The sequence below is a fragment of the Helianthus annuus genome, chromosome 4 (assembly GCF_002127325.2).
Source record: "Helianthus annuus cultivar XRQ/B chromosome 4, HanXRQr2.0-SUNRISE, whole genome shotgun sequence".
Lineage (NCBI taxonomy): Eukaryota > Viridiplantae > Streptophyta > Magnoliopsida > Asterales > Asteraceae > Helianthus > Helianthus annuus.
In genome coordinates this window covers 139,090,938-139,163,026 of record NC_035436.2, presented here as the reverse complement: position 1 = coordinate 139,163,026, position 72,089 = coordinate 139,090,938, and the positions used below count along the sequence as shown (strand labels likewise).

Here is a 72,089-nt window from a genome sequence, read left to right as displayed (position 1 = left end):
GCATCAGGCCCAGTCTGTTGTTGAAGTATATTCTCATTTAAAGGTGATTGAGAAGGACTGGTTTGTGCCTGGTTCAAATCAATTGCATCCAACAAAAGTTTGGTTGGTGTGGGAATTGTAGATGTGAGGCTGGGTGTAGAAAGAGAATTTGCCCCAGGCATTGGGCCGTGGATGATGGAAACGAGTGATTCCAGAGCATCATAGAGTGGTGTCCCTTGTTGTACAACCTGTTCTTTTTGAGAAGAGACAGGAGGAGTTTCAGCTATGGTTTGAGATATTTTTACCAACTGCTGTGAGGAAGTAGCAGCGGTGGTTTGTTGTGACTTTTGTGTTGTCACAGGCAGTTGCTCTGGTATCTCATCCTCCAGAGTTGCCTATTTGATGGGTTTGGGGGGTTTTTGAGTTTTCTTTTTCTGTGGCTTTTTGGTGATTGTAGGTGTGGGTTTCAAAGCCGTTGTTTTGCCACTTTGATAACCTTGAGCAGTGGGCTCAACAGCAGGTACCTGAGGAGCAGTATTTGCTGCTAAATTCTGCTCAGGCACATCTGCTTGTGTTTTGCAAGGTGTTGACATTCTTGTAAAAGTTTCAGCAGTTAAGCTGTGCATTTGAAAAGAGTCACCTTGGTTTATTAAAGAAAGATCATCCTTACTGAATTTCTTTTCAAAATAGTAGCTTAGAAATCTTGGAAACAGTAAGAATGATTTTGTTTCAACATTTTTAACCATATCATTAAAGATTACCTAGGAATAATTAAAATTTTCTTCTTGAAGAATAGCATACCCTAGGTTTTGAATCTTTAATGGTATTTCATTAAAAGCAGTGGTTTTGTTTGAAACACACATAAGGAGGGTATGGAATAAAAACCTTGTTACAGAAGGGAAGAAGCCTTTTTGTAAGGTATCCCTCTTCATCATTGTCTCTGCATACCCTCTTTCAATGAAGTTAATTTTTAACTCATTTTTAGGAAAAGAATTTTTACCTTCCTGATCGTTGAGTTGAAAGACCTCCGAGATGGATTGTGGTGTTATTATGACAGCTTTTCCCTGTAGAGAGGAGTTAATGGCTTTGACATCTTCGCCTTGTTTGTCAAGGGTACAGTTTTTCCAAAACTCTCTCTGGGTTTGCAGGTAGATGGGAGCATCTGCTGTAAGAAAAGTTTTGTACTTTGACGTAGTGATCACATCGAGGATGGAATCAAAGGTATCGATGGTGCCGGGTTTTGTGAGAAGACCCAGAAGATTGTGAGAAGGTTTGTGTGGAATTTCTGTGGGTTTAGCCTTTTGAGAGGCCCCTTTGGAAGATTTTGCAGAGGACTTCGATTTAGTCATTTTGAAGAAGACGATCGAAGAAATTTGTGAAGGGATTTGACGAAAGATGAAGAAACTGCTTTGAGAAGAGAATTTTTAAGAATTCAATTCGACAGTAAACCCTGTTTGGGTTTAGAATGGGGGTTTTATGGTGGAAAAGTGAGTGCTGATGTGGCAGCGGTTACAAAAGGACTGACCACTATGTACTGTCCACGTACCATCCCCTGATGAAGTGAAGGACAGTACTTTCGTGAAAATTACTGATGAAGGAAGTGGATGTAACGGTACTGAAGGCAGTGGATGATTTTTTTCTATCAGTGGATAGCTCTTCAGTGGATATAGCACTACGTTTGAACAACAGTGTTTATTAAAGGAATGAGAGAGCAGGAGATGATTTTCAGCAGTGGTCAGACTTTTGGAGTAGAACACACTTTTGAACTCATCAGTGGTTATGGCAGACTTTTAAGGATTTTAATGAAAACTTCATTTTTAGCTATTTTTAAGGATGGATTTTTGATTTTCTGAAAACATTTTAATGCTTTTATTCATAGAAAAACAGGATTTTGCCTGTTATTCCATGTTTAGCATGCCAATCATAGAGATCAAGCTTTCAAGGGTGGATGTGTCTAATGCTTTGGTTAGCACATCTGCCAGCTGATCCTTAGTTGGAACATGATGCAGAGAAATCAAACATTTTTCATATCAATCCCTCACAAAGTGATGTCTGATGTCAATGTGTTTGGTGGTTGAATGAGAAACTGGAGTTTTGATGATATTTTCTGCTGCCTGGCTATCCAACATGAGTGGTGTCTTCAAGGCAGTGATTCCAAAATCCAGCAACTGATTTTGAAGCCAGAGCAGTTGGGCTGTACAGCTTGCAGCAGCTATATATTCTGCCTCAACAGTGGATGTGGAAACAGCTGCTTGCTTTTTGCTTTGCCAAGATACTAAGCAATTGCCTAGGAATTGGCACCCTCCTGAAGTGGACTTCCTTGTCTTGTCACATCCAGCAAAGTCACTATCTGAGAAACCTGAAAGCTCAATTTTACCATCAACTGAATACCAGATACCCAGTGTGGGAGCACCTTTGAGGTATCTGAATATCCTTTTTACAGCAATAAGGTTTGACTTTCTAGGGGTTGATTGGGATCTTGCACAGACATATGTTGCAAACATGATGGCTGGTCTAGATGCAGTTAGTTACAATAAAGACCCAATCATGCTTCTATATAAGGTCTGATCAACCAATTCATCCTTCTCATCAGACATGACTAATTTATTGGTTACAATGGGTGTACTGCATGGCTTACAATCATCCATATCAAATTTCTTTAAAAGTTCTTTGGCATATTTGCCTTGATGGATAAAAGTGCCATTTTGTAGTTGTTTTACTTGGAGACTAAGAAAACACTGGAGTTCACCCATTGCACTCATTTCAAACTCAGCTGTCATGAGTTGCCTAAACTCTTCACACATTTTTTTACATGTGCTTCCAAAAATGATGTAATCCACATAAATTTGGACAATCATTAATTCCTTCCCTCTCCATTTTAAAAACAGTGTTTTATCAATTCTGCCTCTGGTGAAACCAATGGAAAGTAGAAAGGTGGAAAGAGTTTCATACCAGGCCCTTGGTGCTTGTTTCAGGCCATACAGAGCTTTATTCAGCTTGTATACATGATTTGGATTAAATGGATCCTCAAAGCCTGGAGGTTGACAAACATAAACCTCTTCTTGAATCTTACCATAGAGGAATGCACATTTTATGTCCATTTGATACACCTTGATGTTGTGGTTGACAACAAAGGCCAGAAAGAGTCTGATAGCTTCAAGTCTTGCTACAGGAGCAAATGTTTCATCATAGTCAATGCCCTCTTCTTGTCTGTAACCTTGAACCACAAGCCTGGCTTTATTCTTGACAACAATGCCCCTTTCATCAGTTTTGTTTTTGAAGACCCACTTTGTGCCAATAGGACTTACACCCCCTGGCAGGGGTACAAGCTCCCATACTTGTTATCTTTTGAACTATTGGAGCTCCTCTTACATGGCTTCTACCCAGCTGTTGTCTTTCAGTGCCTCTTGGTACTTGACTGGCTGATGGAGTGATAGAAAACCAGCAAAAAGACAAATGTTTTTGGATTGACTTCTTGTGAGCACCCCTTCATTGATGTTGCCAATAATTTGATCTGGTGGATGAGATTTCAAGAAGATTAACTCTCCTTGGTACGGAACAATGGCATTTTGTAGTGAAGGCTGCAGATGTGAATCATCTGAGCTAGCCATTGCTGGTGACTTTGATGATCCAGCAGTGCCTTCAAAAGGTGGTGGAATAGGAGGTAAAGGTGTGGACACATGTTGACTTTGATCCACTGTTTGAGGACTTTTATCAACAGTGTTTGATGATGTGGAAGCAGGGGTTAAGGGGCTGCTTTGGTCAACAATTGTTGAGGTAGCAGTGGTTGAGCTTTGACAGCTGTTTTGAACATCTGCTGCTCTTCCCATTTTGACAGACTTTTGAGGGATGATGATTTCATACCCATAGTCTGGTTTTGAATCCTCTGATGGACCTGCACTGTTAGTCTTGACAGCAGTGTTTGCTGGGATTTTCATTGATGAAAGTTCATTGAACTTTACATTCAAAGTCTCCTCCACTGCTTTGGTCCGTGTATTGAACACTTTGTAGGCCTTGACAGTGGTTGAGTATCCCAGGTGATAACCACAATCTACTTTGGCTGCAAATTTTGAGATGGAATCTTTTAAATTCAAAATAAAACATGGGCAGCCAAATACTTTAAAGTATGAGATCAGTGGTTTGATTTTATACAGAATTTCATAAGCAGTCTTTTTGTGCCTGGGGTTGATTAAAACTCTGTTTTGGACATAGCAAGCAGTGTTTACTGCCTCTGCCCAAAATGTTAATGGCAAACCTGAATCTGCAAGCATGGTTCTGGCAGCCTCAATCAAAGTTCTATTCTTCCTTTCAACAACCCCATTTTGCTCTGGTGTTCTAGGGATGCTGTACTACCTTACAATCCCTTTCTTCACACAGAAGGCATCCAACTCCTTATTTTTGAATTCTGTGCCATTGTCACTCCTGAAGACTATCACTGGAAGGTTAAATTGCTTTTCAACCTGTGTCACAAAGTCTTGCAAAATGCCTGCAGTCTCATCTTTTGAGTGTAAAAAGAAAGTCCATGTAAACCTAGAGAAGTCATCAATAATAACCAAACAGTATCTCTTCTTTTTGAGATTCATGACTTGAACTGGGCCAAACAAATCCATGTGCAGCATTTGCAAACACTAGGTTATTTTGGACTCTTCAATGGACTTGAAAGGGCTTTTATGCTGTTTTCCTTTTAAACAGGAAACACAATGCTCAGGACATGAAAACAGTTTTTGTGGCAAGCCTCTTACTAGGCCATTTTTTGAAATTTCAGTGATTGTCTTGAGATTTGTGTGCCCTAGTCTTCTGTGCCAAAGTTCTGTCTCTTTGTTAGAGGCAGCTGAGAACAGACAGGCATCAGTTCTGGGACACTCTTTTGACATATCAACAACATAAACATTGCCACTTCTTTGAGCAACAAGTTTTGTTTTTCCTGATTTCATTATTGCTTCAATCTTTTCAACCATTTCTGGTCCAACAATCCTACAACACTCCTTTGTGAAGAATGACCCATACCCCTTATCACTCATTTGTGAGACACTCAGGAGGTTGAATTTCAGATTGTTTATCAGATTGACATTTTCAAATTTTACATTTCCAGACTGAACTGTACCAGACCCCAGAACTTTCCCTTTACTATTATTCCCAAAGGATATATCACCCCCTCCATGGATTTTGAAATCTTTGAGTAGGGCTTTACATCTTGTCATGTGTCACACCCTGGCTTTGCGGAAGCGTGGGTTTATTTGGTGTGACTTCTTAATACCATAGCTTAATCACAACAAAGCTATATGAAAGTAAAACCATGCTGATCATCCATTACTTCAAGTTTTAAAAATAAAATACGACAACATTGTTTTAGAGTTGACACATGCAACGAGTTTACAACATGACATAATAAAAACATTGTTCAACGACACAACCACAGAACATGAAATAAACACAGTTTAAGACTTGTGACTCGTCCAGGCAAGAGCCACAACCCCTAAACTTGGATGACATCACTTTTCTAAGCAGCATGAAGACATAGCATACCTCGCCAGATCCCTAATTCCCTGAAATACATGTAAGTTGAAAAATCAACAAAAGTTGAGCGAGTTCATGTAAAAGTGAGTATGTAAAAACCTTTGTAATATGTTTGTATGTATGAAAATCCCAGGTATGTAGAAAATAAGGAAAAAAATGAGATCACCATTGGTTTGCAAGGCCAATGATATGTGTGAAGTGCTGTAGGAAGACTCAAACCTAGCAGATTTTTGCGTCGGGCTCAAAGTCACCCCAAGGTCCGTACAGTGGGCCTGGAGTTGGGCTCGCTACACCCAGATAGATCTACCGCTACTGACCCTCGGTCGTACTATGAGGATTAATGGCCTCAAGTTTCTGCCTACCTGTCACACCCCGACCGCGTTAAAACAACAAAACCGCGGCGGAAACGTCGGGAGTGTTGCAACAGAATTATTGTTTCACAACCATGGATACACAAAGAGTTTCGTTTTATTGTAAATATTAACATTACATTGTCTTGACACATAACAAACACGTTAAATATCGACTATCATTGTTATTATGTCACTAAGGCCTTGTCCAGATCCTATGTGACGCATGCATCCTAGAAACCACATCAAGCAACAACACCTGAAACATATGTAAAATCTTAGTCAGCAAGGAAATGCTGGCGAGTACATAGGTTTTATAGGAGTGTCGGATTCATGGCTAGTTTAAATGTTGCAATACTTAATTTAAAAACTTTGTTTTGAAAAGAGTGTAATATTGCAACTTAATTAACCAACTCAAATCAAGGGGGTTATAGTTTATAAAATCTCGTAGCCATGATTCTTAACCCAAAAAACATTTGTTTTAGTAAAGCAATTTGTAAAACATCTCGTATTAAATCATTAATAAAATCTCGTTAATAAAACTCGTATTATTTTGAAAACCTCGTTTGTGTGATATCGTTCCAAAATCGTTTACCCAAGTGAACTAAATCACGCCACGGTATATAATGTGTTGAAAACACTTATATATAAGCAGTACCAGCGGCGTATCTACCATGTTTTCACCACATTACACCCGTCCCGTTATCTAAACACCAGCCAAAAACCAATCGTTTACCCAGATTTTTAACATTGTTTGCAAATCGTTTACTTGTTTAAATCGTTTAAATCGTTTAAATCGTCCTCGTTTTAATTGTGATAACTTATATATGGTCGTCTCGTTAATAACATTCAAACCTTCGTGACTCGATCACCTCGTTTATCGCTTCTCGAGTTAACAAACCACCAAAGGGTAAGTTAACAAACATCAGATTCAGTCGCTACCCACAACCCCCACACATAACCATGGGTGTAGTAAAGTAACGGGATTTGTCAGATCCTATGGTACCATAACCTAATACTGGTCGGTTGGGCCAAAATTAATGAATGTCATTTGTTATGTAACTACAACCATCAAGTTTTGTTCACATTATTGAAATCGTTATTAGTTTAGTAAAAATTATTTTAATCGTTTTTGAAATCATCGTTTAAACCTTGAAAACATTTTGTACATATGAATCACCCCAAAACAATTGAAAACAGTAAAATAGGGGAACTATGTACTCACATGGAGCGCAAAGTATCCTCGACCAAATAGAACTTCAACAAACTCGAGCAAACCAGGGAAATCAAACAACACCTAGTAATCGAATCACTAGTCAGACAATAGACGCCTAAATCGGAAGATCGGACAGAATGAGGTCTCGTAAACCAAATGAGTGCTGGAACTCATGTGATATGGTTTAACAAAGCCTACATTCTAAATCGGAACCTAACCTAAGTGCTTTTGACCCATTGCGACCCATTAAGGTAGCTCACGCTACTTTAACGCGTCGTGCGCGCAAAAGCGCGTTCAAGACGTCAAACTAGTCCTATGACAAGTATTATATGCCCATACATGTTTAATTATGTTACATAATCAGTTATGTGTCAAAAGTTTAGGTTACACATGCTTAATTACCAATTATGTATGAAAAGGGTATTTTGGTAATTTACCAAGGCATAAAACTACCTGTCATGCGACTAATTAAACCTAAGTGACCATAAGGTATAACCTCGGAAGGTTATTCCCTATGCTACTATGGTCTCTAAACATGTTTGGTCGGATCCTAACAATCTACCAAACGGGTCGTGTTCGAAAGTCTAAGCGGGTGTTTATTCCGCTTGACTTACGACTCTACACAAGCACCAAACTAAAAGTGACGAGCTAAACATGCTAGAACATGTTTAGTTAAGTTAGAAAACAGGTTTTGATATCAAAACAAACGGTTTTGATACCCTAGGGTAGTTTGGTTACAAAATACGCATAAACACGCATTTTGGCCGAAACTACGACTCGTCACTATGCCTAGTCAACGTGGTAATCAGTAGGTATAGTCACAAGGGACTATAACCATCGTGATTACGCTCACGTTGCAAAGTTCAACGGAACTTTGTGTTGACCATTGACTTGGTCAAAGCTGAAAGTCAAACTTGTTTGACTTTCATGCTTGAAATACAAGAACAAGCAAGAAGAGGACTTACAAAGGGTCCAAGAGGGTGTTTTGATTCAAAATTACTCAGGTATGAGGTGTTAAAAACCTCAAATTAGAGCAGAGATTGAATCAAGTTATGAAAAACCCAAATGAGGAAGCTTGCTATTTATAGGAAGTTAGGATCAATAGGATGATTCCAAGTGTTTAGAGGGTGTAATCGTGGCCATACATGTGGGTTAATGGTATTAGAATACAATGGGAGTCAAAAACCAGCTCCAGGTATTGCAAATATTACATTAAAACCCCTGAATCCAGCCCAGATTGCTGATTCTGAACATTCTGTCTGGCAAGGCCACGCGGCCCGCGTAAAACACAAGCATATCTTACGCGGCCCGTGTAAGAAACTTTGGCAGAATGTCAAAACAGGTCCCTGCACATGATAACCTTGTATTTCGGCCCATTTTTGACACGTTTAAGCCCCGTTAACCTCATTTCAAGGCTCTAAAATGAAGTTAAAGTATAAGGAACTCCAAACATGCTCAAAAATATCTCGGATGTTGGTTCGTTTGGTCGTACGGTTGCGTTATTCGCTTAATTACGACGGAAGTCGTAACGGACGCAAAAACGATCCAAATTAAGCGACGAAGGGAATTTTATCATGCCAAACACTAAAATAAAATATTTTAATGCTTACATAAATTTTTGGATGTCCGGATATATTCAGAACGTAAGATATGCACGAAAATGCAAACTTGTGCACTTTTTGACGCTTTTAGTCCCTTTTGATCAATAAAGTTTATTTTAGCATACCGAGCCCCTCAAAGCCTATTTATATGCTATGTAAAGGATATTTAGGGTATGTTTAACTTATGATCAAGTTCCGGAATGTTCGTTACTACACAAATCGGTATAGTTTCGTAGTTTGACACAAATAGTCCCTGTGATCGAACAAAGTTGATTTTAACACACCAACCCATTCAAAACTTATTTCTAAGTTATGTGGAGGTTATTTAAGGTATTTTAAGCCTATGTCACTATTCCAGAACGTTTGTCGCGTTTTACAGACTGCGTTTACGCACCAGTTCGCGTATAACTTTCCAGAAAGCGATTTAAAGCTTGAAATTGGAATCGAATCGAATTGTAAAAATCACCAAACACAAATACACACATAATAACATCAAAACACATATAATAACACCAAAGCACATTGTTTTATTAATAATTAACATTGTTTTACATCGTACAACGATTACAGAGCACAGTTGTCACACTACCCACTCACATGATCTAAGTAGTAACCCTCCTTAAGCTAGCCATACCATGTATAAAAGTATCCGTAATCATTGTAACATGTATTTCACCCCCGAAGTATAAAAACTGAAAACAGTTAAGAGAAAAGGGGGACATGAACTCACTGAAGTGCGTCTCGAAATAGTCAATCCCAATCAACCTGCTGCGTGACGACCTACACGTACTAACTTCTATTAGACGGACGGCCGTGCCTTGGATTTAGGTTTAACGTTTTTGGGAAATAGTTAGACAACTATTTCGTATTTACACTTCTTAATTATTTAATAATTATATTTCTTCCCAAGGATGGGGGTTTTAATACATGTGCGTTTTTATAATTCCGAAAATATATTCTTAAGTCTCACTTGAAAATATATTTTAAATCACTTGTCTAAAATATTTCTGATTCCAAAATATACATATTTTTCCCAAAAATATTATACTTTATTTCATACAATTCCCAAAATATATATATATATTATTCCCAAAAATATTATATTTTATTCCATACAATTTCCAAAATAATACTTTATCAAAATACACATTTAAGAGTATTTTTCGAAAATACATAAGTTACATTTTAAGGTTCGTGGTGTAATAACAATACCGGTGTAACTTAAATATTTATTTGTGAGGGCGTTGGTATTATTTTGGAGTCGTAGTTTCATGATATTTTCAAGTTATATTATTTTTATCCTAAAAATAATATATCTAGTTCACAAAATAATCATATAATCACACAAGCGTTTTACTATGAAATATATATTCTAAATATATATTTAACAAGTTTTATTTACGAAGATCCACCTCCGACACTTGATTATTTTGTAATAAAAATCATGGCGAAGTTTATTCGGAAAAACAAGTTAAAAGTATATTTATAACCACTTGTCACAAAAATATTTCTAAGTGTTATATTTTTGGAAAAATTCGCCAGAGTTTCCTCTGTAACTGGAGGTGGCCACGCTTACTAGCGTATCATTTTCTTTTCAAAATTCAATCAAACAATTCACCAATCATCAATATACAATATTTAAACATCAAACTTGTCAAAATAAGTCTAAATCGTAAACTCATGAACTTGAATGTTGTGTAAAAATATGTAGTAACTTTCTAACATATTTAGTGGATTTTGTCATCCTTAAAATAAAATTTGTTTCTTGAAAACTTTATTTTTAAAGAACTTGTAGTTTTACAACTTCTAGTCAAAATTTATGAAAATGCTCCTTTGTTAAATTTTCTTGTTACACAAGTGTTTACACACTTGCTTATTCACAAAAATGCCTTTAGTGTATATAAGATCCGGGTTTTAAACAAGACTTGCGTCTTTCACTTGGTTCTTCCGAAAACCACTTGTAGATCTTTAGATCTACTAGTTTAGAACCTTACTTTACAAGAAAAATCATATTTACACAAGTTCATGTTTCATGAGTGGAAGAGTTCATCATCTTTTACAACTTTTACACTAACATACTACTAGTTCATGTTTCATGAGCATGTTCTAGTATGGTTAGATGATGATCCATCCCACTACTAGCAACAAACAACATCAAATATTCACAACTCGACAAGATTTACATGATTTACACAACTAGTTTCTCTTTATCCAACTTATTTATCTCACTTTCAAGACTTTTAGTTATGATCTTGTGTGTTCTTGATTTTTAACCGTTAAATCACTTATTAACCACTTTAAACAAGAACAAGATGGTGTTTAGAGGCGCTTACTACTAGCTGGAGGCTAGGGAAGAAACAAGGCGTAAACAAGGTGGATAAAAGAAATATAGAGAGGTTCTTGAGCTTCCGAGTGCACCGGGCTTGCTTGAATGATCTCTTGCACACTTGTATGTATGTAAAATGACTAGATCAAAACTTCATGGTGGGTGTGTAGTGGTGATGGTGTTCGGCCGAACATAGGCAAGAGAGAAAGAGAAGTTGTTTGTTGTTGAATGTGGAATGAAAGAGATTAGATGTCTAGGGTATATATTTATAATCCAAGTTTAAGCTTGATCCATCATGTAAAGTGCTCACTAGATACTAGACAAGGCTTAATAAAATAATCAAGAAATTGTGGGGTGTGTCCCCACTCCATAACCGGTTCGAACTGGGGGGTATGGTTGGTTTGTAATGTGATAGTTAGGATCTAGTTAAGTTCTAATGATATTAATTAGAGTATTAAGTGTGTAGTATAATACAAAGGGTGTTAGGGTGTTCGGGGACCTTAACTAGCTTAGAAAAGTATAAACAATGTCTTTGGCAATATTTTTATGTTCCGGGTAAAGTCCGGTTGTCCGGTTGGATATTGATCCGTTTAAGTGCTAAATAAGTATTTAAAGTGTCTTTTATAGTGCTTTTAGTGACACAATAAATTCCCATCACTTTGGAAAGTGTCCGGTATTATTTTTCCATGTTTTTGCACTTTACTAGTTATGTTAAATGCTGGATTTTTGTATAAAGTGCGGAATTTTGTATTTAAAGCATGTTTTAGGCACATCCGGTCACTATAACTATCACCTAGTGACGCAGTTTTACAATCCTCACCTCCCTACACTCCCTACTAGTGTAGTAATCTATTCCCGGCTCATACTGGCCTCAGAGAGAATGTTTGTCTAGTGCTGGCAATGTCAGCATGTTTACTGGGTAATCCGTTCACTGTGCTAACTGTGCTTTTGTGCATCAAGTTTGTCACTATAGTTTTGTGTAATAAATGATGTGACAGTAATAAAGTATGATGCATGAATATCTATGTATCAGAAATCAAGAAGCAGTTTAACCACAATTGTAAACAAGCACAGTAATTAAGCATTAATTAAATACTAATTAATTTGTACGGATACCTGGTTTGGTGAGGGTTGTCACATTCTCCCCCCGTTAAGAAAATTTCGTCCCGAAATTTTAGGTTCTGCTTCTGGTTGCAGGGGTCTTAGGAAATAGATGGGGGTACTTTTCTTTCATTCGATGCTCACGTTCCCAGGTGTATTCTGGACCATGTCTTGCATTCCAACGAACTTTGATGAGTTTGACACTGCTCCTCCGTGTTTTGTTTATCTTCCAATCCGTAACCTTAACGGGTTCTTCGACAAAGTGGAGCGTGTCGTCAATGTGAATCTCGTCTGTGGGAATGACAACAGTTTCTTGCGTTAGACTTTTCTTCAGATTTGATACGTGAAATGTATCATGAACACCATTCAGTTCGGCAGGTAAGTCCAACTTGTATGCTACTAAACCGATTCTCTCCAGAATCTTGAATGGACCAATATAACGCGAATTCAACTTTCCACGCTTCCCGAAGCGTGCCACACCCTTCCAGGGTGATACCTTCAATAATACCATGTCTCCTACCTCAAACTCCAGAGGTTTCCTTCTTCGACCGCACAACACTTTTGTCGATCGCGAGCCGCCTTGATGCGATCTCGGATCTGTGCAATCTTGTCTGTGGTTTCCTGGACCACATCAGGACCAACCAATTGTCTATCACCTGCATCAGACCAACAAAGCGGTGATCTGCACTTGCGTCCATATAGAGCTTCAAATGGCGCGACTCCAATACTGGTGTGGTAGCTGTTGTTGTACGAAAATTCGACCAATGGTAAATGTTTATCCCAGCTACCACCCAGATCCATAACACATGCTCTCAGCATATCTTCCAATGTCTGAATAGTTCTCTCGCTCTGGCCGCGGGTGAAAGGTTGTACTCAGGTTCAACTGTGAGCCAAAAGCTTCTTGGAAAGACTGCCAAATCCTTGACACAAACCTTCCGTCTCTATAAGAGATGATCGAGAGAGGCACTCCATGACGTGCAACGATTTCTCTCATGTATATCTTAGCCAACTTACTCGTGTTATCTTTCTCTCTGATGGGTAAGAAGTGCGCAAATTTCATTAACCGGTCCACTATTACCCAAATAGTGTCATGACCTCTTGGCGTTCTTGGTAACTTCGTTATGAAATCCATTGAAATTTGTTCCCATTTCCACTTGGGAATCTCAGGTTGTTGCAGAAGTCCTGAAGGCTTCTGGTATTCAGCTTTTACCTTGGCGCACGTTAAACACTTGCTAACATAAACAGCAACGTCGCCTTTCATCCTAGGCCACCAATAATAATCCTTAAGGTCTTGGTACATCTTATCCGCTCCTGGGTGGATAGAGTACCGTGACTTGTGAGCTTCATCAAAAATAACTTTTCTCAAACCACCAAACAGAGGAACCCAAATCCGTTTCATAAAACATAACGTTCCTTCCTCGTTTGGTTCTAATTGCTTCTCCATTCCACGGAGATATTCCTCTTCAAAGTTTCTTTCTTTAAGAGCTTCTTTCTGCGCGGCACGAATGCACAAGGAAAGATCTGTCTGGATAATCATCTCTAAAGCCCTAACCCTTATGGGCTTGATCCTTTCTTTTCGACTTAGGGCGTCGGCGACCACATTCGCCTTCCCTGGATGATACTTGATCTCGCAGTCGTAATCGTTCAATAATTTGACCCAGCGTCTTTGTCTCATATTTAGCTGCTTCTGGTCGAATATGTGTTATAGGCTCTTATGATCCGTGAAGATTGTACACTTCGTACCATACAAATAATGTCTCCAAATCTTCAACGCAAATACCACTGGCGTGACGCATAAGCTATAACCTTCTTGCGTTGCATTACCACGCAACCCAAACCTTGACGCGAGGCGTCACAATATACCATAAAATCATCAGTTCCTTCTGGTAGCGATAAGATCGGCGCATTGCAAAGCTTGTCTTTCAGTATCTGGAATGCTTCTTCCTGTTTGATTCCCCAATCAAACTTCTTATCCTTCTGTGTGAGGAAGGTCAATGGTTGAGCGATCTTTGAAAAATCCTCAATAAACCGTGGATAGTACCCAGCCAAACCTAAGAATTGTCGAATCTCGGTTGGCGTTTTTGGAGTCTCCCAATTCTTTATCGCTTCGATCTTTGTGGGATCCACGTGGATTCCGTCCCCATTAACCACATGTCCATGAAAATGGACTTCGCGTAACCAAAATTCGCACTTCGAGAATTTGGCATACAACTTTTCCTTCTTAAGTAACTCCAAGATAGCTCTCAAATGTTGTTCTTGCTCAGCTTTCGTCTTCGAATAGATCAAGATATCGTCGATGAACACAATCACGATCTTGTCGAGATATGGCTTACAAACTCTGTTCATCAAATCCATAAAAACAGCTGGCGCGTTTTTCAACCCAAACGGCATAACCAAGAACTCGTAATGTCCATATCGGGTTCTAAAAGCAGTCTTGGGAATACTTTCCTTTTGTATACCCAGCTGCTGATAACCTGATCGCAAATCGATCTTCGAGTAGTAGTTTGAACCTTGCAACTGATCGAATAAGTCATCAATCCTTGCAGAGGATACCTAATCTTGATCGTTAACTTGTTCAACTCCCGGTAGTCAATGCACATACAAAAACTACCGTCTTTCTTCTTGACAAACAGAACTGGAGCTCCCCAAGGTGAGAAGCTTGGTCTGATGAATACCTTGTCTAGCAACTCTTGAAGTTGTGTCGACAATTCCTGCATCTCAGACGGGGCAAGTCGATAAGGTGCCTTAGCCACAGGCGCGGCGCCTGGAACTAAGTCAATGTGGAACTCCACTTGTATTTGGGGTGGCAATCCTGGCAAGTCTTCTGGAAAGACTTCAGGATACTCCTTCACAACAGGGATGTCTTCGATCTTCGGCTCAGCAGCTTTCTTGTCCACGATGTGTGCTAGGAAGGCAACACATCCCTTCTGTAAACACTTTCGAGCTTTCAGGCAGCTGATAATTCTTAAAGGTGTATCGCGCTTTTCTCTGTGAACCACAATCGTTTCTCCGTCTTCTGTTGGAATGCGAATGATCTTTTCGTGACAAACAATCTGAGCCTTGTTGCTTGACAACCAATCCATCCCTACTACCACGTCGAAGCTTCCCAACTTGACTGGTAGTAGATCCAAAGTGAACTCACGCTCTCCCAACTCGATTACACAACCTCTGACAACTTCATTAGCTTCAACTAGCTTTCCATTAGCTAGTTCAATTGAGTACGGAATATCTAACTTACTAGCGACTAACCCAAGCATACTCTTAAATTCTAACGACACAAAGCTATAGTCGGCACCGGTATCAAACAAAACGGATGCAAAGCGTTGGTTTATAGGGAACGTACCAGTAACAACATTGGGATCCCGGCACGCTTCCCTCGCTCCGATGTTAAAGACTCTTCCCCGTGCTTGGTTCAACGTTGGGCATTCCCTCTTAAAGTGCCCAATATCACCACAGTTAAAACAGCCCAGTTTTTGCCCATTACCACCTCCGTTCCCAGCTTGAGTGTTGTTTTGATTTCGATTCACATTACCAGCTTGATTTGCATTGTTCCCTCGGTTTCCATTGCCTCCATTATTCCCTTGCGAACAATTTCCATTACCACCACGGTTATTGTTCCTATTACCAAAACCTCCTTGGCCTCCCCGGCCAGCATTAACCCAGCAAGTATCCTTCAAATGGCCAACATTTCCACAAGCTTCACATATCTTTGATCCACACCAGCCAGAATGATGGCGCTGGCATGTGTTACACTTGGGCAGCGTGCCCATATAACCTTTCCCTTTCTGCTCAACACCGGTTGTAGCCTTCGCCGGTGTGCTTGATTCTCCTTTCTTGCTAACACTGCTTGTACCCTGCTTGAAGTTTGAGAATTTCCTTATATTCTCACCAGCCGACTCTACGCGAGTCTCCTTCTTCTTCTGATCAACATTCGAAAACTTGTTCAAGCGGATAGCTTCCTCAGTAAGAGCCACGCTCAGATCGATGGCTTCTGTGATTGTCGCAGGCTTGGAAGTAGTAACCATACTCATGATCTGAGGTGCCAATCCCCAGATAAAGCGTTCGATGCGTTTGAACTTCGGTGTAACCATATAAGGCACCACATGGGACAAATCGTGGAATCTCTAAACATACTTCGCAATCTTGGGACCTTCCATTTTCAAGTGCCAGAATTCAGTCTCCAGCTTTTGAATTTCGGCGCGTGAGCAGTACTTCCTTCGCATGAGATCCTTTAGCTCATTCCATGGCATCGCATAAGCAACGGCTTCACCAAGAGTTTGCACTTATAAGTTCCACCAGGATAGGGCTCCATCCAAAAATAGCCCAGAAATGTAGGTCACTTGTTGCTCGGGAGCACATTTTCTCATTCTGAGAACAGACTCAGTCTTCTCTGCCCATCTTACAAATGCTACAGCACCTCCGGTGCCGTCGAAGTTCACGGGCTTGCAGTTGAGGAACTGTTTGTAAGTGCACCCCGCACATACGTTAGAATATACAAATGGTATTAACGGACGTGCTATAAATATCCAAATGTATCGTAGTATGTCTCAAACGACTTAACATTACCATGAGGTGGATTGTTATTGCCGTTGTTGTTCGAATTGCTTCCACTGGTTCCTCCTTGTGAGGCGGCATACTGCGCTATGGAGGCAGCAACGATTCCTTGGAGTTCTGCCTTGTTGGCAGGCATACGCGTCTCGCGTCTCGGTGGCATCTTCTAAAAGATGTTTCACGTTGGTCAGGTCATTATAAGTAAAAGGCATACGTATGTAGCAACAATATCAAACACATAACATCTCATGTTATAAACAATCAATCCAACATCACATATAATGAGAATACTGCGATTGCGCTATCATAAATCAACACCACAATGTAAGGTTTACAAGTTCATAACTGTATCGTACATTATCAGTGACTAAGGGCCACATCGCCCTAGTCCAAACTATCTAATCAGTGACAACACCAACCAATATACAAAACATCAAAAGTCACAATATCAAAATGCGGTCTCCAAAAGTTGTGTAATCTGCACAATCGCGGTCCTCTCATCAAAAGTCTACCTGCGTCGAATCAAAAGGCCTAAGCTGATGGCGGTGGAGGAGGGGGAAAACCAGAAAAGAGTAAACGTCGCATATGCAACCAGTCCTCCTCCATAGCACGATAGGTGCGCAACAAGTATGCTATCTGCTGCTCAGGAGTCCAAAAGCGAGCGGCAGAATCAGGTGAAAGTGGACGCGGAGGGTGTGATACTGCAGGTGGGGTCTGACACTGACAAGGTGGGCGTGGAGCTGACTCCAAAACCTGAATACGACGCGTCAATGCGTCCTGCTGTATCATCAAAGAAGTAAGGATGTCCTCCGTAGAATACCCTACATGATATGGGTGATACGGATCGGACAGTGGCATAATAGGGGGCGTAGTCTAAAGGAATGGCTCGCCAGATGGTGCGAAGAATGGTGCAGTAGATGGTGCAGTAGTGGGAACAAAAGTAGGATGAGAAATCTGGGGTACAAACTGGTCCCCTCCTGACACGAAAGGTGTATGACCAAATGGCTGTCGAGATGAACCCTCCCCAGGACGTGGTGGCGGTATGTCCTGACGAAATGTAACTGGGAGATCAGTGCGATGTGCGTCTGTGATGTGTGTGTGAAGCAAGGGTACATCAATGGGAGCTGAAACAGGGGCTGAAACGGGGGCTACAGGTGGTGTAACTGGTATCATGAAAGGTGGGTAATCATCGTCATCATCTATCCACTCGTTGCGGGTGTGCGCGTATCGTGGATCAATATGGGTCGCAAAAGGTGCACGGTCGAACAGCACTGGCACTGGATCAGGAAGTGGTGCAATAACAGGATCCTCTATCAAAAGTGGAGCATCAACATGAGCATTGACAGCATGACCATCCACCAACGGTGGAGCAACAACAGGATGATCGTCAACAGGTATATCATCAAGAAAAGGAGCAACAGCAGGTGCATTGTCATGAACACGGTCATGCTCTAATGCAGGGTCAGGAGCAACGACTGGCTCAAGGGCCACAGCAGGCTCCGGATCAACAAACTCCATGTCAAAATCAGCTGGATCAGCAAACAAGGGATCGACAGGGGCTACAGGATCCTCCAGGGGCTAGTCTAAGTGAATGAACTCAATATCCTGGTCAGGATCAAAACCAGGTGGAAAAACAGGATCCAGATCATCATCAACATTGTGATCAAACTCAAATCTGTGTGCGGGAGTAGGTGTAGCTGATGACGCCATGTCAGGGTCGGCGTCGTGTGAGTGGTGCTGCACTCCCTGAGTGTGCGAAGGTGCGGACGCCACAAACTCAAAGGAGTCTGGAACAGGTGAATGAACAGGAGCCTCCTCTGCAGGAGCGTCAGAAATAGGTAGGATGATATCAGCAGCAATAGGGGCCTCACCCCCAAGGTCATCCTCAAGTGGGTCCTCCTCAAACAAATCGACGTCGTCGTCAGAAACAACGTCGAGGGGCATATCAACAACGGGATAAGCAGCGAGGGGTACAGGAGCAGAGATCACCGCGAGTGGTAAATCCCCAGCGAGATGGCCATCAGTAGACTCAGCTACGACGTCAGGTAGCGCAAAGGGCTGGAAGTCGTCATCGTCTGTGCTGGTAGTATCAGAAGTGTGGACCTCGTGCTCCGATGAAACTCTGTCATCTGATACTATCGCCATGGGATCTGTAGTGTCTGAAACTCCAGTATCTGATGTAGACATGATGTCTATAACACAAACACACATATGCACAAACAATCAATCATATAATCAAATAAGCATGTTAGTCACCAATAAGCAAGCATGCATTTCTTCCTAGTCCCACTAGACTACCCTCCCAGCCTCTCAGACTGACCCTCCTAGTCTCTCAGACTAACTCCCTGGCCTCTAAGACCAAAACCTCCCCAATCTTAATGATTGACCCCTCAGTCTACTTGACTGAACCTCCTAACCTCTCAGACTGAACCTCCTGGTCTCTCAGACTAACCCTCCCAGTCTCTCAGACTAACTCCCTCAGTCTACTTGACTGACCCTCCCTAATCTTAAAGATTGGCCCCTCAGTCTATGTGACTGAATCCCTGGTCTCCCTGACTAACCTCCCAGTCGATAAGACTGAATCCCTGGTCTCCCTGACTGACCTCCCAGTCGATAAGACTGAATCATATTTTTTTTGAAAAAGTGCTCATACTTTTTGTTTGTAAAAACATTTTGTATCCTGGATCTGGACGTAGTGTATGCAATGTAAAAATGTTTTCGTGATAGCCCTAGTGATCATAGTCTAGACTCAAGAAGGAATCCTAGTTCGCTATGATCAAAGCTCTGATACCAAGCTGTCACACCCTGGCTTTGCGGAAGCGTGGGTTTATTTGGTGTGACTTCCTAATACCATAACTTAATCACAACAAAGCTATATGAAAGTAAAACCATGTTGATCATCCATTACATCAAGTTTTAAAAATAAAATACGACAACATTGTTTTAGAGTTGACACATGCAACGAGTTTACAACACGACATAATAAAAACATTGTTCAACGACATAACCACAAAACATGAAATAAACACAGTTTAAGACTTGTGACTCGTCCAGGCAAGAGCCACAACCCCTAAACTTGGATGACATCACTTCTCTACGCAGCATGAAGACATAGCATACCTCGCCAGATCCCTAATTCCCTGAAATACATGTAAGTTGAAAAATCAACAAAAGTTGAGCGAGTTCATGTAAAAGTGAGTATGTAAAAACCTTTATAATATGTTTATATGTATGAAAATCCCTGGTATGTAGCAAATAAGGAAAAAAAATGAGATCACCATTGGTTTGCAAGGCCAATGATATGTGTGAAGTGCTGTAGGAAGACTCAAACCTAGCAGATTTTTGTGTCGGGCTCAAAGTCACCCCAAGGTCCGTACAGTGGGCCTGGAGTTGGGCTCGCTACACCCAGATAGATCTACCGCTACTGACCCTCGGTCCTACTATGAGGATTAATGGCCTCAAGTTTCCGCCTACCCACTCACATGATCTAAGTAGTAACCCTCCTTAAGCTAGCCATACCATGTATAAAAGTATCCGTAATCATTGTAACATGTATTTCACCCCCGAAGTATAAAAACTGAAAACACTTAAGAGAAAAGGGGGACATGAACTCACTGAAGTGCGTCGAAATAGTCAATCCCCATCAACCTGCTGCGTGACGACCTACACGTACTAACTTCTATTAGACGGACGGCCGTGCCTTGGCTTTAGGTTTAACGTTTTTGGGAAATAGTTAGACACTATTTCGTATTTACACTTCTTAATTATTTAATAATTATATTCCTTCCCAAGGATGGGGGTTTTAATACATGTGCGTTTTTATAATTCCGAAAATATATTCTTAAGTCTCACTTGAAAATATATTTTAAATCACTTGTCTAAAATATTCTGATTCCAAAATATACATATTTTTCCCAAAAATATTATACTTTACTTCATACAATTCCCAAAATATATATATATTTTTCCCAAAAATATTATACTTTAGTTCATACAATTCCCAGTATATATATATATATGTATATATATATATATATATATATATATATATATATATATATATATTTTCACAAAAATATTATATTTTATTCCATACAATTTCCAAAATAATACTTTATCAAAATACACATTTAAGAGTATTTTCTGAAAATACATAAGTTACATTTTAAGGTTCGTGGTGTAATAACAATACCTGTGTAACTGAAATATTTATTTTTGAGGGCGTTGGTATTATTTTGGAGTCGCAGTTTCATGATATTTTCAAGTTATATTATTTTTATCCTAAAAATAATATATCTAGTTCACAAAATAATCATATAATCACACAAGCATTTTACTATGAAATATACATTCTAAATATATATTTAACAAGTTTTATTTACGAAGATCCACCTCCGACACTTGGTTATTTTGTAATAAAATCATGGCGAAGTTTATTCAGAAAAACAAGTTAAAAGTATATTTATAACCACTTGTCACAAAAATATTTCTAAGTGTTATATTTTTGGAAAAATTTCGCCAGAGTTTCCTCTGTAACTGGAGGTGGCCACGCTTACTAGCGTATCATTTTCTTTTCAAAATTCAATCAAACAATTCACCAATCATCAATATACAATATTTAAATATCAAACTTGTCAAAATAAATCTAAATCGCAAACTCATGAACTTGAATGTTGTGTAAAAATATGTAGTAACTTTATAACATATTTAGTGGATCTTGTCATCCTTAAAATAAAATTTGTTTCTTGAAAACTTTATTTTTAAAGAACTTGTAGTTTTACAACTTCTAGTCAAAATTTATGAAAATGCTCCTTTGTTAAATTTTGTTGTTACACAAGTGTTTACACACTTGTTTATTCACAAAAATGCCTTTAGTGTATATAAGATCCGGGTTTTAAACCAGACTTGCGTCTTTCACTTGGTTCTTCCGAAAAACCACTTGTAGATCTTTAGATCTACTAGTTTAGAACCTTATTTTACAAGAAAAATCATATTTACACAAGTTCATGTTTCATGAGTGGAAGAGTTCATCATCTTTTACAACTTTTACACTAACATACTACTAGTTCATGTTTCATGAGCATGTTCTAGTATGGTTAGATGATGATCCATCCCACTACTAGCAACAAACAACATCAAATATTCACAACTAGACAAGATTTACATGATTTACACAACTAGTTTCTCTTTATCCAACTTATTCATCTCACTTTCAAGACTTTTAGTTATGATGCTGTGTGTTCTTGATTTTTAACCGTTAAATCACTTATTAACCACTTTAAACAAGAATAAGATGGTGTTTAGAGGCACTTACTACTAGCTCGAGGCTAGGGAAGAAACAAGGCGTAAACAAGGTGGATAAAAGAAATATAGAGAGGTTCTTGAGCTTCCGAGTGCACCGGGCTTGCTTGAATGATCTCTTGCACACTTGTATGTATGTAAAATGACTAGATCAAAACTTGATGGTGGGTGTGTAGTGGTGATGGTGTTCGGCCGAACATAGGCAAGAGAGAAAGAGAAGTTGTTTGTTGTTGAAGGTGGAATGAAAGAGATTAGATGTCTAGGGTATATATTTATAATCCAAGTTTAAGCTTGATCCATCATGTAAAGTGCTCACTAGATACTAGACAAGGCTTAATAAAATCAAGAAATTGTGGGGTGTGTCCCCACTCCATAACCGGTTCGAACTAGGTGGGTATGGTTGGTTTGTAATGTGATAGTTAGGATCTAGTTAAGTTCTAATGATATTAATTAGAGTATTAAGTGTGTAGTATAATACAAAGGGTTCCAGTACTGACTTATACTGACTTACTGTATTGGAAGACAACGACAAAAGTGACTTTTGTGGGTGCTCGGGGACCCTAACTAGCTCAGAAAAGTATAAACAATGTCTTTGGCAATATTTTTATGTTCCGGGTAAAGTCCGGTTATCCGGTTGGATATTGATCCGTTAAAGTGCTAAATAAGTATTTAAAGTGTCTTTTATAGTGCTTTTAGTGACACAATAAATTTCCGTCACTTTGGAAAGTGTCCGGTATTATTTTTCCATGTTTTTGCACTTTACTAGTTATGTTAAATGCTGGATTTTTGTATAAAGTGCAGAATTTTGTATTTAAAGCATATTTTTGGCACATCCGGTCACTATAACTATCACCTAGTGGCGCAGTTTTACAATCCTCACCTCCCTACACTCCCTACTAGTGCAGTAATCTATTCTCGGCTCATACTGGCCTCAGAGACAATGTCTGTCTAGTGCTGGCAATGTCAGCATGTTTACTGAGTTATCCGTTCACTGTGCTAACTGTGCTTTTGTGCATCAAGTTTGTCACTATAGTTTTGTGTAATAAATGATGTCACAATAATCAAGTATGATGCATGAATATGTATGTATCAGAAATCAAGAAGCAGTTTAACCACAATTGTAAACAAGCACAGTAATTAAGCATTAATTAAATATTAATTAATTTGTACGGATACCTGGTTTAGTGAGGGTTGTCACATCATGTGCCTGGAGTCTCCACTATCTACATACCAAAGACTATCTAAGCATGCAGAAGCTCCCTGCACATGAAGTAAAAGGATTAGTTCATTAAGATCTTCAAAGCCAATAAGGCTTTAGATGGGTCTCAACAGTGTCTGGGATGGTGACAGATGTATGGATAGTGGTTAGCTCAGGGGTTGGACATTTTTGGGAATGTTTTTCTCTAACCACTGTTGGGGGTCTTGGCCAATCACCTGTTGATAACCAATAGGATGCCTGTTCACTCTTAGTTTAAAGGGCTTTTTGTAAGCCTCATAAACATGTGGGATCCTTTGGTATGATGGTTTTCCTTTACCTCTTCTGAATTGATTTGCAGGAGGTGCATCAGTCACTTGAACATCTCTTTGAACAGATGTTTGATTCAGCTGTTTTGTGACAGCTGTTTGGACAGGGACAAACAGTGGTTTTTTCTTGGTGAATTTGACAGATGATGCGATGAACTTAAGGATGTTTTTGCAATGTACTCATTCCTTTTCTCATCAAAGTTTTTGAGCTACACACATTCCTTAGTTTTGTGGTTATTTTTACCATAGATGGTGCAGCTCTCAGCAGGTACAATAACACTTGGTTTGTTTAGATCATGTTTTTTTAGATGAAAACAGTCTTTTGTTAGATGATTCCTTTTTTCACAAAAATCACAAAACAGGTTTTTAATCTTTTCTCTCTTCTTCCTTTTCTCAGATTCCTTTGCAACAGAGTTTTGAACCGCTGTTGGGATATCTTTGATAGGAATGATCTTTGCTTTTGGAGCTTTAACACCATCAGTGGTTGTGAAATCCAATGGTTTGAAGTTTTCCAGGATATCACACTCATCAGACCATGTGGGTTTAAATTGATATTTCTCAATCTCCTCAAAAGTTGAGGATCCCACAGATCTTTCCAGAGTAATTTTGATGCCAAGTTTGTCAGTTATTTTAACCTCTTGGCCATTTTTGTTGGTTGGTATTATTTCAGTTGAACCTGCTTGTTTTTCAGCAGTGTTTACAAGATCATCATATTTTCTATGTCCTATACCAAACTTGACATTGCTTTCAAGCTGTTTTGCAAGCATAACCTCATACCCTTTACAAGACTCCACCCATCTTTCACAGGTGATCTAGGTGGACTCCAACTCCTTTTTGCAAACTTGGTATTTTTCTACCATAGTTTGGAGTTTAGTTTTGGTTATGCTCTGCTCTTCTTTGAGACTGCTGATCACTTTATCCTTTTCAGCCAATTTGTTTCTGAGTTCTTTTAATGACTTTTCAAATTTGACTTCATCAGACAAGATTTTATCCCTAAGGTTTTGACTTACCTCTTTAATGTTAGCAAATGCAATAATACATTTGTCTGAACACAGTTTTTCAAGAACTTGAGGTGTTACCCTGGCAGCAGCTATCATGGCACAATTACATTGATGATCACCTTCTTCATCAGCTCTCCCTTCTTCCTCACCAGCTTTCTTCACTTCTTCTTTCTCTTTGTCTTCTTTGGACCAAGGGTCAGACAGTGGTTCAATCAGGGTTTCTAAATTTTCTCCCAACAGTAGTTCACCAGCAACTGCAGTAACCACTGCTTCAGCAACTTCATCCACTGTTCAACACTTAGCTGTTCACCTTCAGTTTCTACCCCTTCTGGTATTGACTCTAATGCCATCAAACAAAAGTTATTATCAAAAGTATCATTAGAAGCATAGAGAGCAAAATTTTCATCACCAAGTTTATCAGGCATGCTGCTCCAATCAATAAAGCCTTGTGTGAAAAAGCTTTGCTGATCTGGTTGTGCCACCGTTGGAGCAGCTTGTTGAGGTGCAACAGGTTGCACCTGTGCCTGAGGAACAGGGGCCTGAACATACTGAATTTGTGGAACAGTGGTTTGAACATAATGCACAGGCACAGGGGTTGCAGCATAGTGAGCAGTGTTAACATGTGCTGCAGGGGTATATTGGGTATAGTGCACAGTGTTTTATTGTTGTGGTCTAGGGTTTGAGCTAGGATGAGTAATTATTGGACCAGTGGTTTGACTCCTGCATTCCCTAGCAAAATGACCGAGCCTATTACACTTGTAACACTTAATTTTTGACTTATCCAACCCCACCTTTAAATTCCCATGAAGCCCTGGAAAGTTTCTCCCTGTTCTTTTGTAGAATTTGCTTGTTCTAACACTAAGCAAAGCCAATTGATGCAAAATGTCCATCTCTTCTAAGTCAGTGGGATCAAAATGTTGCAAATCATTGAGTTCAAAACACAGATTATCTGACATCTGGTTTTCATAGTTTACAGTGAAAGCATAATTTGCAGAGTGAGGATCAGAGTTGTTAAAACCAGCAGTTATGTCAATAAAATGATCAAAACTCTGATCCTTACTGCTGCTACCAGATTCTTCCTGACCAAAAAGAGCTGTGCTGCCAAATGAATAATCATCTGCAACTTTTTTAGACTCTTGCAACCTCCTTTTCTGGTTTATCTCCCTTTCATAGGTCAGGAGTCTACTATGGAGTTGGGTCAGGGTCAGATCCTTGAACTCAGCTGAGTTTCTAGTGACAAATGCAATTGTGTCCCATTTTTCAGGTAGTGATCTAAGGAACATGCTATTTTGAGTTGCATTTGAAAATGTAACTTTAACAAGCCTTAGTTCACTAATGAGACAACTAAAACGTTCAAACTGTTGGGTTAATGATTCACCCTTGCTGTGACAAAATGTTTCATACTGCTGATTCAGAATTTCCCTGTTGTTTTCAATAACCTCTTATGTTCCTCCAAATTGTTCCTTCAATGCATCCCACAATTCTTTGGCACTGTTACAATGTAACAGTCCAGCATAGATTTCATTGGGTAATGCAGAAGCTATGATGCTAAATGCTTTGGCATCGAGTTCAAACTTTTGAAAATCAGTTTCAGTATAGTTTTCAGTTGGTTTAGGGACGAACTTCTTTGTATCCTCAGCACTTGGCACCATAGGAACATGGGGACCAAAGACAACAGACCTCCAACATCCAGTATTCTGTTGAGCAAGGATGTGACCCATCCTTCTCTCCCAGATGTTGTATTCATTACGTTTAAGCATAGGTGGTTTGAAAAGAGAGCCAATGTTATTCTTATCATCTTGTGATTGTGATGTCATCCTGGTTGTTTTACAGGCACTGATTAATCAACTTTAACGGTGATTAAACCTTGCTCTGTTTTTCAACAAAACGAACAAACTATCAGTATCAACGATTGTGAGCTGAACTATTTATGTCAAAATGATTGTTAAATCAAATTTGAGTGTCCAAGCTCTGATACCAATTGTTAGGATCTGAGTTTGGTTTTGATTGTGTTTTACGTTTGAAATAAGATGAATATGAATGAGTTGTGCAACGGAATTATAATGGAAACAAACTTTGTACACAATTAAACATGAGAATTGCTTTAATCAAACATTTTCCACAAAGAACCGAAAGATTGAATTTATTTCAATAATGATTACAATGCATGAATGAATACAAACTCCCCCTCAGCCTGAGCTCACAGTATTTGTTCGTGCAGGAAGAAGATGGTGAAAGAACTAATAGAACAGTATAGAGCACTGTACTATTTATAGGCACGAGCAAACTACTGAAGCATCTAAGCTGACGTAACCATGAAAGTGACATCTAACCTCCTAACAAACTCTAACCTCTGATCTATACAACCTATGATATGCTAACTACTGATATTACATTACATTACATAAAGTAAACAAAACTGCTGCTGCATCCTTCCACTGCTGTGAACCCAACAGTACTTGTCATGATCAGCAGTGCTTGACTTAAGGCAGTAGATTGGGCATCAGGGCTTTAGTTATTCATCAGTCTTTGACTAGATCAGTAGTTGTAGGTCAGCAGTTTGTAAGATCAGTAGATAGGAGGTCAGCAGATGTTGAAACCACTTTTAAGGGGAGAGACTTATATGCATAACATCTGCTTATTCTGGATCCACTGACCTGATCCAGTTTTGGCTTTAATTATCTGTTCCTCTGGTAGGGTTCAATCCCAACATCAACCGAGCGGATGGCCATTCGGTCGGATTGACATTCGTTTGGGATGGATGTGTTTGTGTATGATGGCTTTGAAGTTTTTGTTGTAGCATTTTAAAATCAGAGAAGTATCTCTACCCTTCAGGTCGATCGATCGAACGGTCGTTCGATCGGATAGGGATCCGATTGGCGAGACTTTTCAGTTGAGAACAAGTTCACAGCAGGACAGTCATTCGATCGGATGGTCTTTCGATCAGATGGCAATCCGTTAGAACTGATGATCTTTGAAAATTACAAAAATGTTTAACTATTGAGGATCTAAACGTCAACATATAGGATTGCCGTTCAGATTGTTTGAAAGTTTGAAAATGTCTAAGTGTTGAATCTCAAGTGCAATCCTATCGGATTGTCTTTCGATCAGATGGCAATTCGATCGGACGGCAATCCGTCCCAATGATCTGATCGTTTTTCAACTTAAGTTTTGAATGTTTTGCGGTTTGATCGAGACGGCATGGCAACGTGCTAAACAACGGAACCTCGTCACGTCCAAGTCGTTCGACCGAAGTGGGAATCACCCAATTCCGTTCAGCTAACTGTCCGTAACGTTTGTTCATGTTTAACCCGAAATCGGTGGTCTCTTTGATAGGAATCAGATCTCGAACCGACACTTCACTAGAAACGAGTAGAAGGCCTGAATGAGCTCCGATTCTATCGGTTTTGAGTGCATTGAGTGTAAAAGAGTTGAAAGAAAATTGGAAAAGCATCTTTCAATCCTCTTAACTTTGAAAATGTTTAGATCTATGCGAAAACAATGTTAAATTATTTGGAAATCCTTTAGATCTGATTTATTCTTGGTGGAATGAAGCCACATCTTGAAGTTCATAAGAACTCCATGATGACATCATCCTAGAACACCTCAAATCCACTGATTTCACGGTTAACAGTTAACATTAAAAGGAGAAAATGATGAAGAAGTGTGTGTAAATGATAGATGTACAAGATTTGAGTTGAAAACTTACAAGAATCGCGAGAAATCGAGAGAAAAGTAAGCTTGAGCGTGCTGGTCGAACGAGAGAGCTGTCACATCACTGTTGGTGATGTGACAGGGGTATTTATAGGTTGCCAGAAAAGGAAAGGCGCATAGGTGTCGGATCGGATGGCACTTCGATCGGATGGCACTTCGATCGGATGGCCATCCGATCGGATGACCATTCAATCGAATGGTCATTCGATCGAGGTGGTCCGGCGAGTTGAGTTTCGGCGTTTCGTTTTGCGTGTTGAGCGTTGATGCGTTTAAGCGAGTGTCGATTATGCGATGCAATAGGTTAATAGTAAACACACACAAATCCTATATCTAACATACAATCCTCATAAATAACTTGCGTTTAGCGTCTCCGATTCGTTTGCGTTGCGATAGAGTTGTGATTGTGTTTCGATTAATCACTACAGACATGAAGTAAACATGCACAAGTAACACATAATAGCACACACACGTAAAACAATATACAGAACCTATCAATCAAGTTGCGAATGCGATTGCGATGCGATTAGCGATAAAGCGATAAATAGATTAGCGATAAACTTCGATCAAACCTCGATTATTATAGATACTCCACGTAATACAACTAAAGCGAATAAAATACAGAACTTTGATTACAAGTCAAGGAAGTCAAATCAATAGTTAAGCAAGGAATGACAGATCGCAATTAGCAATCTTTTCTTCCTTTGACTTTGACTTGTACTTTGACTTTCCAAAAAACACGGGGTGTTACAACTAAGAGAGTTACGTGTAGAGATGTGAGAGTGGTATGCATCTATATAAAGAGCGTAAAAATGAAAAAAATTGTTTTTTAAATCAAACCGTTTGAATAAAAAAACAAAACAAAAAAGCATATAACCATTACGCACACATCCACATGGTCTACTACATGTCCCCTATCCACCGGGCACCACCCACTGGATTGGTAGTGACATGCCTCGCGCGGGTGAGGGTACCCGCTCTCTCTGGTCTGAGTGGCCCACCTCCTAATGGTTTGTTTTTAAGTAGGGGTGTTCATGAGCCGATCCGATCCGATCGAGGGTCTGCTCGTGCTCGGATTGAAATACAACCGATCTGATCCGATCGAATTTGCAAAACCGAGCACAAAAGTGATGCTCATGCTCGGAATGAATTTGAATCGAGCGGATCATTTTCGCTCGGTTTTTCTCACCACTAGGGGCGCAGGATTTAAGGGGAGGGGGGGGGGGCGCCCGACCCCCCGAACTTTTCGGTCAATAGTGTTATATATGTACGTTTCGTATAGAATTTTATAGGTATATACGTTTTCGCCCCCCCCCCCCCCCGGTTTTATAGAAAAAAATTTTAGGTATATACGTTTTCGACCCCCGGTTTTATTTTTTTAATTTATATAGAGCAAATAAAATATTTAATTAGCCCAAATATTATAGCCCAAATCATTATATTTGGTAGAATACTAGAATGTATATTATATAAACCAAATCAAATCGTTATATAGCGCAACTTAAAAGCCCACCCTATAAAAAAAACCCCAAATTAGTTTACTTTGGGACATCGACCAGAAGAACAGAAGCCACAATCCAGAACTGTACGGGGGGGGGGGGGGACGCAGGTTCCAGTCTTCCAAATCTGTTCGACTTCAGCTTCTTGTTCGAGAACATATACTAAAACGCTGCTTGTTGTTGTGGTCTTGTACTCTTGTTCGACTTCTTCAATCTTCATAAGTTTAAAGGTATGTTTTTTTTTATCTTTAGGTTTAATTTAGGGCTACAATTTATGTTATTTAGGTTGAAACTAGGGGTGAAATTGGTCCGAATTTTTGCCCTAAACTTGTTGAATCTTTCTGTAACTATGTCTAATTTTATTTGTTTAATCTTATTGTGATTTGATTTAGATAGAAATTAGAGTTTAAAATTTAGGGTGATTTGTCAACTTGTTTTGTTATTAGATTATGCTATGGGAAAGAATAAAATGATAACTTTTTATTTCAAAAGAAAGAAGGAAGAACAAGTAGAGGGAATTGTTGATGGAAAACAATGAGATTAAACGTCAAAAAGTTTCAACAAGCTAACCGGTTAATGAAGCGAATAATGAACCGGATACCCACCTTCCTCTCTCCTTTTTAATGTTTTGGTGTCTTTGTTTGTTTGTTAAAAAATGTTTACGTTTTAATGTTTAAGAACGTTTTTTACTTGATATTAATGTTTGCCCGACCCGACCCGACCCGAATCGAATCACCGACGTCCAACCCGAACATTCACCTCGAAACTACGCGATAGAAATTTTTTTAGGTCCGTTACCTTTCAACCCCCCGAACTTTTTTTTCAAGCTTCGCCACTGCAGTCACCACCGAAATTAAAACATGTGTAGCAAAAAAAAACTGAAATCAAGACTATTATAAGGTTGCGTTCAACAAAAACAAATCCTAACTTAATTAAAACATGTCCAACACATTACTAACAAAAGCAATACATAACTAAAATCATGATTCTAAAAATGTTCTTAACAATATCAAGAAGCACAAAATAAAGTGTGATATGTGATTGTGTAATAGAGAGGACTTTAGCAAGTTATACCAAGGACTTCACCCACATCATGAGATCGAACAACCAGATTATGAGATTGTTTTAGGAATTAGGAATTAGGAATTTAGGGTTAGATTTTGGTGTGTGGCAGCGGCGAGATATGCAGATCAAACATTCGAACAATCAGTTTATGTAATTGTTTTAGGAATTAGGGATCTAGGGTTAGATTTTGGTACTAACTATTAAGTTGGGCTAGTATCTTTTTTGGGCTTTTAATCTTTAATATCTTTTTTGGATATATATATATATATATATATATATATATATATAGATAAAGGTTCCTGTAAAAAGACCAAAAGTGTGAGAAGGGTAAGAAAGAATCTACACCATTAGATCTTTAATCTAATGGTTGAGATTAATGAATTGAAAATTATAGGGGTAACAAAGTCTTTATATCCATTCAAAATAGGAATCTATACATCAAAATCCCTACAATTTCAATCTCTCTCTCTACATCGCACGACCAGATGATCTCTCTCTCTACAATTTCGATCTCTATTTCTACATTGCAGTGGACCGGCGGTTCCAGCAGCACCAGTTCATCATCTCCGGCGGTGGAACGGTTAGCGCAAGGTCGTTCCGGCGGTGGTTTGGGTGTCCGAAGGTGCAGGGGTTCCGGCAAGGTGGTTTCTGGTGGTTTGGTACGAGCGACTAAAAGACATCCAGCAAGGTGGTGTCGGGTGGTTGGCTACCTCTACACGACAGCGGCGACGGAGCGACAATGGTGGTGTTGGAAGTGGAGAAGATGATACAGAGATGTAATGATTATTGAATGGTGTTATATATGTGCTGAATGGTGTTATATACTTTATTGAATGGTGTTATATATATGCTGAATTGTGTTATATACTTGCTGAATGGTGTTATATACTTACTGAATGGTGTTATATACTTGCTGAATGGTGTTTATAAAGATCTTTTAAAAAAAATCCAGTTCCTATAATAAAGGTGGCGGTCATGGGAAGTTTTTAATTAATTGAATTAATGATAAAATTATTTTGTTTACCCTTTTGAATTAATTTAGATTTAGGACATATGTCATCTCCATAATATTTCTCATATTTCTCACACTTTTAACCTTTTTTACAATAACCTTACCCTATATATATATATATATATATATAATTTAATAAAAATAATTCGAGTGAAACCGAGCGAGCGGACCTTTGCTCATGCTTGGATTGAATTTGAATCGAACCGATCCGATCCGAGATGCTTATTTACAAACTGGGCGGAAATCGAACAAGCATTTTTCGAGCAATCGTCGAGCAATTCTCGATCGTCGAGCAGTTTGGACAACCCTATTTTTAAGCATGTCAATAATTTCCATCCTAGTCTTGGATCTCGGTTTTTAAATTGAATCAATATTATGTGTAAAAGTACACAAAAAATAATAATAATATTAGTATAAATGGGCTTAACAGACTAAACATGAGAAGTGAAGGATAAATTTTTCTTTTTGAATTTTTCCATCTTGTCAGACACGTATTTTAGTCCAAAAATCTAAAAAAAAAAAAAAATCATGTATTTACACTACTAGAGTATGTAATCACTCTAGAGTAGTTACAATCACTCTAGATTCTAGAAAAGATTAATTACACATAATTACTCTGCTAGAGTAAATACACGATTTTTTTTTCATTTTTAATTAAATATCTAGATGGAAAAGAAAATTCTCCACTTCTTATGTTATGACATTTGATATTTACTCCTAATAATATATAGTTGTTTTATTGCATATTCTTTGATATGTAATGTAATTTCCTATTAACAATAGTTTTATACTTTATAAAAGACATATAGTAATATTCCTTGATACTGTCTCTTACAAGAAAACACTTTCAGTAATAGCCCATATATTGAAAGAGAGAGATTGTATACCGTTAAGTCGTTAACGGAATTGGCAAGTCGCAACCAAGTTGACATGATGGTAGGGCTTCTTTTGTATTAACTTTCTAGGCCCATTTAACAAACCTAACACTAATATTCTTTCATACAGTTACTACAATATAATGCCCATGGCTTTATAGCCTAGTGGCATCTTGGTGGTGGGATAAGGCTTTGGGACCAATAGGTCCTGGGTTCGATTCCCACAAGGGGGGTTTTCCCATGTTTATTGGGTTTCCTCCTGAATTGGTGTGGCATTATGCCTAGTGGAGATGGATATGATCGGGTGGTTCCTCTGGTGGCACGATGATACTCCAGTGGTCCGTCAGTGATCCAAATTTGCCGTTCAAAAAAAAAAAAAAAAAAAAAAAAAAAAAAAAAAAAAAAAAAAAAAAAAAAAAAAAAAAAAAAAAAAAAAAAAAAAAAAACTACAATATAATGCATTTTTTATATGCAACAAGGTAATTTAACTTTATTTAATGAGGGTAACATTGTAATTTACTTAGTTGTCTGCATACTTAAATAATACTTATTTTGGAGACTTAAATATTTATCTATAATTAATTAATAAGTATCCAGCAATGCACAGATATATTAAAAATTATAGAGGGTTAAAAATGTATTAAAAACTAATTAATATTTTATATGTTCTTATCTTTATTTTCTCTCTCCTTCACCCACAACTACTTTCAAAATATATTAAAAATTATAGAGGGTTAAAAATGTCTCCTTAAATACACAGATAAACAATAACATTTTCTCTCTTTCACTTTCACTAACAAACAGTTTTTATAATATAAAGAACACTCGCGCATAATTTGATAGATGTGATGTGAATGCTCTTAGATGACATAGAATCATACAATGTGTCCATATATATATATATATGGGACCGCTAAAATGAAAACCACCTCCAGTTGTAAGAACCATGAGAACTACACCGTACGGGACGAGTTGGACCAAATTTTTTTTTTCATAAACGTAGATGCGTGTATTATAAACACATTTGTAAAAAAAAATCAAAAAAAATGTCGTGTGTATATTTTTGAGCACCACAAGTTTGTTTTTACGGGTATCGTAAAATTTAAATAAAATTTACGGTACCCGTAAAAACAAACTTGTGGTGCTCAAAACTACACTCACGACATTTTTTTTTGAATTTTGTTTTTACAAATGTGTTTATAATACACGCATCTACATTTATGAAAAAAAAATTTGGTCCAACTTAACCCGGATCAAAAAGTTCTCATGGTTCTTACAACTGGAGGTGGTTTTCATTTTAGCGGTCCCCTATATATATATATATATATATGTATATATATATATATATATATATGTATATATATATATATGTATATATATATATATATGTATATATATATATATATGGTCAGGATTTAGAAAAAACGGTGAAAAGTGTGAGAACGGAGAGAACGTGTCACACCATTAAAAATACCCCAAGCGGAAACCTCCTTGAGGCGTGTGACGTACCAGGATCTAGCCACCAATCACATTGAACTCATAAAAATATTTCAAATAAAACTTTCATTTATTAACATAAGCGTTACAAAACATTGTTTACTGTTCAGCGGAAGCATACTACAATAGTTAAGAATTTCATAACACAAGTGTACAAAAGCCATTAGACGTGTCTCGTGATTCCATGCAACTCGACCCATGACCACTCCAGCATCCCAGACAGCAATTTCCAACGACATGTACCTATAGGCCTGCAAGCATGCAGAAAAGTGTATCAGACAACGCTGGTGAGTTCACAGTTTGTTTAACCGTTTGTTACCAAGTATTGACTTATGTTATGTTGATAATAACTCGATACCGCAGACGGCTCCTTTTTGCCCTTCTCCAATGCTCTATCAAACATTGGTCATGATTTTAAAGTTATTAGTTCACGCCCATCCTATCCAGGTACGTCGTGAGGGTGCCAAACCTAATAGCGCTATCAACTAATAACCCCGTTGCCCTACAAGCAACTTGTTCGGTAGTATGATGGGACTTAAGTGAAAGAAAGTGAGTGTATTATCTAACATCAACATTTACTGAAAACCACCTCATATCCCCTACAAGGATATGGGTTTGTGAAAACAGCCTCACATTCCCTACGAGGATGTGGGTTTATGAAAACCCGTTTATTTGTTTGCCTGTTTGATTGTCCCCACCGGACGCATGCTTGTATTGAGAGAAGTGAACTCACCTTAGATTTGCTCGGTATGTTACGTTACATTACCCGTTCGAAGTTGGTCAACCAAACCCTACCGTGGTTACCAAAGACAATCAGTTTCATAATCAATTAACTCACGTATAGTCATAGATTGCATTTACCGCAAAGATCACCATGTGACACATAGCAAGTACTCAAGTTACATAACAACACTCAATAGGTAAGTTTGCTACTCAACGAACCAAATCAGGTTCCTTAGTCATCATTAATATTATTATCATGCAACAAATAGAATTTTATCAACATAAACATTCATCATCATACACATCATAAACTGTATAAATTCTTATAATTGTTCTGTTTGTTCACTAACAACATCTCCACGAAGAATCAATTCTTCGTGGGAGGCTCCCTCGGTGAAGAATCCTCTGGCGAAGGACTATCCTTCGTCGGGGTTGAGTACGACGAAGAACCCCCAATGGCGAAGATCTATTCTTCGTCGAGAATGTACGTGACGAAGAACCTTAGTGGGTTGTCAAAAGCTAGTCGACGAAGAATCAGGTCCTTCATCGACCTGGGTTCTTCGTGAGGAGTACTTCGTCGCTGCACTTAACAGACGGTTACAATTCCCTTAATTCAAGTAGTAACAGTTTCTAACAGGTTGACAGTTTCCAACATAAACCAACACCATAATCATCCTCATTTTCTAGATTTACGATCTTATAGATAAAACCCTAGTTTTACATGAAGTCACAACATCAATATTCTAGCGAGTAACAATGATGAACACTAACCGCGATGCTGGAGTGATTAGTTTGTTTGAGATGGGGAGCTTCGAGATCCACAGCTGCCGTCGCACAGAGAGGAGAGGGAGAGAGTGTTTTAGGGTTTGATGCTTGTTTCGTGTTTTGCAGAATAAAAGAAACCACAGACACTATATGGGTCGGCTCACTGATCTGGGCCGAAAGCCCTATTGGCGAAGATCCTCTTTGACGAAGAACTGAGCTTCGTCAAGGGTGTTGATGACGAAGGACATCCTTTATTGAGAACTGTTTGAGACAAAGTACCTTCTTCGCTCTAAAGCCAGTCAACGAAGAACCATGTTCTTCGTCAATTATAATGTGGTGTGCGGTCCAAAGTTGTGCAACATGAACATGCTACGTCTAAACATCAAACAACTCCTAAGTTTTCGTTTAACAACCAACATATCAAACAATCGTAACGATACTTTATTCATTCTGATATCGTGCACATGTTACAACGTAAAACGGATTGTGAAAACAGATTTGTGAACAAGTGATGCGCAGAGGAAGGACCTTGAGATCTCGGGTTGTCACATCATCCCCAACTTGAAAGAAATTTCATCCCGAAATTTGATAAGTAACCCAAAACGGCAAGGTGTTAGATCAGGATGACTGTGGATTTTCCTCGGGTATCACATCATCCCCAACTTGAAAGGGAATTTCGTCCCGAAATTCACCAGTTGCATCAGATTTTGTTTCTGCCGTTTTGGACAGTTGCGGATACTTGAGCTTCATCTGATCTTCGCGTTCCCACGTGAACTCCGGTCCACGTCTTGATTTCCAACGAACTCTCACAATTGGAATTCGACTGTGCTTACGAACCTTAGCTTCCCGATCCATGATTTCAATAGGGTTCTCAACGCACTGCGACTCGTCATCAATCTAAGGTTCTTGCAAAGAGACCACAAGTGTTTCGTCATACAAACACTTCTTCGGTTTTGAGACGTGAACAACAACGTGAACGTTGCCCAGTTTGCAAGATAACTCGAGTCTGTAGGCCGCCTTGCCGATTCCCTCCAGAATTCCGAATGGCCCAACATATCATGAATTAAATTTGTTGCACTTCCCAAAGCGCACCACACCCTCCCAGGGTGAGACTTCCAACATAACATGATTGCCTTCTACAAATTCTAAGGGTTTCCTACGCTTAACGGCTTTTCTAACGGTCACGCTCTGCCGCCATACGATTCTCGATCTAAACAATATTCCCAAGAGTTTCGAGTACAAGTCCTGGTCCTGTGATTAGGTTATCACCCACCTTAGTCCAACAAGGAGATCGGCATTATCGTCCATGCAATGCCTCAAACAGAGCTGTCTGAATACTAGAATGGTAATTGCTACAGTAGAACTCAACCAAAGGTAAGTGTCCTTCCAATTTTTACTAAAGTCAATCACACACATGCTCGCAGCATGTCTTCGAGTGTCAGGATGGTTCGTTTACTCTGACCGTTTGTCCTACGGTGATAAGCAATGTTCATGTCTAGACGTGAGCCAAGGGTGTTGCGTATTGCCTGTCATAAATCAGGTATAGATAAAAATCAGAGGTAACAGGAGTTGGCACCCGGTGCCTAGAAACCGCCCTTCACAGGTAATTTCAGAGGATACGAGGACTTATCAATTTTCCTCCATTGCAAGAAAGTGTACTGGTTACATGAGACAATCCACGGTCACCCAGGTGATATTGTTTTCGTTTTGAGTTTTAGGTAGACCAGTGACAAAATCCGTGGCAGTCTGTTCCCATTTCCAAATGGGTGTTTCTGGTTGTTGACACAACCCAGGAGGTTTCTGATACTCCATCTTGACTTTCGCATAAGCCAAACATCGTTCACATACATTGCTATGTGGGCTTTCACGTCCGGTCACTAGTACAAGATCCTTAGATCCTAAGACATTCTATCAAAACCCGGACGAGTAGAATATCGAGGCTCGTGTGCTTCGCCCAACACAAGTTCCCTAGTATTGCTGCATAGTGAGACCCATATTCGTTCCATGAGGTAGTGGGTATCGCCCAATTTTAGATACAAATACTTTTTCCACGTTTCGCACGGATTCAACTGGGAGGTTCTCGTCCTTCAACGCTTTGGTTCAAGCAGAACGGATCTGATTAGGTAGGTTAGAGTCGATGTTGTGCTGCGAGGCTCGTACACATTTAGGTTTCACAGTCGAAATCATTCAAAAGTTCCATCCAGCGATGCCATCACATGTTTAGCTCTTTCGAAACAAGGGTACACGGGAGGCCCTTGTGATCGGTCTAAGTAGTGCATTTGGTACCGTCCAAGTAATGCCTCCAACTTAAATCCAAAGACCATGGCTTCCACTGCAGGTTGTGACTCGTGTAATTCTTCTTGTAAATCCACCACGTAATCCATCACCTTCGCGTGTTGCATCGACGTGTAACTGGGACTCTGATTCGAACCATCATGGTATACCACTAGATCACCCATAACCTCAGGTAAAGACGATTCTAAGTGCATTGAAGGGTTGGGTTTCAAATGCTGAAAAGACGTCCTCCTGATTTGTCTCCCACGAATACACAGCACCCAGCTGTGCTAAAGAGCTTAAAGCTGCGCGATCTTCGAAAATTCCGCGATGAATCTGCGATAGTATCTAGCGAGACCAAGAAATTGCTGTATCCCCGAAGGACTCTTTGGTGCCGATCAATTTCTAATAAGATAGATCTTAGCGAGATCCACGTGTATCCCCACTCCGTTGACTACGTGACCAAGAAAGTGTACTTCTCGAATCCTGACGTCACACTTAGGTAGACTTCGCATGGAGTTGCTCCTCCCCTAGGAGCTCTAAGATGAAATACAAGTGTCGTTCATGGTGTTCCTTTCTCCTGGAAGTGATTCAAAACGTCATAGATAAACACGGTTGATGAATCTGGCGAGATGAGGTTGACACAAACTACTCATGTGATCCCTAAGGTTGCTGATGTGTTGGATAACTTAAACAACATGAATAGAAAATCGTAGTGGCCGTACTGTGTCTGTAACGCCATGTTTGGAATCATCCTCCCGTGGGTCTTCTATCAGGTGACAGTTCGATCTTAAGTCGGTTTCTGAATAGAAGCTTGATCATTGCAGCGGGTCAAGCAGGTCGTCGATGCGAGATAGAGGGTGACGGTCTATGATTGCCACCTGGTGGTAGTCTGTACACGTACGAAAGGACTCGTCCTTCATTTCCACAATAGAGCTCGGGTTCCCCAGGACGAGTAGCTAGATCGATAAAACTCCCATCCAGTAGTTCCTGAAGTTGATTGGACAGTTCTTGCAACCCTCCAGGCGCAAGACGATAAGAGGTGCCAGAAATTAGGACTGCTTCTGGCGTGATACACATCTGATATTCCTCCTGACAATGTGGGGGAAAACCTAGAAGTTCTTCGGGCTGCGCACCGATAATCAATGATAGGGTAGCAGGGTAGGTGAAACATTTATGGGCTCCCACCGCCAAAGTGATGCTGACAATCAGTGATTCTCCACCATGAAGAGATATACATGCGATTTCCTCCTTACAGAAGATTTCTGCTTGAGGCTTGGAGATCCGGTCCATACTATCGACTACACCAAAGCTTCTAACAGTAGCAGGGGGAAGGTCAATGTCGGACTCGTGACCTACAAGATTGAGTTGCACCTTAGGTGAACGTGTAAGACTTCAATTGGCTTGCCATCAGCTACTTCTACAAAGTGTCTGCCTTCAAGAGGCATCAGGGTTAAACAGAACAGAGACGAAGCGATTAGTTACCCAAAAACATACAAGCTACCATGTTGCTATTATGCCTAGCGTCACCTACGCCAATCCTAAATGCCCTTCCACGAGCACCACTTCCAGTGTTGTTGTTACTATTACGAGGATTCCCAATATTGTCATTGTTCCTTGGGTTGTTCACGTCTTGACTTATCAACGGCCAATTTTTGTCAAAGTCACCTTCATTTCCATACTAAAAGTTATGATTTGCGAGTACCTTGTTGTCGCTGTGGCCATTGCCTCTATTATTGTTGCTTTGAAAACAGATCCTTGCGATCTTTTCCCTTAGGGTTCACCTTCCCGTTGTTCTTGTCACGTCCTAGGGTACTGCCCATGGCGCTAGTAATTACACATCCCATATTCCAGTCGGTTTCCAGCGTTTATGTGTAACACCCTAAATCGTACATGACAAAAGTCGCAGCGGAAAACACGAACCATAAAATTTCTTTCTTTATAAATACCTCAACTTATTTAAACTTTAACTTTAACATAACTCTTATTCATAAACCCGTCATCCTCTTATTTCCTAATTAAAAACATAACTTATGATTGCTACATTTTACATTCAACGTCCCCGTACAATCTAACTTGTGACTCGATCTTCGATCTCTAATCCTTGTGATAATCGCCCATTATCTGTACAACCTGCATTCACCACATACATACATAAAATTAGCACACATTAATAAACAAGATTCATTCGCGTATACAACACATTTCGTCATCTTTCAAGCTTTAAGCATGTCATCTGCGTATTCACTTCCCGGTGATGCTTCAATGATGTACCTGCATTACTTTTCATTCTCAAAGTACACCATTAATAACATTAACTCCCAACGTCTCCAAATCATAATTACCTACGTACTAACATACGTACATACATGCACATATACATACATACACCTCTACAATACATACGTGCTTACATACATACATACGTACACATCTACATTACATACGTACTCACATACATACATCTATATATACATTCGTACATATCTTTCCTACAACATTACATACATGCATACACTCGTCTATATCATTATACATACATACATACATACTAATTTCATGCCTTCACACAATCTACGTACATACATATCTTCGTACATTTTCGCTTTCGTGTATATATGTTCTACCTACATACACACCTACATACATACCTAAGACATACACACGCATATACATACATACATACATACATGCCTTTCCACATGAGCTAAAAGGGCTTTTCGGGAGCTTAATAAACCATTGGGTCGAAAAACGATGCACCGGGATGCGTTACTGATCAGTCGGATGTACAAAACAAAGAAAACGGAGAAGGGGAAAAGACAGCCCGTCGCCGACGGGTCCTAGGCCGTCGGCGACGGCCTCTCAAATCGCCCGTAAGCACATAAGGCCGTAACCAGGAGCTTAAGGCGTCGGCTGATTTTGAACATTTGGGAGCCCGTCGGCGACGGGTATATACCCGTCAGCGACGCCCTCTAGAAAGTTCATTTTTCTGCAGATCCGTTTCGTCGTCCGTACGCACTAATACGCGCGTAACTTTTGACCCGTTTACCCGTTTAACCTCCCGTTTCTTCCTACATGCTTGTAAATTCACATTCTATCATATGAACTTAAAATCCTATATCCGGATTAAGGAAATTCTTAACTTACATGCATTCGGCTTATTATCATATTCTAATTATTTGACCCGTTCGTGCATTTATCATCATAATCTGTTTATTTGACCTCAGTCTCATATAAACTTAATAATTTCATTGACGCCTATCATAAAAGATTTAATTCCCGGATGCCTTGCATCCTCTTAATCCATTTTCGCTTAAAAGCTCATTTTTGACCCGTTTGGATATTTGTGCATTAAATGGTCTATAACATAACAGAACCATACTCTTCGCTTTCACACATGACCAACACATTATTCTAGTCGGTTCACTTGTTTCCAATCGACATTCAAGGTCGTTTGCCCGATATACCTATCCAGGGGCGTTTTTGTCAATTTCGCTCTATCCTTAACAACAAAGGAATTCCTTACACAAGTAACGAATTCTCCTACTTAACTAAAATTCTTAATCATACATACATTGCTCGGATAAAAGCTAAGATCCATTTAATACTCATTGACATCATACAATTCATTCCTAATTGACCTCAATTATCACATTTAATTAAAATGCATATAACTTTACATAAACAACTAAGAAGTGATTACGGAATCACTTACCTCATGCATCCGTGTTCCCATTCGTTCCTCGCCACTTCTTGACCCGTTAGCCTTTCGTGCCTGATTCCGTCTCGACATGATTCCTATTCTTCCATGTCATCGAAATCACGCTATCATTAGCATACTTATTTGTACATGATAACAATCGTATCAATCCCATATTTCACACTTAACTTTCATTAACCATTTCTAACAAACATAACTCATATAATCGTGTCCGTATACGTTTAACTCATGTAACTCATCATGTCATTACATTTAACACGGATTGCTATTACATGTACCATACGACTTCTCATCAACCTACATTTACGACAACGAGTCAACTCATGTTTCTTATACTTAGTTGACTTTCAAAAGTCAACTATCAACCATACATAACTATCGACTTATCAACATATTCCCGTAACATCATAATCGACTATACGGACGACACTATATACATTTTATCATTCACTTGATGTACGTACTACCTTTTAAGCATAACGTACAACTTATTCATACACAATCTTCTAAATTCATACATAGTTCATCAAATGCTTCTACAATCCAACATGGGGTATTTAAATTAAACATCAAACATGTTATCATCACATTTTATTCACTTCATCTAACAACAATTCATCATTTCTTATCCCATATCTTTAAACATTCACACACGTGTATGATTCCAAACATTATTAACATAAGTGAATCATCAATTTACATTACATCATCTAAAACCCACTTCATAACTACTTGTTAATCACTTACAAGTGATCTAATCTTAAGTTCTTCATAATTCATCTTACTTTTGATATATGTACTACCTTGTAAGCATAGTGTACAACTAGTTCATGCATATCATTCTAATCTCGTACACAATTCATCAATTTCTTCCCCCTAATCAACATGATTCATACATGCATAAACATCATACATACTAGTATCACATTTCTTTCAATTCTTCTAACAAGAATACATCATACAACTCAAAATACATCAACATTAAGCAAGAACTTAGACATAGATGATTTACCCATGTCATCATCTTCACCATAACAAACGGGTTTCACCCTTAAACATCAAATTAACCTAATTCATGCATATCCCATGTTCCAAATGATGATTCTAACACATACTCATACTCAATTTCACACAAATTCGTGATTTACATCATAACCCGCTTCATGGATAATCACCAAACTAGCTTTTAGAACATACCTTGCGATCCCCATGAAGAGGTGATCATTAATCCGTGTTTATTCATGAATTTAGACCTTGATTTGCCCTTCAATTTGATGATCCTTCATGTTTAGGGTTTTGAGCTCTTATGGAGCTCCTGCTCTTCTAGAACACACGTACGTGTGTGTGTATTTGTGTGTGTTTTTCATAAATAATATTCAACTTTCATTTTACCCTATTTTAGTCCCTCAAGTTTGCCACTAGATAATATTGGCACAACTATCATCCTTTAATTACTTTTTACCATATCCCTAACTAGGTTAAATAACCTAGTCACTTATTTCTTGATGTACCATATCGTAACATTTAACGAATATAAAAATTCGGTTTTGGGGTGTAACAAGTCTACCCCTCTTAAACGAGGTTTCGTCCCCGAAACCTTTCTCATTCAAACTAGACCAATTATACTCTTACCCCTTTCAGGTTGTTCATTCACTATACTTACTACAACCTAAGCGCATTCGGGACCTTGGCAAAGGTTTTATTCATGCATGAACGTAATTGTACACATCGTTCATATGCCCTCATATTAAGTAAGTTACTTTCATAATTATACTTGTGTCCGACTCTTCTCCAGAGCTCTTATTAGTGTCTTTTACTTTATAATACTAGCCCTTAACAAATAGCATTACTACGTTTCTTTCATCGAATTTATTCCAATTGTTTATAATTATAAATTGTACAAATCTAAGTACGCGGCTTGTTTCTAGCTCCCTATTTAAGTATATCACATTCATATATTTGCTAATCAAAATAAATCGATTTACTTTATACTACTCATTCATCATGTGCCATCTTTCATTTTGTTCAAATGAACGTGGCCAACAAGCTGAGCATCAGGGTTAGCATTTCTTAACGATACTTCCTTTCTCACTTCCATTTATACAGACACCTATCATGTTTGACTTCTTCTTAACAAATCTATACTTCCCATGCCATACTTCCACGTAACCTTCTCATTTCCTTGACCGACTAGTAATAGTTCATCGTCCCTATATATTCAAACCTATATTAATGCTTACTTATAAAAGCATTCATTACATCCTTTTATGTTTTAAATCCGTCCCACGGATTTAAACGTAACATCCGTACCCTTCATTCCTTCTATGTTTGAATCCATCTAGCGGTTTCAAACATGTCATTCTTACCTTTTCTTTCTTACATGTGTTTAACAAAAACTTAAAGTTTTACCTACCTTCAGCAACAAGGTTTTAAGGTTAGTCATCTTAGTTGTCGAATCATAATTACTTCATTTTAGTTCTATTCATATAGGAGCTTTCTTCTTTCTTACACCTTCAACTACCCAAGTAAATGGGGTTCGGCATAAACGCTCTCAATGAGAGTTAAGCATACACATTCCACTACCCAAATAATTGGGTTTGGCATAAACACTCTCCACGAGAGTTAAGCATACACATTCCACTACCCAAATAACTGGGTTTGGCATAAACACTCTCAACGAGAGTTAAGCATACACATTCCACTACCCAAATAATTGGGTTTGGCATAAACACTCTCAACGAGAGTTAAGCATACACATTCCACTACCCAAATAACTGGGTTTGGCATAAACACTCTCAACGAGAGTTAAGCATACACATTCCACTACCCAAATAACTGGGTCTTTCGCTTTTAATCATAACTTCTTCTTTCAATCCGTATAACGGATTAAGCTTCTAACATTCATTAGAGCATTCAAAATCACCCGTTTAAAAACGGATGGTAGCTTATTCTTATTCGATTTGTTCGCTAGAACCGGACGATTCGCATAACTTTTCATAACCTTCGTTAGCATAACCAAATCCGCAATGGATTTGCTTTTTCGCATTCGCTACAACATAGCGCCCACCTGCTACCCAGTTCTACCGGACATACCTGCAATAATTGCCACGGTCTCACGAACGTCATATGCTTCTTGCGTACTGGCCAGGTGCGCAATTCACACATTAATTTCGTGCCTTCGTGTAATCATCGCCTTATGCCCGAGAAATGGGTTTCAGTTTCGTGCATATTTCTAAAACTTCCCCAAGACCACATCATTGTCTTTCGTTTAATAATTACCCTCCCAAGGAGACCCCTTCCTTTTTCTTTTGACACCGGTACTCATACATGTTAGTAGTGTGTACCTGGGGTTAATTTGCCTATTTGCACCTTTGCCCACCTTAGCGTTCATCCTATTCTGCATTCACGGATCATCCTCTTCAAACTCTTAAGCTTACCTTGCACATAACATACTATTAGTTTCCTTCAAATACATAATCTAATACATACTTACATTTGCTTTTGCATTTAGGCCTCGATCGAGTCTTGGATTGTACGGGTTCTTGATTACGAGAGCACACCGGTTTGAGTTCAAGCATTTACTTTCCATTACTTGATTCTCTCAAACCAGTGCTCTGATACCAACTTGTAACACCCTAAATCGTACATGACAAAAGTCGCAGCGGAAAACACGAACCATAAAATTTCTTTCTTTATAAATACCTCAACTTATTTAAACTTTAACTTTAACATAACTCTTATTCATAAACCCGTCATCCTCTTATTTCCTAATTAAAAACATAACTTATGATTGCTACATTTTACATTCAACGTCCCCGTACAATCTAACTTGTGACTCGATCTTCGATCTCTAATCCTTGTGATAATCGCCCATTATCTGTACAACCTGCATTCACCACATACATACATAAAATTAGCACACATTAATAAACAAGATTCATTCGCGTATACAACACATTTCGTCATCTTTCAAGCTTTAAGCATGTCATCTGCGTATTCACTTCCCGGTGATGCTTCAATGATGTACCTGCATTACTTTTCATTCTCAAAGTACACCATTAATAACATTAACTCCCAACGTCTCCAAATCATAATTACCTACGTACTAACATACGTACATACATGCACATATACATACATACACCTCTACAATACATACGTGCTTACATACATACATACGTACACATCTACATTACATACGTACTCACATACATACATCCATATATACATTCGTACATATCTTTCCTACAACATTACATACATGCATACACTCGTCTATATCATTATACATACATACATACTCATTTCATGCCTTCACACAATCTACGTACATACATATCTTCGTACATTTTCGCTTTCGTGTATATATGTTCTACCTACATACACACCTACATACATACCTAAGACATACACACGCATATACACACATACATACATGCCTTTCCACATGAGCTAAAAGGGCTTTTCGGGAGCTTAATAAACCATTGGGTCGAAAAACGATGCACCGGGATGCGTTACTGATCAGTCGGATGTACAAAACAAAGAAAACGGAGAAGGGGAAAAGACAGCCCGTCGCCGACGGGTCCTAGGCCGTCGGCGACGGCCTCTCAAATCGCCCGTAAGCACATAAGGCCGTAACCAGGAGCTTAAGGCGTCGGCTGATTTTGAACATTTGGGAGCCCGTCGGCGACGGGTATATACCCGTCGGCGACGCCCTCTAGAAAGTTCATTTTTCTGCAGATCCGTTTCGTCGTCCGTACGCACTAATACGCGCGTAACTTTTGACCCGTTTACCCGTTTAACCTCCCGTTTCTTCCTACATGCTTGTAAATTCACATTCTATCATATGAACTTAAAATCCTATATCCGGATTAAGGAAATTCTTAACTTACATGCATTCGGCTTATTATCATATTCTAATTATTTGACCCGTTCGTGCATTTATCATCATAATCTGTTTATTTGACCTCAGTCTCATATAAACTTAATAATTTCATTGACGCCTATCATAAAAGATTTAATTCCCGGATGCCTTGCATCCTCTTAATCCATTTTCGCTTAAAAGCTCATTTTTGACCCGTTTGGATATTTGTGCATTAAATGGTCTATAACATAACAGAACCATACTCTTCGCTTTCACACATGACCAACACATTATTCTAGTCGGTTCACTTGTTTCCAATCGGCATTCAAGGTCGTTTGCCCGATATACCTATCCAGGGGCGTTTTTGTCAATTTCGCTCTATCCTTAACAACAAAGGAATTCCTTACACAAGTAACGAATTCTCCTACTTAACTAAAATTCTTAATCATACATACATTGCTCGGATAAAAGCTAAGATCCATTTAATACTCATTGACATCATACAATTCATTCCTAATTGACCTCAATTATCACATTTAATTAAAATGCATATAACTTTACATAAACAACTAAGAAGTGATTACGGAATCACTTACCTCATGCATCCGTGTTCCCATTCGTTCCTCGCCACTTCTTGACCCGTTAGCCTTTCGTGCCTGATTCCGTCTCGACATGATTCCTATTCTTCCATGTCATCGAAATCACGCTATCATTAGCATACTTATTTGTACATGATAACAATCGTATCAATCCCATATTTCACACTTAACTTTCATTAACCATTTCTAACAAACATAACTCATATAATCGTGTCCGTATACGTTTAACTCATGTAACTCATCATGTCATTACATTTAACACGGATTGCTATTACATGTACCATACGACTTCTCATCAACCTACATTTACGACAACGAGTCAACTCATGTTTCTTATACTTAGTTGACTTTCAAAAGTCAACTATCAACCATACATAACTATCGACTTATCAACATATTCCCGTAACATCATAATCGACTATACGGACGACACTATATACATTTTATCATTCACTTGATGTACGTACTACCTTTTAAGCATAACGTACAACTTATTCATACACAATCTTCTAAATTCATACATAGTTCATCAAATGCTTCTACAATCCAACATGGGGTATTTAAATTAAACATCAAACATGTTATCATCACATTTTATTCACTTCATCTAACAACAATTCATCATTTCTTATCCCATATCTTTAAACATTCACACACGTGTATGATTCCAAACATTATTAACATAAGTGAATCATCAATTTACATTACATCATCTAAAACCCACTTCATAACTACTTGTTAATCACTTACAAGTGATCTAATCTTAAGTTCTTCATAATTCATCTTACTTTTGATATATGTACTACCTTGTAAGCATAGTGTACAACTAGTTCATGCATATCATTCTAATCTCGTACACAATTCATCAATTTCTTCCCCCTAATCAACATGATTCATACATGCATAAACATCAAACATACTAGTATCACATTTCTTTCAATTCTTCTAACAAGAATACATCATACAACTCAAAATACATCAATATTAAGCAAGAACTTAGACATAGATGATTTACCCATGTCATCATCTTCACCATAACAAACGGGTTTCACCCTTAAACATCAAATTAACCTAATTCATGCATATCCCATGTTCCAAATGATGATTCTAACACATACTCATACTCAATTTCACACAAATTCGTGATTTACATCATAACCCGCTTCATGGATAATCACCAAACTAGCTTTTAGAACATACCTTGCGATCCCCATGAAGAGGTGATCATTAATCCGTGTTTATTCATGAATTTAGACCTTGATTTGCCCTTCAATTTGATGATCCTTCATGTTTAGGGTTTTGAGCTCTTATGGAGCTCCTACTCTTCTAGAACACACGTACGTGTGTGTGTATTTGTGTGTGTTTTTCATAAATAATATTCAACTTTCATTTTACCCTATTTTAGTCCCTCAAGTTTGCCACTAGATAATATTGGCACAACTATCATCCTTTAATTACTTTTTACCATATCCCTAACTTGGTTAAATAACCTAGTCACTTATTTCTTGATGTACCATATCGTAACATTTAACGAATATAAAAATTCGGTTTTGGGGTGTAACATTATGCCCCGATTGATTCGTAAGAGTTGGCTCCCAGACGTTGCTTACTAGGGTTAGGGACTCGATTGAAGTCAACCCACTGATGTTCATTGTCAGGGAGCAGGATTCTCCTAACGCTAGGGTTGGTTATGCATCACGTTCATCTTCTTGTCCATCGGTCTTGCGAGTCGATTAAATAGCGCACGGTAAATCCTTAGAGAATCACAGAGGTGTCCATACTTCTGAATTTGGGGCGTCAATTTGTTGCGTCAAAGTAAACGAGAAAAGTGAGAAAGTATAGACCCAACATTTAACGTTTCAACATCTGTCTCAAAGATGTTCGCACTAACACCTAACATTTCTACACGGCTCGCTAGACGTTCAGTTACGTGTTCAGGTATCACTCAATATCATCGAGACTCGTAAAGGTTCAGAGGGAAGTGAAAAGATCACACTCGAGTAGGGGACAACCACTGCTATGACTCCTATAGATTTGTTACGTTTCTCATTGATCGAATAACAGAACAGAACCCCTTCTTCACTTCTTAGGCCTCACTGGGACTCACATGCACCCCACATTATTATTATGTGTGCACCTACAATAATATCGTGATTTGCATGCTCATCTCAGTTCTTCCTAACTCATGTCAAATGGTTCCTCAAACTCAAATGTTAAACGGAGGTTGACAAAATTACAAGATCACAGGAATCCAAGGACTACAATACACTAACAGCGTATCATAATGTAAGCAAGCAATTCATGTAATTATGCTATAGTGACGAGTGTGTGTCCGTATGCTACATCATAAACAAGTGTGTACTGGTCATATAATGTATGTAGCAGGTGAAAAAAGAAAGACGAACCATGCAATCTGGAGCTGAGTGTCATGGTCGTATTCACGTATTCAAAACTGTTCGGTTATAGTCTGGTTATATAAAAACATTTTTAAAACCAGTTCACTATAACCAGTGGCTCTGCTACCAATCTGTCACACCCCCAAAAATACCCCAAGCGGAAACCACCGCGAGGCGTGTGACATACCAGGATCTAGCCACCAATCACATTGAACTCATAACAATATTTCAAATAAAACTTTCTTTCATTAACATAAGCATTACAAAACATTGTTTCCTGTTCAGCGGAAGCATACTACAATAGTTAAGAATTTCATAACTCAAGTGTATAAAAGCCATTAGACGTGTCTCGTGATTCCATGCAACTCGACCCATGACCACTCCAGCATCCCAGACAGCAAGTTCCAACGACATGTACCAATAGGCCTGCAAGCATGTAGAAAAGTGTATCAGACAACGTTGGTGAGTTCACAGTTTCTTTAACCGTTTGTTACCAAGTATTGACTTATGTTATGTTGATAATAACTCGATACCACAGTCGGCTCCTTTTTTCCCTTCTCCAATGCACTATCAAACATTGGTCATGATTTTAAAGTTATTAGTTCATGCTCGTCCTATCCATGTACGTCGTGAGGGTGCCAAACCTAATAGCGCTATCAACTAATAACCCCGTTGCCCTACAAGCAACTTGTTCAGTAGTATGATGGGACTTAAGTGTTAGAAAGTGAGTGTATTATCCAACATCAACATTTACTGAAAACCGCCTCATATCCCCTACAAGGATATGGGTTTGTGAAAAATGCCTCACATCCCTTATGAGGATGTGGGTTTATGAAAACCCGTTTATTTGTTTGCCTGTTTGATTGTCCCCACCGGACGCATGCTTGTATTGAGAGAAGTGAACTCACCTTAGATTTGCTCGATATGTTACGTTGCATTACCCGTTCCAAGTTGGTCAACCAAATCCTACTGTGGTTACCAAAGACAATCAGTTTCATAATCAATTAACTCACGTATAGTCACAGATTGCATTTACCGCAAAGATCACCGTATGACACATAGCAAGTACTCAAGTCACATAACAACACTCAACAGGTAAGTTTCTTACTCACACAAACCAATTCAGGTTCCTTAGTCATCATTAATATTATTATCATGCAACAAATAGAATTTTATCAACATAAACATTCATCATCATACATATCATAAACTGTATAAATTTTGATAACTGTTCTGTTTGTTCACTAACAGCATCTCCACGAAGAATCAATTCTTCGTGGGAGGCTCCCTCGGCGAAGAATCCTCTGGCGAAGGACTATCCTTCGTCGGGGTTTAGTACGGCGAAGAACCCCCAATGGCGAAGATCTATTCTTCATCGAGAATGTACGTGACGAAGAACCTTAGTGGTTCGTCAAAAGCTAGTCGACGAAGAATCAGGTCCTTCAGCGACCTGGGTTCTTCGTGAGGAGTACTTTGTTGCTGCACTTAACAGACGGTTATAAATCCCTTAATTCAAGTAGTAACAGTTTCTAATAGGTTGACAGTTTCCAAATCACATCATACAACACTTTTTAATCATGATCAAGAACCCTAATTATGAACAATCATCCATCGTTCAACAATTCATTCGAAGCATAACAATTACATCACTCATTAAATCGTAGTTAACAACTTATCATGCGATCATCACTGTTAATCAAGCAAATCATCAGTTGAATACGAAATCAAAGTAACGTATATACAATCATCGACCACAGAGTTTCTAACCACTAATACCAACATAAACCAACACCATAATCATCCTCATTTCCTATATTTACGATCTTATAGATAAAACCCTAGTTTTACATGAAGTCACAACATCAATATTCTAGCGACTAACAATGATGAACACTAACCGTGATGCCAAAGTGATTAGTTTATTTGAGATGGGGAGCTTCGAGATCCACAACTGCCGTCACACAGAGAGGAGAGGGAGAGAGTGTTTTAGGGTTTGATGCTTGTTTCGTGTTTTGCAGAATAAAAGAAACCACAGACACTATATGGGCCGGCTCGTTGATCTGGCCAAAAGCCCTATTGGCGAAAATCCTCTTTGACGAAGAACTGAGCTTCGTTAAGGGTGTTGATGACGAAGGACATTCTTCGTCGAGAACTATTTGAGACGAAGTACCTTATTCGCTCTGAAGCCAGTCAACAAAGAACCATGTTCTTCGTTGATTACAATGTGGTGTGCGGTCCGAAGTTGTGCAACTTGAACGTGCTACGTCTAAACATCAAACAACTCCTAAGTTTTCGTTTAACAACCAACATATCAAACAATCATAACGATACTTTATTCATTCCGATATCGTGCACATGTTACAACGTTAAACGGATTGTGAAAACAGATTTGTGAACAAGTGATGCGCAGAGGAAGGACCTTGAGATCTCGGGTTGTCACAAAACGGTTATGGATCGTCAGATTAAAACAATCTATGGACTTGAAGACGCGGTGGCGTTTTCGTATATAACATCACTTTTATTAGTGGGGTGCGCTTCATTAAGGGTAAACTTTTTCGACTTCTCTACACAAACGCCATCTCATGAACAAAACGCCATTAAGTTACCGCCTTAACCTACATATCACACACCATCCTAATCTAAACGCCATTAGATATAAAACGCCAAACTTGTTTTAAATGATAAAGCTGAATAAACAGTTACTGAAACGACGGGACTTAATTACTAGCATTTATTATAATAAAATCACGCCTAAAACAACCGCCAAAAACATCCTATATATACAACATCTCAGACTATCCACTAAACACACAAAACCCCAAACGCCATATTTAATATATACCATTCGTCTTAGAAACGCCAAAAAACCCAAACATCAAATATCCCTTAAAACAAAACGTTTCTTTGAAATTCAGTTTGGTTGTCGGTAAGGTTTCGCTCAATGTAATGGACAAAATCCTTAAGTGAGGATATTGACCATTTTATTGAGTAAAATCTTATTGACTTTATACTCAACTTCCATCCAATTTATAACGCCAAAACATACAAAAACATTATCGAGTTTTGTTCTCAATGAAGTCTAGCTGTATGGGGTGGATAACATTGTTAGACATCTTTCTTAGCTGACGATTAACAATGTTGTCCATCTCATTCAACAAAACATTACTGAGTTTAGCATAACCAAATTTAGAGATTTGAGGTTCTTTTATTTAGTGGCGTTCTTTTTCTCGATAAAACGCCAAAAAGCTTCGCCGAATGGATTGTTAGCTGAGGGATGTAACTCAATATCATTTTGCTGCATGAGATGGACAAATCTTCAAGAAAAATAGGCTGATGTCACACTTTGTGCTTCCAAACGACGACAAAAAAGCTACTTCAAAAACAAAAAAAAAAAAAAAAACAAAATGAACCATACGAAAGTCGAAACCGCCAGTTAAGATGATTCAAAAAAGAAGAAAAAGACTGGTGACATTAAAGATTTGGAAGATCAATTGTTTATATATTTTTTTATAATTTTCTTTTTCAGTTGATTGTTATATAATAACAACGCCATATATAATAAAAACGCTACACAGACAAATGTTTGTGAAAACGCCATCATGCCATAAAATGCCCCAAAACTCCCAAACTATAATAGAATTACTTTGGACAAGTATTATAAAAAACTCAAAAAAAAGTATAAAGACCAAGGTACAAAAAAAATAGATCAGAAGTGCCATCTTTATATAAAACCTCATTAAAAATAAAAAAAGGCCAAAATCTCGAAAAGGTAACTAGAAAGAGTAACTACAAAACAGTAAAACTGAAGCGACAGAAACTTTATTATTAAAAACATTTAATATATTAAAATCTAAAACGCCAAACTTGAAAGATGGGACGTGTTACAGACTTCAGAGATAAAGCTTATCAAAAACAGTAATTACAAACAGTAACTGAAACGACGAATACTTTATTATAATAATACACCGCCTAAACCTACGCGCCAAAGACATCCTATAAAATGATACCTCTCAGCAACTTCCATTTGATCACACCAAAAAAAACAAACACCAATATTACTAAATACCACTCACTGTAAAACGCCAAAAATTTAAAAAAATCAAAGATGGCTAACATGCTTTCTTGGATATTCAGTATTGTTCTTCGTGAAGTTTCTCTGAATGGATTGTTAGGTGAGGGGAGTAACTTAGTAAGATTTTGCTACATGAGATGGACAAATCTTCAAGAAAAAGATACTGGTGACAGTCATATGTCATTTTGTGTTCTTTGTTCTTAAAGAAGGCTTGGATGAGGAGAAGAGATCAATGATACTGAAGAGTGAGATGATTACAAAGATGAAGATAAAGTTGAAGAGCAAAGTGAAAAACCCACCCACACATCATCGATCTATGATCCCAACATCCACAAAAGCCACTTCAACAAATGAACAAACAAATAATCAGACCGATAGGTTTATTAAGTTTTACATAAAACGCCATACATTTGGTGACAGTTCTTGTAGTATTAAAGAAGAGAGAGAATGATGACAGTGAAGATTGTGAAGAGAGATCCATTTAGGATTTTTAATTTAATTTTTTCGCTTCTATTTTTTCCCTTGTAGTTGTAATATAATTTTCCGATTGTAAAACGACAAGATACCACAAACGCCAAAATGTATATAAAAATAATAGGACAATGGGCCATCTTGTCTAAAACACCTTTGAATCTAAGAACAAACAATGGGCCATCATCGTAAAAAGTCATGGCCATACTTAGTATGGATGAAGCCATTCAGAGAGATATTCTGACCCTTTGGGTTCCAATGGCCTACGATTTGGAAACACCATAAACGCCAAAATATTAATACAAATGAAACCATTAAAACGCCATGTAATTATTGAATTTGGCTAACGCCAAAAAATCTTAAACGCCACAAATGAAGCAATATTGTGAAAAGCGGAAGATAAAATGACAAAAAAGCCCATACACCCTAATTATATCGCGTGCCACGTGTTGGGCCAGGATGCGTTCTCACCGTTCTCACACTTTAGGGCGTTTTCTCCTAATCCCGTACCTGTATATATATATATATATATATATATATATATATATATATATATATATATATATATATATATATATATATATATATATATATATATATATATATATATATGTATATATAGAGAGAGAGAGAGAGAGAATTGCGCTAAAATAAGAACCACCTCCAGTTGTAAGAACCGTGACAATTGGCAAATAACCAGTAATTCCGTACAATGTAATCACTATTTTTATTTCATAATCTCATGCATTTAGCGTAATTTAATTACGTAACTGTGTCGTATACTAGATAACAGAGTGTTGGGACAAGAAAACCATGCTAAAACATATGTTGGTTTTCGTCGTATTGCGAAACCAATCAAGCAATGTCCTAAAAGTGTTGGTATAAAGTGTTGCGCGCACTATTCACGGTTACACTATTCATGCTAGCAAAACCGTGAAAATAGAACAAATCAATAAAAAACGACACACGAATAAGATAACTGAGTCCATATATATAAGAAAATACTAATATGAAAACGCATCTTGCAATAATACAAGACTTTCCGGTACAACGCCCTAATCGCTACATCGTCCGTTTCGCTAAAAATAAAACAATTTTAACTCATCTGTACTAATAATTTAGCATTTCCGAGACTCCAGAATTATGACAAATGATAACAAACATATGAAAAACAACATGAGGATAATAATGGGGTGTCCGAAACATAAGCTTTCGACGTTGCGTTGCAACCCCCACAACTTGTCCGTTTTCGAACTGACAAGCTAATAAATAACATTTTCTACGCCAAAACAACTAAACGGGAGATATGGCGAACTAGTTAAGCTTATTTTGGGACTCGAAATCACTTCATGCATCGCTTGTGTTGGACCCAGTATGGCCTTAACAACTTCTTTTTACGTAATATAGCAAGTGATTTCAGTATATGTGAAAAAGATGTGCGGAAATGGAAATCAGACTTTCAAGAAACAAGACCTACAAAATTATCAAGTTTATATCACTTTGAAACAAATTAGTTTAACAAGGTGATTGTAAGATTATTATCTAATACAAATGAATCTTGAATTCTGTGGGTGAGAAGAGCAGTGGAGTTTGGGTGTTTGTATATGAATGCTAAGCTTCAAACTCAAGTATCTTCTGCCTCTCGAGCCTTCTATTTATAGACGGCTGTGTACATGAATAAACAATTGTTTATTCATGCAATAAGTCCTGCGTAAAGTAGCAATTTGACATATTCATTGAATCCATCGTTCAAGTTGCATTTGTAATCATGATAACCAATAATGTCATGCTTCGGTCATTGGTGGCAGGATAGAGTTGTGATTTTTAGACAAGTGGGGCTTTCATCAGAATTTCTGATAAACCACTTCATTAGAAATTCTGGTGAACAAATCATCAGTAAGTCTGATGATCAGAATCGTCAGAAACTGATGATATTTCATCAGAAATATCATTAGATCCATCAGAAATGACCTTCTCTGATAATCCAAATCAACTCTTGATCAACTTGTGATTGTTTGAAGTAGATACTTTGCATTTCAGTTGTCCTATCTGATCTTCTTTTTCTTGATGTGATCTTCAGGACTTTTATCTCTTCAGAGATCCAGTTGATTGAGATTTTCTTCAATACTTACAAATAAAGTTTCCTAACAGTTTCCCCCTAAGTATTGTAAGAAAATGAACTACCTCATGAATATAAAATTTCCAAACAGTGGAAACTTAATACTTGCAAATTTAAACCAGTTGCTAAAGTTTTGAAAAACAAGTTACATAAAAGATGAAAAAATAAACAAGTTTCTTTAATTCAGCTTCACTCTCTTATGCATATCTCCTTTCTTTATCTTCTTTTTGTAGGAGATATATTTGTTGCAGCTAACATACATGTCTTTGTACCATTCTCTTGCTTGGATCCATTCTTCAATCATTTGCTCAATTTCTTTTCAGCTTCCCTCCAAGTTCTTTTCTATCTTCTGAAGATGTTCTTGTCTTTTGTTCATAGTTTTCAAGATATACCGCAGAGTTTGATTTGAGTACTTACAGATGTCAACACTTCTGAACAGAGCTTTGTTATTATCATAGTCTCTGAAGATTACACCATATTCTTGTTTTCCATCTTTGCTTGTCTGCATAATGATGTCTCCAGATCTTGCATCATCCAATATTTCTGAGGGAACTTTTGTCTTTGGTGATCTAAAGTACACCTTTTTGTTATGCACATGTTCATAATTGATGCATAGATCAAAGTCTGAAAACGTCATTCTTTCAAATAGCAATATTCCAGCCTTTGATATGCCATTTAATGCCCTTCTGACCTCTTGGTTATTTTTCTTTTCCTTTTCATAGTGATCCTTCATGAACAAAATGTCTAAAGGATGCAACTGGTCAGCTAATTCTTCATCAGTCATCTTCTGTTCATCCCCATTTTCTCTTTGAAGTGTGTATCTGTTTTGTACATAAGTTCCTCCTATATCATCAGTTGCAACTTCCACTTCATCCACCTTTAAAATTCTCCTTACTGGATTCTCTTTATGCTTGTGAATGCTACCTGTCCCTCTTTTCATTCTTTCTTCTCTTAAACCCAGTCTGATAGGAGATAGTGATCTTGGCATTTCATCTTTTTTTGTCAAATAATAACTCACCAGATTGTATTCAGGAAATGTCATTACATCCCTGGCAATTTCTTTAACCATGACAGACTTGGTTTCAGAGATTTTTCTCTTAACAATCTTTGACTTTACCACTGAATCACCTTCTTGTTCCCATTCCTTCATCGTTTGTATATTAATATATTTGCTTATTGCTGAGTCATCATATACTGTTGGATTTGGAACAGCAGCTAGCAATTTCAAATTTGTAATGACTTGAGGTTTTGCAGCTGCTAACCTTTTCAGCATTTCATCTTTTGGGATATTTGGAGGTGGACCCATCATTGTGGTTTCAGCTTTGGTGATTGGTGTGGTTGATGATTGTTGAGGAGTTGACTTTGGAGTTTCCTAATGTGAGCTTTCAGTGGGAATTTCTTTCATGAGTTCTTGAGGATCCACTTTGGCTAATCTTGCAATATTGAATTGCATCTTCTCCATTAGTTGTTGTGCTTCTCTTACCAGTTTTGAGTTGCTGGCCATATTTTTCTGAACTTTGTAGAATTCAGTTTGAGCTTTCATCTGACTTGCAGCCCATTCTTTTGACAGCTTCTCAAGGGCATCTGTGACACTGTTATTACTTGCCCTTAGAATGGTAATTTCTTCCAAAACTATGTTTCCACTGCTTGACTTCCTTGACTCCATCACATTTACAACTTGTGCTTTGATCTTTTCTATTTCTGTGAGAATCATTTGGATTTCTGATGCAGACATATTGAGTTCTGGTGCCTTTTCTTTCATCTTCTAGAGAGAGTTTAGTGCTTCAGTGTTATCATCAGTTTGTTTCTTTATTGCTTCCACTGATTCTGACAAAGTCTTCATCTCAGCCCTTTGACCTTGTATTTCTGACAGCAACATATCAAGTTTTTCTTCCACTGGATTTCTTTTGCATACTTTGTAAACATTTTCCAACATAGTTTCCAATTTTCTTGATTCATGGGTTTTTCAGGGATATTTGGAACAACAGATGTTCCAGCTAACACTCCAGCTGCAAATACATTTGCTGCTGTTTTGGAAATGATGGGGGTCACTTTTGGCTTTACCAGAATTTGGTGTAACCTTAAGTTTACCAGTATCATCTCCACCAGTGGTGAGTGACATACTCTCATCCTGGATTTCCTTATATCCTTGAATCACATCAATATGTGATTCTCCATAAGTTTTTAAGGTAAACATATTACCTTTTTCCAGATTTCCTTGATCAGTTTCCAGATCTCTATCTGTTGAGACCTCATTCTGTTCCTCATTTTCTGATTCAGAGTTGAGATTAAAAGCACTAGTAACCTCTTTATCAACATCAGTTTTTTCATGTTCTAAGTTGTAAGAAACATTTACTGAACTTTCTGATTTTGTTTGTTTTGAGTGGGTATCAACTAAAACAGTTCTTGAGAGAGATGTACCAGCGATATGGGATTCATCATGATGTATTACTTCAGTTGCTTCAATTTCAGTGCCATCAAAGTGAGCTTCTTCATAATGATCTTCAGCATCTTCATGAATTCTTCCAGCAATATGTGATTCTGCATAATGTTCTTGTGCTGTATCTTGTAATATATCAAAATCTGGATGAATTCTTCCTTCATGAATTTGTTCATCTTTAGCATCATCTGGTGAGTTGGTAATCATCAGAATGCCTTCTTCTCCTGCCTCTTTTTATGATCTTGACTTCTGTTCTTCATCTCCTTCTAGTGATGAAGAACATTTGAAAACTTCTCTGCTGGCTCTTTCTGTTGTAGAGTCTGATTTGGTCAGAAGTGCTTCATGCTGTATTCTGAACTATGAATCTGGTGTAATGAAACATAGCATGCTTTCTGGTAATTCAGGGATATCTTTGTCAGATTCCCATCCATGATTAGAACTCCGGGCCTTCATTTTGTTTGATCTCCACAAGTTCTCCAAAATTGGAATTTCTATTTCTCTTGCAGCAAATGTTTCAGAAATGAAAATAGAAATTAACCTCGGATATGGCAGACGTGAGATTATTTTTCCATTTTTGGTGATGATTGACCTTTTGATCAGGTTGAAAATTTCTAACCCATAATCAATTTTAAACCCAGTTATGAGTCCATACATAATTGTTAGAATAGCTTGATTGATCTGATCAGTTCCTCCGATTTTTTAGGTGAGACATTTGTTTAATACTTCCATCATCACTTGCCATATAGCTGGCATTTCATTTCTTCTGATTGAACCAATTTTGTTGATCTTCTTGTTTTTGTAACCAAGCCCAATGATAAAACTTAGTAGCTCTTTTCTGCTCGGTGCTTCAACATAGTTATCAAGAACAGGTAGTTCGAGCCATTCTCTTACCCTTGTAGGAGTCAATGTTACAAAAACATTTTCCCATACATGAGCAGAGATTCGGTTTTCTTCAACTTCATCAAAGGTGTGAACAAATTGTTGTAGAAGCTTCTCTGGTACTTCTCTCTCTTTTGTTAGAGCTCCTGAAATTGGACAGTTCATGAGATACTCTATCAGAAGTTGACATCTTACATCATATTCTGAATGCTCTGTATTCATCAGCAAATTGTTTTCTTTCATTGGCAGAAATTCAGTGTCTTCAATGAAAGATACATCGTGTTGAACAACTGGGATGTTGAGGTTTACTTCGGCCATTTTTGAAGTTTGTGAATTAGGGTTTGGAATTTAGTGATTTTTTTTGAGTGAGGAACAGAGTTAGCTTTGGTTTGGAATTTGTGAGAAAGGTGTGATTTTTGAATTTTCTGCTAAGTGAGAGTTATATAGTGAAGGGTTTTAGCAGAGAGTTGTGGGTTTATAGAGTTGAGAGGATATGGAACGTGTCATGTAGTGGCGGTTAAAGGATCATTAATTGTCTTTATTACCGTTTGATCATGGGATGTCGGTTTTTGGTTCATGATATAACCGTTGGATCGTGGGTATCAAGACTTTAATGATGATTAATCGTGTAATCGTGGTTGTGCCCTTTCAACTTGTTCTTTTAATTTGCAGTTTCATTGAAGTACTCATCTGAGTTCAGATTGGAGACAATTATCGGTTATATGACACCTTTCCATTTTTGTGGACCTTACTCTTTTGAAGAGGTCCAATTAACTTTCTTCATCTTCATCCTTTCTTTCCTTGTAAGTCAAAGTTCCATATCATCAGACATTCAACAATTTCTGTTAACAAGTATGCATTTCCTTTGTTCTGACTTTTGTTTGACCCCTTTTGATATGGTCAATAAAAGTCAACAGAAGTCAACATAATTTGATGTGTTTTTCCCCCTAAATTTGTGACCGTTTTCACCAGATTTTAAAGCAACACTTCAACACTTCTGGTATTGAGTGAGTACCTTTTTTTTTAAGATGAGAGGGAATGAGATAGAATTAGAAGACTTACACTGTTTTTTCTGGTACCGTCCTGGTCTCTTGGTCTTTTTCTGATATTTCCTTGTTTTAACAGAAAATTAGATTGTTTTACCAGATTTTGTTTTTGGTTATCAGAAAATTAGAATTTTGAGTTAAAATTTTATTTCTGATGATTATATCCATTTCCCTATTAGCAAAATAAAACAAGAATCAATTTAAAGCAAAACAAGCAGCATATTATATAAATATATTTATCATACAATCTATCTACACACATAAGATCCAATCATGGAGAGTTCTAATCAATATCTATTCCATCTCCATGTTCTATCTCAAGAAGTACCTAAAGTTCAGTTACCAAACTAGAATTTTTATTTGTTGGTCTGAGTAAATTGATGCTTGCATTCTTTTGAAGATACAACTCTGCTCTTTGATAACCAGCAGATATACCACCAAAGCCCAGTTGGCTTGTGATTATCTTCATCAGAAAATGAGGATACATAAAAAATGGCTTGCCCGACCACATGTTGCTTGCAAAGTCTCTCATTAAATAATAAGAGAAGTTGTAAGGAATGTTCAATGTGATGGCTCGGCAAATTTCTAACAACTTATTAGATGCTTCATGATGATTTATGGCTTTCTTTGAGAAGCATGCACCTAGTTGAGTGATCAGAAACTGCCATGGCTTGATGAAGCCATTTTTGTTGATTGCTCTGGGATCATTTTCAGGATTGTACCCCATATGCTCCAATGTTTCTTGAATCTCAGGGTATGAGAACATCAGTACATTGTTGTCATCATTCATTTGAAGAGCCATTCTGATGTTACTTTCAGTTATTCGGACTCTTTGATTGAGCACCTCACTTTCAATATATATTCTCTCTCTATCCTGACTTTCTGACAAAGTTGCGTTTTGCCAAAAGGTTTGAAGGATTTCAGGGAATATCGTTATGTTGGCAGTGAGAGCATATCCTATGTTGCTTGCCATTAGCATGTTTACCACCGATTGACACCCATCCCAGAGAGGACCCTCAAAGCTAGTTCTGAGTTTGAGGTTGTGCTATGGATGTTGAGTAAGTTGAAAACGATCAGCACTAATTTTAAGCATGTTGTGTGTGTGTTTTTGAAAGTATGTAGAAGAAGATGAGGAAGTTTTCTGGTGAATCTCTAAGTGACAGACTTTGCTTAATGTGGTAAACATATATAGTAAATTCAAGAACTGCCATAAATGGTATCTACCCATTGTATCTTGTCTACTACAATCTTGGTTATTTAATTGTTTATCAGGTGGCATAAAGAATAACCCAGAAAGAACTCTCTTCATTAAATGATTTAGGCGGCTATTTTTCAGTTTATATATCATGATTACCTACTGTTGTCACTTCAATATATTTAATGAAGAAGAAAAATCTCTACACCTACTAACAATCCCCAGAAAAACTTCTGTCAAATGACGTTTTCAATTGTAGTAACTAAAGAAAGAGAAGAAAAATAAAATAATAATAAAAAAATAATAATAAAAGAAAATTAAGTGTTAGTGCATACATCTATCGTCTTGGTCTTGTATCGAGTCTTACTCTAGATAGGTTAGATCAGGGCACATTGTACGAGAAAATAGGAGATTTAAGGATGTTTTCAATGTGATTTCGCTTGAAGAGGAGATTCCGCTTGAAAGTGTCTTATGACATTTCAAGCGAAATCAACATAGTTCTGATTCCGCTTGAAGTCATTCCAAGCGAAATCTGATGCTTATAAATACCCTTGGAGCGAAATCAGATGTAATCAGTTCTGAAAATCATACCGAGGTGCTGCCGGTTTGATTCTTGCATGTAATCAGTGTTAGATCAATCAATAGTGAGTTTAAAGTGAAGAACAAGCTGTTTGTAAGTCTGTTTCTTGTTTTCTGCACCTGAAACAGATCAAAACTCCTCTGAACGACTCGTTCAGGTCCCCACACAATCTGACAACTGGTATCAGAGCTCGGGAGGAGGAGTTCTACAGATTATAGCCTGTTTTCACTGTGTTTTCTGATTTCTACACCTTCTTTCTAGAATTGAACAAAATTGAACGATTAAAATCAGCTCAAATTTTCACAGATTGTGTAAAACTACATATTAACAAAGCCGTATAAGAATCAGTTTAAAATTCGGATTAAAAATGGCAGAAATGGACCTTAGAAGTGATTTCGCTTGAACGAACAAATTTGTGATTCCACTCTAGATGGACTATTCCGCTTGAAAATTTCAAGCGAAACCTCTTATTCTGCTCCAAAGTTACCTGATTCCGCTTGAAACTTTCTTATTCCGCTTCAGTGGGTTATTCCGCTTGAGCGGTTTCAAGCGAAATCAAGTGATTCCGCTCCAATCTGTTATTCCGCTCGAAATTCAAGCGAAATCAGGTATTTCGCTTGAACATCTTATTTCGCATGGACTACTGATCTCGCTTGAAGTTATTTTTTCATGTTATTGTTCTGATTTCGCTTGAAAGGTTATTTTGCTTGAAAGTTTGAACCATGAGTGAAGAATTTTACAACGCGTTCGCAACATCCCCGACTACTCCGGCTTCCATTGCTCAGAACATGAACTTGGAAAACGAGACCGAAACTTTACAAAAGCCCCCGAAGCTAATGAGCATAGAAGAGTATTACGGATGGAAAGATAGATTCGAAAACTGGGTTCAAGCTAACCATCTGAGATCATGGGAGTGTATTCTGAAGAAATATGTTCTACCACATACTGATTTGCAAGTTGAGAAAACAGTTTCTGAATTATCCGATACAGAACGTGATATGTACAAAGCTGAAAATATGATGATTAGTCTACTTCAGCAAGCTATTAAGGAAGACATCTTTGTATTGCTTCAACATGACAAGACATCAAAATCAATTTGGGATGCTCTTCGAATCAAGTTTGAGGGTAGTGAAAATATGATTAAGAGCAAAAAGGCACTGCTTAAAAAGGAATTTGATCTATTCACTAGTTTGCCCGGGGAAGATACAAAGAAGCTAATTGAACGATATTGCCACTTAGTACGATCCATGTCGATGCTGAGCATAACCAAAGATCGTGAAGAATGGGTCGACAAGTTAGCTGATGCTTTACCACAAAAAGAGTGGGGTACTTACTTGATGATTCTAAAGAGCACTGGAGTTTATGATGGGTTAACAATTTCTCAGTTCATCGAGAAAATTGAAGGTCAAGATCTGGATCAGCAAAAGATTGCGAGGATGAATAATCCGAGTGGTCAACAAGACGTGAAAATGTATTACAAAGGCAGTGTTCTAGAAATTGAAAGAAGCCCAAAGATTCAAACTACTTTTAGTGCTGGAGATTCATCTGAAAAAGTTGATCAAAGTTCAAACAAAAGCAGTGGATTTTCTTCATATCCAAGTGTTAATCCAAAAGATACAACATCAAGCTTTCAACATCAAAGTTCTAAAAGTGGAAATGGTTATGTGATACAATGCAACATTGCTTTGAATCTTCCTGATGGCCAAAGTTTCTCTGAAGAAGTTGCGAAAGATCACATGGCATTACTTGGTTCCGTGCTACTATCTTATGAAGGCTTGGTTGCAGGGAGGATTGGAAATCCTATGTTAACAAAGGAGGATTATGATCAGATAGATGCTGAAGAAATTGAGCTAATGGACATTAAATGGTGTCTAGCTAGTGTCCTAAGAAGAGCAGAGAAGTTCAAATTGATTACTGGGAGAAATGATTTTCTTGATGCACATGTTTCTACCTTAGGTTTTGATAAATCTAAAGTTACTTGTTTTCGATGCAGGGAGAAAGGCCATTTCAAGAGGGAATGCAAAAACAGAGAAGCAAGTGAAGTTAAGAATCCGTTCGGAAAAGATGACTACTACCGGAAAGCTATATATCAACAAGTTGGTCAACACAACAACAAGAACCACAAGTAGCTCATGGTAGAAAAGTGATTGAGGATTCAAAGAGAGCATGTTTGGGAAATCAAGAAAAGTTCAATGGGAAAAATACATCTCATCCAACAACAAAGCTTGTCTAATCAATCAAGATGATGAAAGATTACCTGAAGGCTTTTGCTGGGATATGTTTACAGATGAGAAAGGAGAGTTTAAAGCTTTCATTGCTAAGATTGTGAAAGAACCAGACATGTTAACCGAATGGATGAAATCTATTGGAGTTAGTGTGAAGACTGAAGATGAAAAATCTGTTTCATCAGAAGATTTAGATGAGAATTTACATAGTGATGAAAGTTCAGAAAGAGAAGCTGTTTTTGATCAAACACCATCTGATTCTGGTTCTTCGGATGATGGTTCTAACAAATCAGTAGAGTTTGATCAATCACCAACTGATGACAGCAGTGATGATGAAGAAGAAAAACATATTAATGTTGCAAAATCTCATCTCTCTCCTGAAAGTTTTAATTTTTATTTTGCAGATCGCTTAGAGAAGCTGAAGGAGAGACGAGCTGCAAAAGAGCAAAAGCAAATGAAATCTGAAAATATTGCTCAAGAAGATGAGACTGTTCAAAATGATGAAGTTGAATGTGTTGCTGAGGAGATTGTTGAAACAGAGAAGGCGATTGATTCAGAGAAGGTGGTTGAGGTGGTGAAAACAATCCAAGTAGAAAAGATTGTAGAAGTCATCAAGTCTTATTCAAAGTGTTTAGAACCATGCAAAGACTGTGCAGCTAAAGATGAAAAGCTGGCTGAGTATGAGAAGATGAAAGAACAATTATTGTTCAATCTCAATTATATAAAAGAATCTTATGATGTTTTGAACAGAACAGTAACTGGTCTTCAAAAGACAAACTCTGAGAGAGAAAATGCTTTGACAATGATGAATGCAACAATGATGACGAAGCAGAAAGCTATTAATTTCTACATCAAAGAAAGTGCAAAATGGAAACAAGAGTTGGAGACTGAGAAAATTGAGAATGAGAGAATCAGACGATTATTACAGAGTTATTCTGTGTCACACCCCCAAAATCCACCTGCGGAGTATCACCGCTTGGGAGCGTGACTGACCAGGATCAAGCCACCAATCATATAGAACGATATATATAGTAAAAGTATTTGCTATTAAACCAAACCAAATCCATATGAAAGGTGTTCCAAAACGTAAGTAAGTCATCATTGTTTAGCGGAAGCGTATAGATAAAACCCAACATAAATAAGTATGTAATGTCATAAAGTGTTTAACAAACAATCACGATCCATGCCCACAACGACCAGCTCCTCCATGTGCAAGCTCCATGTACCTAACGACCTGCAAGGCATGTAACAGAGGATCAACAACTAGTTGAGCGAGTTCACAGAAAGTAAATGCGTAATAGTAAGTTCGTTGGTAACATGTGGCTCTATTGGGCCGATAGTATGTTCTATTGGTGGGGGCTTCCCATGTTGTATATCCACTAGACTATTCGTAACCATAAGTGTTCTACATATCCCGAGAACAGTAATACGTACAAGTTTACGTAGGTTTTACGTAAGTATCCTTCACAACCGAGGATAGGGGTACGTGGGGGTTTACGTAGGTTTTACGTAAGTGCCTGACACAACCGAGGCAGTAGTGAGTATAATTTCGCGTAGGTTTTACGTGAGTATCCTTCACAACCGAGGATAGCGAGTAGCATAAGTATACGTAGGTTTTACGTATGTGTCCTGCACAACCGAGGACGATGGTATGGTAGTCTAGTAACAGTGTAAGTACAATTCTATTCAATCTCAATCCTTCAATCCCAATTCCCGTGCCCTGGGAATCCCATGCCTTAGTAAGAGTGTGAACTCACCTTGGTTTGCTCGGTATGTTATTGCTTCTAGGGTTAATTAGATGTCTAAATCCGTTACACACGACCTAGGATGCATTGCACATCATACGATGTAAGTATTTTACGTTCAATTAGGGTTGACAACTTCTTGGTGTTCAATCAACTATGTGTGGTAACTGATTACAGATTGTCAAGACATGATTTGCACAGAACATACAGCAATATACACAAGATGTAGCAACATATAGTATCGTATCATGCAGTAACATGCGAGGCGTTCATCATACAGAGTTTTGGCTCAGCACCACAAGTAATTCAGACTTTTCAATCATTAACAACAGGATTTGGATCATGTATCATCAGTAAAACTCGGGCCATCATGCTTATATCATAATTTCAGTCAACATACACAACACATAAAGGTTCGGACCCTACACCTTAATAAAACCCGGGCTGAAAAATGGTTGATAGAAAGGTGAAAGGGGTAAAAGAGTTTTATGAAACAAAGAAAGCAACATATACCTTGACTGAAAGTGAACTTGATAAGCTATTATCCAAGCTTGCTGAGGCTTGGATGTCTGTGTTTAATATGTGAAAACCGGACTATGCCGGAGATCCCAAGTTTGTAATCGTGGATCAGGAATCAGCATCATTCTTGTTGAAATAGTTTTTGTGAAAAAGTTTAAAATTGTTGAAATTTTTACAGCTTGTGACTTGCCGGAGCTTCCAGGTTGGTAAGTGTGAAGCAGGAATCGGCATCTGTGTTGGTAAAAGGAATTTGTGTGGATGTGTTGTTACTACATATATTCTGAAAAGTGACTTTATCCTACAAGTGGTACAGGTTTGGTCTTACAACTGGTACAGAGATTTGCTTGTGCATTCTTGCAAGTGGTAAATCAGGGACATTAAGTTATACGTGATTTACTACAAATGAATAAAATATGAACAAGATGATGAACCAATCCTTACAAATGGTAAAAACAAACGTATTTTCCGGAAAAATCATTTTGATTAAAACAAACTTAAGTGTTTTGAAAATCATAATGAGAAAATGGTTTGTTGCAAAGGGAGTTCTGATTGTTTATGCCAAGTGGATGGCGAATTGAAGCGATTCGATATTTATCATTTTATTTGTACAGTCTGTTTTCAAATTTCTTTAAATGTTTTTGCATTTTAGGTGGAGTAAAAATTTCAGAAAATCCAAAAACATTAGAAAATTTGAAAAAGCCAAAAACATGATAAAAACAAAAATGAGTTTTGTTGAGAAAAAAGAGGAAATGATAGTACATCAGTGGAATGTCACAACATGCTAAAGAAATGCAAAGTTAAATGTGATAAACAATCTCACTGTGGAGATGCCAGTAGGTTTTTGCACAATTAGTAGATTGTGACGAGATATAAACCTAAATTTCAAACTTGCTTATTTCGTGGGTAACATTTGCTTGAATATATAGGTAACCCCTGAAATCTTGTTTAAAAGGTCCCTCTTTCTGAGATACTAGGTCTTTATACTCAGTGATATCTGGGGTATTATCCCGGGACTTCTGCTGAATGGAAATTCTGACCTAGTCCCCGTATAATACTTTCTGCAAGTGCCTGAAACATAGCACCACCCTCAGCAAAAATGATGAAACAATAAAATTGAGAATCATTGCTGTTGAAGAAAAGATCCTCTAAAGGGGACACACCAAAAGTCGAACCATCATCTCTCTGCTGAACGGAAGTTCTGAGCTGAGCTCTCACGGTTTCGCATCTAACTCCTATACAGATATCATCTGTGGTATACTCACTTGTAAGACTGAATATTGGGATCTGGATACGGGAGTATATTCAAGTGGTGGGACACGCGAATAAGTTTAAGTGCTTAAAACATTAATCTCGTATCTCGAAACAGTTGAAATTTGTGTGAAAATTTAAGTGGACCAATATATTGACAATCTAAGTGAATTGTTTAGAACTTAAAATGAAATGAAGCTTAACGGTGTTGGTGATTTGTCTCATAAACTGATATGATCCTCTTACACAAACTCACAAAAATATTATCTGTAAATATTTCTTTATTGCATCTTTTTAAAAATCAAAAATCCAAAAAGATTTTTAGTGTGTTTTAGCATAAATTTTTGAAAAATCCAAAAAGATTTTTGACAACTGGTGTTGAAAAGCTGATTTTCAAAGTTCCAAGTGCTAAACATGATGACATTTTTGTGAGGGGGAGTCTGTGTTTTGACAACAAATATGTTTTGATCATGCAAATCTTCAAGTGGTTCATCAAGAGTCTAGTTAAATTGAGAGGGAGTATGACTACCTAGATTTGAAATGTTTAACTGTGTGAAATTTTACTTTGAGGTAGAGATTGTGCAGGTGTAAATCTGAGCCAGGAGACGATTCCGAGCTGAATGAAAACCAGGTCACGATCTTGAAACAACATCAAAGGGAATTTGGATATAGCAGATACAGGTTAATGGATCCTGAGAAGCTTGTGTTCAGAGAGCCAGGTTCTGATACCTGAGGACTCGGTGGACAAAATTTGAGCCAGGCAACGATCTTGAACCTGTGAAAGTCAGATTACGATCCTGAAACAGATGATGCTGATGAACTTAAGGAATGCCAGCACGTTGTTAAGGGGAGTCTGTTGATGCTGATAGAAAGTTTGAAGCCCAAAGACTGATAAAGACTGAAGATGTGAAGACTCGACACGAAAGACTCGTCAACATCTGAGGGGGAGTCTGTTAGTGCATACATCTGTCGTCTTCGTCTTGTATCAAGTCTTACTCTAGATAGGTTAGATCAGGGCACATTGTACGAGAAAATAGGAGATTTAAGGTTGTTTTTAATGTGATTTCGCTTGAAGAGGAGATTCCGCTTGAAAGTGTCTTATGACATTTCAAGCGAAATCAACATAGTTCTGATTCCGCTTGAAGTCATTCCAAGCGAAATCTGATGCTTATAAATACCCTTGGAGCGAAATCAGATGTAATTAGTTCTGAAAATCATACCGAGGTGCTGCCGGTTTGATTCTTGCATGTAATCAGTGTTAGATCAATCAATAGTGAGTTTAAAGTGAAGAACAAGCTGTTTCTAAGTCTGTTTCTTGTTTTCCGCACCTGAAACATATCAAAACTCCTCTGAACGACTTGTTCGGGTCCCCACACGATCTGACATTAAGAATATGCAAAATTTCAGATTATGAATTTGTCAATTTGAGTTGTAGATAAAGGTGATGAAATGTATGAACTTGTTCAAATAATCATTCAATAATTTTGTTCCAAGAAGTCTTCTGATTTGTTACCAGAATTTCTGATGATTTGTTAGATTTTCAGATAATGTATCAGATTTTCTTATAATTTATCAGAATTTCTGGTGCTTTATCAGATATGCACTTTTTCTTCTTATGATTCTTTTATTCAAACGAGTTACAAATCAAAAAGAACTCTATCACAATTTTGACCATGATTTAGCAGATCATACCTTGAGCCTTTTAGACATAGGCTACTTTCCTCAATGATCAAATTATCTTACGACCCTTCCATTTATTTCATTTCTAAAGTTCACCATTATACCCAGCTTTGAGACAAAGTTGCTGAGTAAGCTCCCATCCCCAGTCATGTGCTTGGAGCTCCCTGAGTCGCAGTACCAGATCTACTGCACATGATGGTCCTGAAATGAAATGGTTAGAGAGTTTTAGGTACCCAGGCATGCTTGGGTACTCTTTCTGATGATATTTTGGTTTTATTATTATTTCTAAATGACCTTTCATCAGAATTCCTGTTAAATGCTGAGCCATTAATAGAATTTTTCTTTTTCTTTTGAAGATGGTGTTGAACAAGCTTCAGTATTTCAACACACATAAAAGAATCAGATTTTGATAAAAATTTATCAGAAATCTGTTGAGTTGCTTTTACAAAGACAGTGGGTTTGTTATTATTTGTTCTCACATAACCCAAACCCTCTCCTTTGTTCTTTGGAGTGGACTCTATGAAATTTATGAATTCTTTTGCTTCTTGAGAACCTCTTACATTAATTTCTTTATCATTGATTTTCTTGTAAAGATCTCTTCTTTCATTTTCATAGAACTCAATTTTAGCTCTTTGATCAAAACTTTGTTCTATAAGTAATTGATATTCAAGAATAATTTTATTCAGGGTCCTCTACAACTCATCAGATTTTTTACCATCTGATTGATGTTTAACTTGCAAGTTTAAAAAATCTGACATGAGCTCATTTAGCTTGTGTTCAAGATCAAGATTGTCTAAACTTACCTGTTGTCCTAAAGTCTTTGGTATGTCATCAGAAAGTGCCATGAGACAGAAGTTAGCCATTTCTTCTTCTTCTTCATCAGAAGAGTCATCAGATAGCCATGTATCTGTCCCAGCAATTAAGCTGACTTGCTGTTGTTGCTTTTTAGCTTCCTCAAGCTTCTTTTCATAGTAAGCAACATCTTTCAGCTTCTTGGTCTTGCATTCAGATGCATAATGACCTTTTTGCTTGCACTTGTAACACACCACCTCAGCCTTTCCTTTATCCTTTGATCTAACTTCTTCTTTAGATCTACCTCTATCACTCCTCAAGTATCTCTGGCCTCCTTCCCTCAACCTCTGCTCAAATGTTTTGGTGAGCAGTGCTATTGCTTCAGCAAAAGCTGAAAAATCTGATGATGTATCAGAAGTTTCAAGACTCTGGCTGTTTGATGGTTGTGGATCATTGGAAATTGTTTGTCTTTGTGGGTTTGAGATAAGAGCTAAAGATCCACCTCTTTGAATGGTTTCTTCAAATATTTCTTCCTCTCTGGGGATCAAGATGCTGTAAAAGTCATGAAGACTCATATTTCCTAGTTCTAAGGTTGAGGACAAAGTCATTGTGAGACTCCTCCATTCTCTAGGCAAAGCATCAAGAAATTTTATGTTTCTTTCATCATTTGATTTAGTTATTCCAAATTTCTTTAGCTCGTTTAAAAGTTTTGTGAACCTTTGATATGTGTCATTTAATTTTTCATTAGGTAAACTTTTAAACCTTTCATAAGATGAGATGTTGTTTGTTCTCATGTTTCTTTTCATCCTTTCTCCTCCTTCACAAAGATTTTCCAACTGATCCCATATTTTCTTGGCTGATGCACAAGCATCAACTTGTGAAAATATGTCATTGGGGATGGCCATAATTAAGAGTGATTTTGCTCTTTCATCCCCAGCTACCAGTTCCTTGTCTTCCTCACTCCAAAGTATTTCACTTTTGGGAGCTCGGGAGGCAGGGATAGCAGGTAGTTGGTCAGTTGCTGGGATTGCTGGTATTTCAGTCATTGGTATATGTGGACCCTTTCAATGGATTGAAATAGAGCTCGGTCATGACCATTAAGGAAATTTACCATCCTGATTTTCCATTGGGGGTATTCCTCTCTGACCAGAGTCGGAGGTTTGGACATAGAACCAATATTAAAAGCATTATTCCAGGATTGAAAGCTAGCCATATTTAGAAAAAAAGAAGAAGAGCGATTGATCGTTTGAAAATAATTTATTCAATCTTCTCTGATACCAATTGTTGGACCCAGTATAGCCTTGACAACTTCTTTTTACGTAATATGGCAAGTGATTTCAGTATATGTGAAAAAGATGTTCGGAAATGGAAATGGAAATCAGACTTTCAAGAAACAAGACCTACAGAATTATCAAGTTTATATCACTTTGAAACAAATTAGTTTAACAATGTGATTGTAAGATTATTATCTAATACAAATGAATCTTGAATTCTGTGGGTGAGAAGAGCAGTGGAGTTCGGGTGTTTGTATATGAATGCTAAGCTTCAAACTCAAGTATCTTCTACCTCTCGAGCCTTCTATTTATAGATGGCTGTGTACATGAACAAAA

General features: G+C 37.9%; 2 long non-coding RNA genes across 2 annotated transcripts; both read right to left on the bottom strand.

Annotated features, from left to right (window-relative positions):
* Nucleotides 1–39,930: 39,930 nt before the first annotated feature.
* On the bottom strand, nt 39,931–43,066 carry LOC118491312. Its single transcript, XR_004891228.1, has 3 exons — nt 42,807–43,066; nt 41,604–41,686; nt 39,931–40,021 (listed from the first exon to the last, which is right to left on the bottom strand). It is a non-coding gene; the product is annotated as an uncharacterized LOC118491312 (long non-coding RNA).
* A 2,338-nt stretch (nt 43,067–45,404) lies between these two features.
* LOC118491311 lies at nt 45,405–48,378 on the bottom strand. Its single transcript, XR_004891227.1, has 3 exons — nt 48,273–48,378; nt 47,070–47,152; nt 45,405–45,495 (listed from the first exon to the last, which is right to left on the bottom strand). It is a non-coding gene; the product is annotated as an uncharacterized LOC118491311 (long non-coding RNA).
* Nucleotides 48,379–72,089: the final 23,711 nt, after the last annotated feature.